Below are 72,089 nucleotides of genomic sequence, written 5' to 3' on the forward strand. Positions count from 1 at the left end.
CCCTCAAAGTCACGGGAAACCTACTAATTTTCATCCGTAAGTACATTAAAAATACGTATGTGTATAAAATATATAAATATGCTAATACTGGGTTGGATTGTGTCTTTTGCCCACTTAGACCCTGAATAGTGGGCACATTTTTATTTGTAGGCTGAAGGTGCTTGATTTTGGTGTCCGGATTCTAGTACCCCACATGTAACCAGGCGGGGAAGGCAGACATTTCTTGCTATTAAGTCATCTATATCGTCCTCGTGTCATTAGCCCCTCATCGCCACACCACTGAACTCTATGAATCTACTCTGCCTATAAATGTTGAATATTAGAAATAGGCCCCACCACCCAAATACGTTTTACATTGGCCCTGCTTCTTCGCATCACTCTCACCAGACTGGGACAATGTTCATAATACCTCTAAACACTCCATTGTCTTCATTTCTTTACAAATTCATCTTCCCACCAAGACTGATTTCCTTGAGGACAAAGACAACGGTGGAGGCACCCCCTTGTGCTTCCTGGTGCTTTGCTCCGTTCACAGCATGTTACGTATGTCCAGTAGTGGACATAAGCAGAGGGTTTCCTCTCCTTCGAGAAAGCACTCCTGAGGTTGTATGAACCCGAAACCCACCGACCATCTCTGTAGTTAACACTCATCAAGATGCAATGCTTTTGGTTGGGTCCCAAGAGCGTGGTAAAGGGACGGTGTCAAATTGCCTTCTGGGAGCAGATGGCCATGGAACAGTGAAGGAAGAAGAAGACAGGAAGAAAAGACAGTTTTTTGGTAACTGGCATGGCTTTGCCCAAATTCTAAACTAAGATAAAGGTCATTTGAGATACCCTTCCCCATTCAATTTTTCATTACTTGCAACCGTGTCCCAAACTACGTGGTGCTGTTCTTACCCCAAACTGCCACCCCACAGTGAAATTTTGCTGGTCTACCCCATCATTGCGAACTTTCTGCAGGAGTGGGTAATAAGAAAAACGAAAAGAGGAAGGATTTTAATGAGAAGGACGTCATCTCAGATTAAACTAATACCCACTCAGGTTTGAATGACTAATAGCATTTTTAATTCTTCAGTTATTTGCATTTGGATGACTTGCCCCATAGCAAAGTCTGTCAGTTTCTGCTTTTCATAGGTTCCTTCGTCCGCATTTAGACTACACAACTTTCTCAAGGTTCTTCGTGTTTGTTTATTGGTGTGAGGTGTGTGTGCATGTGTTGGGGGGTGGCCTGTGGGTTTTTTTTTTTTTTTTTTTACCATAGGTTAGCATGAGAGAAAAGACAGCCCTGAAGAAGGGCCATAATGGCTTGAGGTATGGGTCATGAGTCAATCAACACTGAAACACTGCTTACACACTTAAAAATCCCTCACAGCATCTATGCCATGAATCAACATTTTTGCAGGAGGGTGAATGGGGGTTTTGTGGAGACGGTAAGCCTGGGATTCCATGAGCCTGAAATTCTGATCCATGACTTCGTGTTTAGAAGCCAGGAATGTGTAGTATGTGGGAAAGTGCCATTGGGGCTCAGATCCCATTTTGGTTTCCATTTCATAGTCTTTGCAGCTTAAAAAAAATAATCCACTGACGATCTTTGGTGGGGAATGTAGCCTTCAAACAAGTTTTCTTTATTCCTCTGTGATTCTAGAAATTCGATTATTTCAATTAGGGAGAGTTCACGTTTCCTACACGTCCCTAAGGAGTTTCGTGTTATGTTCTCTAGTAATTTACGTGAAGTTTTGGGTGCAAAGAAGCGTCAGACATCAGAGGACATTGCCTGCTTCCTTGAAGGGTTCATATAAAAGACTGTTTTTTGGGTCAACAATATGTGATATAAAAGGAATGTATGAACTGTAATGATATTGGTCTCCGTTATAAGTAAGGTAAATCTTTACATAGAGAGAAATCTCTACACCATAACGAATATAATTTGTTATATACACACAGATGCATACATAGGACGTGAAGGTATAGAGCTGAACAAATACAGGGGAACAAATGTGTACTTGTTATATTAGTTGCATATATTTATATGTGATATATATATGATTCTATGCAGACTAACCGAAATATGGATATTTCTGAGGCACAGTGATCCTGTTAACCCTGAAAGTTTGAACCTAAATTAGCTTATTGCCCCGTAACCCAGTCCAGCCCGGCTCCTCTTCCCAACAAAGAGACGTGCTGGGAAGGGCACAGCCTGAGCAGCTGTGTGACCAGACACATTCCCAGCTCCTCTTGCCCCCAACCACGTACGTTTAATCCATTTTGAAGTTGGATTAAAGTGGGGGTGGGTGTGTTATTGTATCCTGTTGACATACCCCTCCTTGCTCAGCCGGCTTCCTCATCGAAAGCCAGACTCGGCTGTAACTCTGTCTCTTACTGTTATTTTCCATCATGTTTTCTTTGTTCGCCAAATACTTACCAAAGACCTACTACGTGTAGATACCACAATGAGGAAGACGTTCTTCTTGCCTTCAGGGAAACTCATCATCTGGAAAGAGTTGTTGCCTTGTATCGCATTATGTGTGTCTGACGTCGTTGTGATTATTCCTGTGTGTGCAGGTTAAAAGAGTCAGGGGTCTTCCGTAAAGGGGCTTTATGGGCACATGTATTCAAATACAAGACAGTTGCATTATATAGTCATTTGCAATGAATTCTAACTGCAGATCCAGGAACCCAGTTTTTTTTCTTTTTGAAAGTCACTGTAACGAGAAGATAAAGTGAATCTTATAAACAAAAAATAGAGTTTTTAGCCCGGGAAGAGAGAGAGAGAAAAAAAAAAAAAAGAAAAAAAAAAAAAAACAATAGTGTGCATTTTTCTGACAGTGATTGGTGAGTTTCCAAATATCTGTAGCCTAACTTATTAAAGTTAAATAGTAAAACAATATATCTTCATAAGGCCTTGTGTAACTTTGACTCTATAACTAACTGTGTTATTGATCGAATGTGGTTTCCCTTTACTAAGAAAAAAAAGGCCTTTAAAAATCTCATATAACTTATTGGTGATCAAGTACTTTGTAGGGAATAACATTTTGATAAAAAAAAAAAAATGAGAGTAACTCAGGAACATATGGATTGCATTTATCTCCAAATGCACACACTTTTAAAGAAGTTATAAGGGAAATTCCTGGCAAAAATGTCCCTTGATTTGGAGTATGAAACATGTCTAAAAAAGACAAAAAGGTAGGTAACGGGAAAATTTAATATACAGAGTCTGCAAGGGGTTGGATTGCTTCCTTATTCAAAACTGTCTAGGACTGCCCTAAAAGCACGCGGCCGCGGGCCTGGGATGACTGCGCTGTGCACCGAGCACAACGGTGAGCCAGGTGGGCTCAGGGGCCCAAGGGGCAGCTGGTGGCACGACCCTGTAAGTATCTCCCGAATGATACAGGACTTCCATGCGCCACTTGGAAAACTGCTTTCGAGTGGCTGGGGGGCGCCCTGTACTAGTGCCCACCCACAGAGAGCATCCTCTAGGCGGGCGCCACGGACTAGTGGCCGAGCACCTGCTGGGGTGGGGCCCTGGGGTCGAGCACCTGCCTGAGCGGGGACCTGGGGCCGAGCACCTGCCGGGGTGGGGACCCGGGGTCGAGCACCTGCCTGAGTGGGGACCTGGGGCCGAGCACCTGCCGGGGCGGGGACCCAGGGTCGAGCACCTGCCGAGGTGGGGACCCGGGGTCGATGCCCATGGCCGGCTCCCTGCAGGGTGGGACCTGCTTCTCCCTCCCTGGCTGCTGCTCCCCGGTGGGTGCTCATTCCCTCCCTCGCTCGCTCACTCTCCGACAAGTGGATGAATAACATCTTTGAAAAGAGCGCACCACACCAGACCGCCCGCGGCGACACGCTTCGGGGACAGCAGCCTGGTGGCCTGGGCCGCACCCTCTTGTCACTTACTGCCCCCGGCGGCGCGTGTCCTCAGGCTTCGCGTCCGTGTGCAAGGCCCCCCATTCTCTAACCCCATTCCCCAGTACGACGACCCTTCTGGGTGCAGGGGGCAGGCCCGTCACCTCGGCCTCCTCACTCAGCAGACGCGGGGACGAGGGACCCCAGCTCCTGAGCGAGCACCTGGGCTCTCCAGGGGCCTGGCCTCAGCGGGCGCAGTCCAGGTGTCCGAGGACCTTCAGGAAACCCGGGCACCCCCCTCTGTGTCCCACCCCCTCCTGGGCAGGACAAGGCCACCGGGAGTTCCAGGGCGGCTGAGAGCCAGCACCCCTCGGGACACAAAGCCACCTGCAGTGGGAACCCGTGGGGCGCCAGGGACCAGGCTCTGGGGCCCAGACACTGTGCCCAGGCCCGGCCCCACCCCCCAGCTGCTCCCGGGCCCGCAGGTGCACTGGGCAGGTGGTCCTTGGGCGACCCCGGCCCTGGCACTGTTGCTGATGGGCCGGCAGGCAGAAGTCATCACATCGCCCCCCACGGCCCTCGGTTTCCTTGTCCCGGCTGCCACTCCGGGTCGTGACATGTGCGGGGCCTGGCTCCGAGCCCAGCAGCAGGGCCTGCAGCAACTGCAGGGCCCCGGTGGCCTGGGCCCGGTGGCCCCGGCTGGGCTGCACCTAGACGGCCGCCCCCAGGGCTTCTGTCCCCAGCTCCCCGGCTTGTGGCTGTGATGCCCTGGACACCCCAAGCCTTCTCCATGGCTCTCAGCCTGTCGTGGCTGAGATCTGCAGAGGACTGAGCCTGCCTGACACACACGCACAGTGACACGCACACGCCCTGCACGGTGGCAGCTGTCCGCCCACGGCGCCACTTGGCTGCGAGCCCGCGATCGTCTGCTGTGCGCTCCTAGGTCTTGCTCCTCCTCCCCGGTCCGGACTCACCAAACTGACCCGGGGAGCCCCACTGGACCACGACCCACAGCCCCGACAGCGCTCTGCACCTGGGGCTTACCTGCACGGCGGGAGAGCCTCCAGCGACGTAGCAACGAGGCCTGCGGTCGTTGGCATCCGCCAGGAGTCAGGCCGGGGTGCTCCACCCATAGGACCCTAACTCTCACGGAGATTTTGTGATTCAGACGTCGTGCACATGCGGCAAGAGAGATGTTCAATTTTAAATCCCATATTTTACTTTAAAATGTTTAGACTTCATAGCGTGGCTCCGCTTTTCTAAACGTTGCTGTGCACCAAGCGTGAGCGAGGGGTGTGTTTACACTTGTGTGCGTCCGGCTGTACGAACGCAGGTGTCCTCGAAGGCGGAGGGGCCCGGCGGGGGGGGGGGTGTTGCATGGGCGGGAGGGGGCTCTGGAGAAAAATGAGCCACTGAGCTGTGTGTAATAATTCATGAAGCGATTTTAAGGCCCGAGACAGGGCAGCTATAACAGGAGAGCCCGTCAAGTATCAACCAGCACAAGTTTTGGAGAGATTCCCGAAGAGACCATTTCATATATTCGGTTTTGTCCCTCTTTTAAAATTTCATAAACTATTTCTTGCACTTTATGCATAGAAGTGAGTGGGCTGCCTGACCTCGTTTCAACGTGCTGCCAAAAAAAAAAAAAAAAAAAGTAATTAAAAGTAGAAAAATGCAGCAGAGGCTTGATGCTGGTGCATCCCCCGGCCTCTAAGCACACGGTTACCGACCCTCTTCAACAGGAAATGACTCAAAGTCAGCGATATTCACAGCTTTTGCTTTGGCTCTGCGAGTTTGCAGTCCCCTCACCACCACTGATGCTGCAGAGTGGGTCACGGTGATGCCGACAGATATTTTGTCTTTGTGGCCAGGCTGCGGGATCAGAGGAAGGCCCGCTGCTTCCACGGGCGCCCCTGCTTGCGTGGCTGGCTCCCGGGCTCGCGTTCTGTGCCGCGGTGGACGTTAGCGACCGTGTGGCTTTCCCCGGCCCTAATGCTCGACATCTATCCATACTTGGGATTATTGTACTTTGCAGGTGACATTAAAAAGCAAGCAATCCATCTAGATTGTTCTTTATGCCCCGGTATGTGCCTTCCTGACCGACAGCCAGCTAAGTGCAACCTGCTGCGGATCTGCAGCCGGATGGTAACTACCTTACCTCCTCCTCCCGGTTCACGAAGCTTCCCTTCCTCCCACTTAAAAATTCTCAGGGATCCCCGAACTCTGTGTGGCCATGACGATCGCAAGATACCAAGCAAATCGGAGGCTGCCCACCCGTGACATAATCTGCAGACCCAAAACCACAGTGAGGAGGCAAGCAGGGATCTTGTGATCACTCTTCTTTCCCTTTTTCTGTCGGGGACGGAGAAAAGTAAGGAGCCAGCTGTGATGAAATTGGGAAGAAGCAACACAGACAAGCTTTTAGGGGATTTCAACCCTTCGTGTGACTTCTCAGGAAGAGCAAAGCATAAAGGCCGATTGAGACCCGAACACCTGTGGGATAGGATCTGTAACGGGCCAGCGGATTGAATGCGACAGAAAGGAGACAGGAAAGAAGGAAAGCCTGCCGTGATGCGATGAAGCAGTCCCCAGAAGAGAGCGGTAAAGGTGCCACCGTAGAAAAATGAGACCCGCTTGGATGCAAGTAAATCCTCAGACACGGTGAACTCAATTAAAACAGCGGCCCACACAAGCGTTTGCGAGGAGCTCGCCCAAGAACAATGACAAGGAGTAAACAGTCTTCTAGAGCATCATCGACAACATCTTTCTATTTTTTTTTTTTAAAGATTTAATTTATTTATTCATGATAGTCACACAGAGAGAGACAGAGAGGCAGAGACACAGGCAGAGGGAGAAGCAGGCTCCATGCACCGGGAGCCCGACGTGGGATTCGATCCCGGGTCTCCAGGATCGCGCCCTGGGCCAAAGGCAGGCGCTAAACCGCTGCGCCACCCAGGGATCCCGGCAACATCTTTCTAAAAGTCTAATCGCCCCTTACCCAGAGTTCCCGCCTCCGTGATACCGCGGTGGCGTGTCGGGCTACACACGCGCTTATTCATCTCTTGAATGTCGTAGTTGTCGCGCCAGAACTACTTAGAACGGGGACAGTCCAAGGGAAAGGATCCTGGGCAGACCTTTATTTTGACCTGCTTGGGGTTTCCCTTGTCCTATTTGTCATAGGAGAGTAAACCCTAAAATGTTTTTTTTTTTTTTTCATTTGTTCATTACACAGCTTCCTTGGATCACAAAAGAGAATTTTTCATCTTCTCGCCTCGAAAATCATCATCCACCCATAGGTCACGAAGACAGGTGTCGATCACCTTGTCCTCTCTTCCTCTGCCCGTGGGAATCTCCTTTTTTATCAGGACCTTCTAAGGACAAAACTCCTTCCACTCATTCAGGGACAACCACAAGACAGCAAGAAAATCACACGTCGTCAAGGACGGGAATGGCCAGAAGCAAGTCTGACAACGTTTTGAGAGGCTTTGAGCGCCCTAAGGCCAATGCAATGGGCGGTTCCCGACGATGTAGGATGAACCCCACTACCGCGAGGAGGCTCCTCGCCTGTAGACAAGGACCGTTAAGGCTCACTACAAAGCGCTCTCCAGCCTTGACGGTCAGATCTTACCTACGTCTAATCACTCCAAAGGCCATTGACTCAAAGTAAAACTTGGATCTTTTCTTGCCAGTGACGCTGGAATAGTCAGACCCGACCGAGGGTCAGGCCCGACTCCACTTCATGGAGAAGTTTCGTCTTTATGACCTTCGCTTCTTTTTAAGCCTCAATAGTGAACTCCAGTCGTGTGTACGTTTTGTGACTTCTCACCAGGAAATTTCTCATGAATAGCTACATTTTAAGGCTGTTTCACGTAACATGACATCATGCGAAATAAACCAAAGCAGATTTTTCTGAGCAAACTACACATGACAACAAACGCCAAGATATGGCTTGTGTCCAACGTGGGTTCCGCTGCAAACATTTGGCTGGAGGAGAAAAGAAATTATAATAATAAAAAAAAAAAGCTGGGATTATTTTTACATAAAGCAGAGAGCAGTTACCAAAATCGCATTTTTTTTTTTTTTTTTGCCTTTAGCATTGCTGGGATTTCAGAACATTTTTTTGGTCGCACTTAGACACGGGATGTAAGAGCCAAAGGCAACATTCCTTACATCACTCACGCGAGATCTCGTGATGAGCACCAGCAGAGGTCGGGGCATAAACAACAAGTCCATGACCTTCAACACCGCGGAAGTTAATTATTTTACACAAGTAGAATATTGCAAAGCTACAGGCTGATCTCTCAGCGGGACAAGAGCTTTGGGGACTGAAAGTATTCTTTCCGCCTGAGAACTGGGTGGCGTGTAAATTTCCCGATTTCCTTTCTCCTGATGCTGGGTGAGACTCTTGGGGTGACAGGTGTCCCCAGACCTGAGATTTCCAGGTGCGAGACAGAAATATTGAATTTTTCCAAGTCCCCATTTGACTACCGGCTTCACCAGTTTAGACCTGATTCCCTACCTACATGTGAATGCTGCGGAAAGGACCCTAAGCAGGGTTGCTTTTGTTCTAAATCTGGGGCGTTCATGCTTCTTTCAGGACTTCCACGTGAATTCAGAGGGTGTGTGACACACTTCATGTCACTACAAGAAGTGCGACGTTAATCCGCTCACCGTATGGTTTCAAGCTCTGTGCCACGGTTCTTGACACTCGCATCCAGCACTTCGCCCGCTGCAGAGGCCCAGGTGGGGGCCGCCTCCCGGGGAGACAGGTCACTGACCGGCTGCCACTTGACGTGGCCTTCGAGGGGCCCTAAGATTTCTTAGGAATGGAACTGGCAAGAGGTGTTTCACAATCCGGTTGGAAAGGGTAAGAGGATTTCCACGAGGTAGACATTCTAATTCACGTCTCCGAGTGGGAGCGGTGACTAATACGAAGGCGAATCTTACCTCCATACCCAAGTCGACTCCCACGCCCCGAGGTGGCCGTGCAGCGTAGGGTTTTCTAGGAGTCGCTGTTCGGACAGCACGGCCCTACACAGCCGCTCGGCACTTTAGGGCACATTCTCCTAAGTGAAGCTCTTCAGCTTGAGCCTGCGTTCAGGGAAGTGAGCCTTGTTTGTCTAAGTCCCGCAGTCGCGTTAATCGACGGGTTTAGATGCGCAAGGGGGAGGGAGAGTGAGAGGAAGAGAGCTGTGGACTCCAAGGCGCCGGCAGTGAGGCTCCATGAGGACAAACAGATTCATCATGTACTCCGGATCATTTTCGTTCTTTATATTCACTCCACTCATGTGATTATTTCCTTTTTCTAGTCACCGTGTCTATGTTGGCACAAAGCAGCAGAGCCAGAAATGCACCCTCCCCGCGACACACGGGGGGGTGGCCTTCGGCTTGGCTTGGCGTCAGCCCTCTCCCGGAGCCCTGCTAACACCTTGCTTCTCCTGCCCGACGTCACAAATTGTATAAAGGCTCAGACGACGCTAGGCTGGAGCCAGTCGTCACCTAGAGGCAACACACAATCGTTAAATAGTCAAGGTCCTGCAAGCCGTTGTGGAACCATGGGTAGCTCGAAACAGTCCTAGTGGGAGCCTATGCCGCGGACGTCAGCAAAGGCTGCGAGCCAGAGCTTTTTCTTCTCTTGCCTTTCTTTCTTTTTTTTCCCAAAGAGCCATTTATCAGCACAACACCAAACAAACCCATAATGAAAAGGACCATCAGAGAGGAGAAGGCATCGGCTGGAAATTACCGGGATGAATTCAGAGGCTAGGAAGCGGGTATTTAAGTGATGAGTGACTCAGCAGCCTGAAGAAAACAAGAAAAGCCTTCAAGGGGGGAAGGCCTACCTTCTCTTGCCCCCTAAACCCCAACAAAGTCGTTAAATGCAGAAATCCCTGGAAAGGTTTGTGTACCGGGGACCTCAGCTGCCTGTGACAGCGGAAGTGCGCACAGTAGGGCTGAAAATGAGTGAGGGACCAACAGGGCTGGGCAGTGGGAGGTCGGGGGCCGCCGAGGCAGGCTCACAGAAATCCCACAAATGCTGAGGTGTAAGGACACCCGAGGTAAAGGAACAACCCAGACCACCCCGCCCTAAGGTGTGGGTCGGGAGGGCGTCTCGTTATAACAGCTACTTGTGACCAACAAAGAATAACCAGACCCCAAAGAAGAAGTGAGCCATTAGAGATGTTATCACTGGTCCTTCCTCAGTGGTGACGTCATTGGGGATGTTAAAAGGATTTGGGATCCCCGATTAGGCTTCCAATAAAAGACCGACCCTACAAGCCCTCGTGGCAGCCCTGTCGGGAGCCCTCTCACTCCTGAGAGCTTTCTCTGTATCTTAATAAACTTCTGTCCCTTTCCTCACTCTCCTGTGCCCGCGAGATTCATTCTTCGACTCCGTGAGACAAGAACCAAGCTCTCCAGTGTGAAAAATAGGAAGAAAGGTTAGTAAAAGAGAAACCGGGTCCTTAGATTCCCCTCAACTCCCACACGCAGGCTGGTGGTCACTCCTCCCATAACCTGGAGAAGATGGGAGAGCCCGAATAAGACGGCCATGGAGCGTGGTGCCCCAGACCTACTGGGAGCGAGTGATGTGAGGATCCGACACCAGGAAATTCAGAGAACGATTGACATACTGGAGAGCCCCAAGCCCTCTTCTCCTGTTCAGCTTCCAGGACCGTGGCCACCAGGTATGGTGTGAGGACTGAAGGCTGAGGAATCTGCCCGCGGGTGGGGTTAGTTAGTGACCCACCAGCTGGGGATCTCCCAGTAATGGCCTGGTGCCCAGGATTAGCCTGCGATGGAGCCCACAGCAACTTCCACCCGTGAGCACACCTACTCTCGCGCTCTAATCGGCATCTACTCTGAAGAGCTGTACTCTTAAGACGTCAACCAACAACCAAGAGTCAACAGACGCCGTGGGAAAAACCTTACGTACAATGAAACGACCAAAAGAAGGGGATGATGAAAGAACCCGCAGGAAGTAAAGACAACGTAGAGAGTAGGAAAATATTTATATTTTTATAAATATTTATAAATATATTTATATTAATTTTCTCAGAGCTACAGAGAAAGGTATCATGTCCATAAGCAAGAGCAGCAGGTTGTGCAAAAGACCTTTTTGGAAGAAAAAGAGAAGCTCTTTGCAGGACTACCGGGTGCTCCGTCGGTTAAGTGTCTGCCATCAGCTCAGGTTGTGATCCCGGGGTCCTGGGACGCAGCCCCACGTTGGGCTCCCTGCTGGGTGGGGAGCCGGCTTCTTCCTCTCCTCTGCCTGCTGCTCCCCCCTGGTTGGGCTCACACTCTCTCTCTGTCAAATAAATAAAATTAGAAAAAAAAAAAGACTTCTGTAATTAAAGATAAGTTAACATGACTTAAAAAGTCACCAGGAAATTATAAAAGAAACAGGAGGGATCCCTGGGTGGCGCAGCGGTTTGGCGCCTGCCTTTGGCCCAGGGCGCGATCCTGGAGACCCAGGATCGAATCCCACATCAGGCTCCCGGTGCATGGAGCCTGCTTCTCCCTCTGCCTATGTCTCTGCCTCTCTCTCTCTCTCTGTGACTATCATAAATAAATAAAAATTAAAAAAAAAAAAAAAAAAAAAGAAACAGGATAAAATCATAAAATCTGACTTCTGTTAGCCTGAACGTTAGTTCAGTAATAATGTAGGTTCTAAAAGGCAAGAATGGAACAAAACAGAATGGGAAAATTGTGAAAGAATGAAAAGGAATGGAAAGAAATCAGAGAGGGAGACACGCCATGGGAGACTCTTAGCTCTAGGAAACCAACTGAGGGTTGCTGGAGGAGCAGGGATGGGGGACGGGGTCACTGGGCAATGGGCACTGAGGAGGGCGCGTGACGTGACGAGCACTGGGTGTGATGGTGAATCGCTGACTCTACGTCTGAAATGAATGACGTACTGCACGTTGGCTAACTGAAGTTAAATTTAAAAAGAGAGAAAATGAGTGGATTTTCAGGGTGATAGAGTCATGGATTCCTACACACCCACAACGCCAGGTGCTCCAAGGCCATGGATGCAGAATAGCAGCGCGCCCGGCCTGGAAGATTCTCGGAGCGGCTGGTGTAGGGGAGCAGGGGGCGGGCCGGGGGTGCAGTGCCCCTGGAAGCTCAGGGACCTCTTTCAGCTCCCGGGGTGGCCGTGTGGATCCACTTCCTTGCAGCTGGAGGCCTCCGCTGGCCTCCTCAGGGCCACCAGGCGAGGACACCGCTCATCTCCAGACTCCCTCGAAGGGACTGGCCCGGTTAGGACACTCGCTCGCGGGGTGATCCCCCTTTCTTCGACTCAGTCTCAATCGAGTCAGGGCATTAGTCACCACTGCCTGCATCTGTCCTCCTCGCCCTACAGGTAACACGCTCAGCAGCGACGGCCCACCCTGGGTACGGCTCTCCTTGCACTCAAGAGGCGGAGATGACACAGTTCCCTCCACACTCAAGGGGGTGTGCAACCGAGGGTACAGGGGTCTTCAGGGCCGTCCTCTGCCCACTGAGGCTGGTTTCTATTATTTTTTAGATTTTTTTTAATTCAATTTGCCAACATCTAGTATAATACCTGGTGCTCATCCGTCAGGTGCCCCCCTCAGTGCCCCTCACCCAGTCACCGCATCCCCGTCCACCTCTCCCTCTGCAGCCCTTTGTTGGTTCCCCAGAGTCGGGAGCCTCTCACGGTTTGTCTCCTTCTCTAATTTTTTCCCAGTTTCCCCTGGTTTTAGATTCTTACCTAGGGCTCTATCTGCTCAAAGGCAACTCTAGGACTTTGGAAACCCCAGGAAAATAGACTAGGATGGATTGCTTTTCTTGTATTTGCACTGAGTTTTTCTCTGGCTCATATAATCTAACGATACCTTTGTTTTTCTCTATCTGAATATATATTCCAAAGTTCTAAGAAAAATTGAAATTTGGAGAGGAAAAATTCTGGGATCTCAAATCCTCAAGGCCAGCTGCTTAGGTCAGTTTCTCCAAGACCTGCTAAATAAAGTTTAATTCTTTTAAAATATTCCTGCATGTGCCCACTACGCTCCTCCTCAATAAAACAGCTGTTCCTGAAAAGGCAAGGAATTCAAGCCTAGATGTTATCTGAACAAGTTTTCCAAAAGAAAACATTGTAAAGCGCACACGCTGGTGACCTTTTCATTTCTGTAAGGGCAACAGTTCATTTGAATTAGATAGAAATAATTTATTTTTGTGAATAAGCAACGGCTGACAAGACCTACATCATTGTTGAAATCCGTTGTTTTTAATACTAATACCAGAACAAGGTCTTATGTTTTCCCTCTCTGGAGGTACAGTGTCTGCCAGTATTACTTTGTACTTGAGCACTAAAAAAGTCAATTTTCTTGGACTCCTGGAGCAATAATCTTGGAGGATTCTGATTTTTCTTTTTTATAAACGTGCCTGGAAAAACAGTAGATACAAAAATAACAAAAAACTTTGGAGGGCTTACAGGCCTTGGATGTATCTTGAATCTCGCATGCATTTTTAAATAAATGCAGACAAGTTTATCCAAAAAAAAAAAAAAAGGAAGGTAAAACAAAAAACGTTGTTCCTGAAATGTAATTTTAGAAACGCATAAACAATATTTTTATTATATTGAAATCAAGGCATATACACATTTTTTGCATTTAAGGGAACTTCCCCATTTTCAAGTGAACTCTTTTTGGGGTACAAATACTTACTCTATGTCCTGTTTGTTTTGAAATTTTGTTGGATAAACTCTTTAAAACGGCTGTATGCATATAAATAGTTTAACAATATGTGGAGTGCATTATTAAAAGGCAGAGATCAGCTTGGAAATTGTGATTTCCCAGCTCTCATGAGTGGAAATTCACCACACCTCTAGAGTGGCATTGCTTTCCAAAGGGGGAATATGATAAACGATTTCAATAACTCTCAGTCTGTTCTTGGAATGTTTCATGAGAAAAGGTAAATGAAGGTTGGAAAGAAATTGCCCTTATGAATTTCAAAGAGTATTGCCAAGCACTTGCTTTGAATTTCCTTTTGCTTCATTTTCTATTTTTATAAAATCTTCTGGAAGAGCACTGCTAAAATAAACTGAGTTCTAATCACCTATGTTACAGCTTAAGTATGTTCATGGTCACCTTAATTGTCTCTTAAATCAATTAGATTCTGTTTTTTAATTTTTGATTTAGATTTTTTTTTTCTAAATATGTCTGCGTTTCTCTAATTCAAGATTATTCAATTTTTCCCTTTTATACCAGTCAGCTCATGTCATAAATAAAATTTTGCATGCTGGCTTCCTTCCTTTTTTAAACTCTCTGTGTGATTTACAGCAGTAACAGGTACTAAAATTGCGAATTTGATCAAGAGAATAACTAAGTGGTGCGGTTGAAGGGAAAATATATTTAGTATAAGACCAAGTCTCCAAAATAAACCATTTGGATTCCTTTAACCACTGTTAGTAACACTACCATAATATGTCATTCTCCATAGAAATATATTTTCCATATTTAATTAAGATTCACTCCCTTTACTTAGTTTATCATAAAATAAAATTAATCATCCTAAGATAGACACGTTAGGATTTTTAGCCAGTGTGAAAGGCTGAATAACGAAAGAAAGAAATGCGTAGCAGTGATAAATACCAAATTCAAAATGGCAGGGATTTTTGTCCGGAAGTGAAACAGAAGCAACCGGGGAAGAGCATACAGGGTGCTCAATGAACCTGATAACGTTTCATTCTTTAAATGGGTGTTCCTGTAGTTTGGCAGCCTGTACAGAGTCTAGCATAGCACAGTAAACCTCTTTCGCACACCCACGTCCATCCCACGTGTCAGCAAAGGATGTGGAGTCTAGAGAAGCTCTACTTTGTCGCATTCCTGTGGGTTGCAGGGAGCGAGGCCAGGACTGGGACACACAGGCTGTGTGGCTTCTGTCTCCCGAGTGTGGGGTAGAGCACGGTTATCCCCTAAAGCCCAAGAGCCTACCCGCTGGGGGCACAGTCTCCAACCCGGGATCAGGCTGCTCTCCATCAGGAGAATGGACGCGTAGAAGAAGAGACTATGAGGTGGGCTGGGGAAGGGGGAGGACCCAGGTGCTCGCTCACTTTCTACTCCGTTGGGCTTGGAGTTGAAGCCGGATGAATAGGCTCAGGGCTAAGGTGGCGTCCTCTGTGCTAGACCAATCCGGGAGCCGTGAGGGAGGGCCCGTCCTAGAGCCATGGCTTCTTGGGAATTGGCTGATTCACCTGTGTCAGTGTCTAAGGCCCGTGACCTACCTGCTGTCCTTTGTGGCCTTAGACACTGTAGTCTGTTTCTCTTCTCACACCCCACGTCCCTCAGAGCCTGAAAGTGAGGTCAAGCCAAACCTTCTCAATGTCTGTAAATCACTTGAAGACCATTCTTGTTTGGGCAATGTGGTTAAATTTAATTTCTCTCATAAGAACTAACACAAAGAAATTTTAAGAGGTGTATTCCTTGAAACTTGTGGGTAGAGTGGCTTTTCTGCATGTAGCACATTCGTCACATACTACTACGTAGCGCTAAGAAAACAAGGAAGAATGACCTCTATTTTACAAGGCGAAAAATCATACACATGCATATTTGTATATAATTCTCTTTAAAACCCCTTTACAACTATATTGTTGGCGTTGACTCCAATCTTTCTGGGTAAGTCGCCAGAATGTGTCAACCGGAGCTCCTAATGCAGTGGGTAATTATCTAGTCAACTGGGTGACAATGAAAATTTACCCAGTCCGTTCCTACCAGGCAACCTGTAAATTGGCCAGTCAGGAAATCTATACTTTGTACGTAAACTGAACAATTGAAAATTTGCCATTTCATTCTATTATGTGGGTATAGACCCAAATAATGAGAACTGTAGGAGAGCGGAGCTTTCCTATTTAAAAACTGGACTCTCAGAAGTAATAAATAAAATGGTAAAGACACGGAGTCTAGCACAGACCATCTGATCATTTCATATTATTGCAATATAGATTGTCCTCTCACCAAATGGGTCATATAATAATATGCACAGGTATTGAACTATTGAAAGAATTACAATATTTTCATTCATTCGTTCATTCATTCATTCACTTCTTAATTCAATTTTGGGGAAACAAACTTCTCTAAATGCTCATATTCTATAATGTAGATGATTAGCCTGTGTTAATGAACACGAAGTTAGCAATCAGATTTCTTAAAATGCAGAACTTGGCTTATTCAAGTCTTTCTTACTAGTAGGCATTTGTGCGAGGAAAGTCATTTTGTTTCTTTCTTAAAAGGACTTCATGCATGAGATCGCCACTTCACAGTGTATTTATCAAACATGGTCCGGCTTGTTTTTAAGCAACGTGTTTGGAGAGGTAGGGTGAGAGAGCGTATAAACCGACACGTAAGAGGCAGGTGAACTTTCAAACTGTCCCTCTCTCCAGGGCCAAGTGTCTTCCACTGAAGCCTTCACCAAGGATGTCTGCTCCTCTGCATCTTGGTTAAGGAGATAGCGCCTCCCAGTTAAAATTATGGGGGAAGGAGTTTGTGTTGATTTTGCAAAAATCACAAATCCCAGACATCTAACATTTTAAGTAAATTTCTTTCTTCCTAGATGCCTTCTGACGAAAGTCCTCTTACTCATTTTAGCTCTCATCTACGTACTATTAGCATGAACATTCGTATGAGCAGAAATTCCCCTAAACTGCACCTTCTCATGACTATTTACAGAGTCATTTGAAAAATCTGGGCTAGAGAACGGCAGGTTTAGGTAAATGCGATGTTGCCTCTATCTCTGTGTAATAGGATGGGCTTTGCCCACTTAATGTAGCTCAGGTGGTTTTAGCTTATAAATGTTAAAAAGTCATTAATTTCCTCTCAAAGAGAGCCCAGGCAAAAAGTTCAGCTGTACGAACATCCTCACAAGCGTCGCTGTTTCGGCGGCCCCCCGACTCGGCCCCCTCTTCTGTCCTGTCCTGGGCCAAGAAGACAGACGGAGTCGGGCGGACAGACTGGCCCTCGCCCTCGCCCTCGCCCTAGGGCCTGCTGAGCTGCTCCCGGGCTCTTCACGCGCGGGGCCCACACCATGGCTCATACCACGGCCGGGCCGGCCTGAGAACGTCTTGCCTCGGTGGCCCCTGCCCGGAGGACAAAGCAAGGCCCTCGGCTCACCGTGCCCCAGCCGAGGTTTGGGGCGCCCGGGACTGAAGGCCGGCGCAGGCTGGCATAAGCCCAGTGCTGTGGGGCTGGCATGAGCCCGTTACTACCGGTCCCTCTCCCGGGGGACATTCCGCCATCCCAGGGCAGAGGGGATTTAGGGGCCCCCACGAGCTATTATTATCATTCTCAGAAATACTACACTTGAATGAGTGCAAACAAAACAAATGACATGAAATTAAAAATGACAAGAAAAGAGTAAAAATCTCCTACAGAATTTCAGGCATCAGTGAACCGAGTGGCCGAGGCTCCTTGGACGGTCATAGTCCTAAGGTCTTCTTGCCTCCCGGGGCTACCTTGGTCAGGAATGATTTCACTGCAAAGAACAAAAGAACCTCACAGTTATACTAAGCTAAAGAAACAAAAGAACCCCCCCCGCCCCCCAGAAATTCCAGGGGAGGGGTTGGTTTATTAAGAGGGATCAATGGCATCGCACACTCCCGCTTGTCCCCCCGCATGTCCTCGATCCTGCCTTATGCAGACTCGCTCTCACTTTTTCTTGGCCGACCGTGCCGCGCCGTCCTGGAGGCCAGAAGAGGCTCGGTGGGAGTTGTCTTGGGGAGCGCGGGCCTGTCCCCTTCCACCGGCACCTGCAACAAGCTTCTGCCGCGGGTCACGCGAGCCGCTGACCTGCTCCCAGGGCGCCAGCTCCAATCTAATCTGCATGGTCTACACGGAGTCCAAACGTCACATCCATTCTAATGTAGGCTGTGCGGTGCCGGGGACGCTATGGGGCTGGAATCTTTATTTGTATTTAGCTAGGAATTCTCCCCTTTTTTCACACTTGGTTTTAGGGACATGGGAAATGATATTAAATTTCCTTAATTTTATTCATACTATGTGAGGTTTCTTTTTTTCTTCTCTAAACATATCTTTATCTACCTACCTATCATCCATCATCTATCAATTATCTATCTACCTATCTATCACCTATCTCCCTATCTATCTACTATCTATCTGTCATCTATCTATCATCTATCATTTATCTATCTACCTATCACCTATTTATCTACTATCTATCTATCATCTATCTATCTATCTATCTATCTATCTATCTATCTATCTATCATCTATCTATCATCTATTATCTATCTATCTATGTATCTATCTATCACCTATCTCTCTCTCTATCATCTACCTATTCATCTATCCACTTACATATTTCAGTTCCAAACTTGGTGCTGGAAAATTCTTCTTTAACCAAATGAATGACTTGTTTTTCCACCATTTCTCAGCAGAGGTTGAGCAGTCTCTGGGTCTGAATGACAATTCACCAGAAAGGGTGGCTCAAGGACCCATTTTGGTTCTGGGAACATCTCTGTTCCAGTTAGCCATGGCCCATAGTTGGGCCTGTGGGCCTCCGACCCTTGAGGCACAGGGTGAAAGCAGGTTCTGTAAGAAGGGGAAGGAAGACTGGAAAAGAAACATACAGGAGTATCCTCCACACAACAGAAATCCTACCAGTGAAGCCAGCGGTTTTTGATTTAGGGTATATACGAGAATTACCTGGGACATTTGTTAAAAATGCAGATTCCCGTGCCCTACCTTTAGAACACAACCATTTATGTTGAAATGACTAATACAACACACTGGTGCTTGCTGGTAAGATCTACATTGCTAAGCTGTGGCAAAGAACAAACATATTTATTTATCTTTTCAGTATAAATAGACACTTTTAAGATAACATTTTCTGAGCTCTCTATGGGACCAAAGACATGGGAGTGGCAATTCTTTACATAAAAAAATGATACGTGAGGCGGCATTGTAGTAAATTGAGTAAACTGGGAATGAGAAGTAACCCAAAGATTAGTTTCAGGGCTGCAGTAATTTGATTTCTGCTGGTGAATATTGCTGTTTAAAATTTAAGTTATTGACAAGACATTGTCTTTAAAGTTCAAGTTTCCCTTATAACCCAAGAGCAATGAGGAATTATATCTAGCCGTGGACAGTAAGTACCTCTGGTGCATACTTTTTGATGTCGTGATGGTATGATAACTTGGAAACAGGGATCCCTGGGTGGCACAGCGGTTTGGCGCCTGCCTTTGGCCCAGGGCGCGATCCTGGAGACCCGGGATCGAATCCCACGTCGGGCTCCCGGTGCATGGAGCCTGCTTCTCCTTCTGCCTATGTCTCTGCCTCTCTCTCTCTCTCTGTGTGACTATCATAAATAAATAAAAATTAAAAAAAAAAAACTTGGAAACATTGCTTTAGAGCTAAAAAAAATAATAATAATACCTGTTTATTGCAACAATATGCAGAAAAAAATGCATTTCTGGACAACAAAGTGAGTTCTAAATTAATAATGGCCATCGCCTACATAAAGAATCAAAGGAACTCTGTCAGGTAAATATTAAAGTTGTACATTCAAAAAAAATGAAGTTGTACAATCATTTGGTCAGATTACAAGCGATCCCTTTTTAACATATCAATAAATTGGCAAAGATGATGCAGCTGGGAAGTGATGGAGCCAGAAGAGAAACCCAGGCCATCTGCTCCCCAAAGCTCATGAGCTCTGCATCCTGGCACTTTTTTTTTTTTTTTTGTTAACCTCAACTAACTTCTCTCAAGCCTCTTCCTTAGACAAAACAAAAGGAACCACTTACGGCATCGCAAATTATTAAACCAATTTGGATAAATCTAGAGTCACGTTATTCATCCTCTAAAACATGATGCACGACTCTGCTTAGTGGCCTTGGCCATATTGTTTTTCTAAAGCATCTTCTTAGCTGAAAAATGGAGACAGCAACAGGCTCTGTCTCCTTAGGTTTCTCATAAGGATCAAAATGATAGGATATATATAAAGTGCTCCGCATAGACCCTGGCCGGTGAGGAACACTCAGTAAACCTTGGTTTTACTTCATTACCTACAGAAACTGGACATAACATAACAATAAGGTGTCGACTTGTGCTCTCTCGCTGTATATGCTTTTACCTCTGGATGAATAACAGAGATTCATTCAAAACTATTCTCTGATATTATAGAGACTTCAGGCTACGGTTACCATTTCCCCTAATCTATCATTTCCCCTAATATTCTTCTTGCAGCTTTTCCTTTTCTGAGGATAACTAGGGAGAGATGATGGACAGATGGACAGACAGATACACACGAATCAACACATAAATACATCAAAAGAATGTATACAGTAGAGTTAGTTGTCACACAGCTTTTTGTGCAAGACCTAAGCCTTTCTAGGTGTTTGCGTACCTGTTTTTACGTGACAACTCGAGTACTTTTCCAGTTAAAGAGGTACACATTTCAGGTTACTGTTTCTCTTCTTAAAAAATATATTTAATGGTTTCATATATCCAGTCCAAAAACCTTCACCAGACCTACTTACAACTTTTTTTTTTTTTTTTTTTTTTTTGTGCTTGGATCCTTGGATCCTGCTTACAGCTGAATTAAGTTGGAGAAATTTCTACTTTCTGGAGGAAAGCACTGCCTGAGGTATAAGGGATATTTAAAGCCTATGAGACCTCCCTGAAACGTTTGAGTCACTGGCTGCTCAACCCTCGCTTCTATTTGTGTGTTCCTCCCTCCTCTGCAAACAGAATCTTCTTTCCAGGAGTCCCTCTCGCTGGCACCTCCCCAGCCCTCTTCTCCAACACACGGAGGTGGCTTCTCTACTGTTTGCACCTCCAGAGATCAGCTTTCCACTTGTGCAAAGGATCCAAGGGAAATTCAACCGTCGTCTAGCCAGCTCGCCTTCCCAAACCAGCTCTTAGTGTCTGATGAAAAGAAAACACAATATTCGATCCGCTACGATTATTATTTTGGACTCGTGCTGTAAACATCCCCCCTTCAACCTACACCACACAGAAATGCACGGGGTATCGACTCCAACCTGTGTCTTCTGGCACCAGGGGCTGCTCCTGGATTCGGGGGCTGAGTTCACAGCGGCTCCCCCCAGGGGGGCTTAAACACAGGGCGAAGACCTGCCAGGGGGACCAGCCTGTTTGGACAGAGCCTTGTCTACCCGGAGTCGTAAATTTGACACACAAGCTCTAAAGTCTCCTAAGAAGTGTTAATATTTAAGGGGATGTTAGACCCAGAAATCTGTAAATCAGTAGTTTTACTTTGAACACCTCTCTAGCCGGTTGTGACACTGTTCAGTAGGTTGGCAGCCTGTTTGCTGTTGTTTCCTCTCTTTGAAATGTAACCCCTTGGGAAAACAGCCGTCTGAGCTGTTCTATGTCTCAACATAGGCCACCAGCGGAGACCACTTAAAATTGGTTTTTGGTCTTTGTTTTTTTGATGTGGAGTATGAATTCCCCTCTAGCAACTTTCTTTCCTCCTTTTAAATCATTTTGACAGGACATGGTTGCTGGATGCAATTTCTGGGCCCTTTGAAAAGCTGGGGGCCGAGGATTTAGCATGGAGCATCCTCTGTTGGGATTTCCTTCTGCTCACATTGCAAAGGCAGAAAGTTCCTCAAATGTTCACGCCACGATGGCGGTTTCTTAGCCAGTTAACCGATGTCGCATTCCATGTGGTGGCGTTTCGGATGCCAGGCTTTTTGAAGTCATCTTTTAGCACACGCAGACTGAGAATCGGCTGTGCTGGAATCATCCACAGCAGGAGCGATAACCACAGAGCTTGGTCACTGCTGTAAATAATGTCGGTGTAATATGTCACAGCCTCAGTACTTTTCTATTGAAACCAAAAGTCCATCATTCCCAAGTGGATTCAGAGAAAAAACGTGTCAGGAAGGACTAGGTTTTGAACAGAAATCGGTTCTGGAATATTCTCCACGCAACGTAGGAGATCTGGATGCAATAATACGAAGACTCATGCTATTTCCCTTGGATTAAAATTGGCTCTTGTCTTTCTCTGCCACAAGTAACGAACCAGACAGCTCGCCAAAGTCTACTTTTTTGGCTTTCGGTCTCAGATTTCAGTCGGTACAATTTCGCAAAAAGGAGACTTTGTTTGGAACAATCAACCACGTTGGTGAAGCCGTGTTTTGTTTGGAAATACACAGATTGCTACTTCAAAGTGCTTAATGAAAGGGTATGTGCGTGTTTCTACAACATTTTTTTAAGGAACGTAGAAGGCAGGAAATACAAACCTACGTATCAAAGAGTTCTGCCAAATGAAGAGCTCTGTACCTTTTTTTTCTAAAGAAATTCTCTGCCAAGAGTTTGCCAAAACCTGGTTGCAAATGAACATCACAGCTTCTCACAAACAAATCAGGAAATCCCGCGAACGGATGCCCCGTGTTTTCGTGCCCATTGCCAGGCGATCACTGCCCACGGGGCAGCGACAGGAGGGGAGATGCACTGCAGTGCCTCTGTGCGGGCCTGGCAACACTTTGCAGCTCAGACCGTAGCTGCAGAGCCATGATCATCCCTCATTGACAAAGCTTTTGATTATGTCCATAAATGGTGGGCCAATAGCGGTCCAGACAGAGGGGGATTTTATGATCTCTAGTTTCTCGGAAAAAAAACAAATGTGGGTCCAAAGACCTGGAAATATGGATTATAATTTATTTTTATTTTTATTTTTTATCCAGAGTTAGCTCAGTTTCACTTTTGGGATAGGAGGCTAGAAAATCCCAACTATTAGAACGATAACTTTATGGATTTTTATTTATAAAGCAGTACGTAATGAGACAAAAATTAGTAAAATATATTTGAAGCCAGATTTTCATTGGCCATGCTCTAAACGTAATACATATAATTTCCCGGGTACTTATTTTGCAACAGGCAGTATGCTAATGCTTTAAATACTTCCCGCAATTTTAATATTTTGGATATCTCAAACTATCTTGCTTACAAATGACAGGTCCAGATTTTGAACAGAATTCTGTCTTTCTCTAAATTATGTGTTTTGTGACTATATTCTAATGATTTCCCTACATCAGTGACAAGGCCGAGTACCTTGCTTAACTCAAAAAAATTTTTTTTTAATTCCACTCATAATTTTATCTTCAGACCCAAATCAGTATTTTCAAAATATCTCTCATACCTTCCTTATTATCTCCCACACTATTGCAGGGGCTTAATTCCATCCACTATCCTCACCTTTAATCTGACCCAGAGCCAACAAATAAAAGGTATAGAACCTACAGCCCCATTTTCCTTGCCTGGGGCAGGTGTCGCCAACAGAAGCTGGCACTCTTCTCCCTGGAGCCAGCCTCATCCTGTATTCCTAATCGCGGCATTCTGGGAAACGATACCAGTTACCTGAGTTCCCACCCAAGAAAAAAATTATTTGCCATCGAGGATGCATCTCATCCTGTGCACTGTTACCAGAAAAATCTCCTTACAATACTTCTTTTATAATTTCACTGCCCTGATCAAAATTGATCAGTGGCTCAATATTGCCTGCTCCCTACAATCAGATCCCTTAGCTCCTCTGAGATTTCTCCAAATATTCTTTTCAGCCTATTCTTCCCCTGTCTTTACTATTCTACATAGATCTTAACCTCTCATGGCCTGAATTTTGCATTCTCCTGCCATTTGCGTGTTTGCTCTCTATCTAAGATTATTGTTTTGCTCCTCTGCAGTGGTAAAATCATATCAAGTTTTAAGTCAATCCTCAGCTATTTCAAAACTAACTGATTTCATTTTCCTCCACATTTTCAATACAGTAAAAATTCTCTAATCTGATAAGATCAAGACCAGTAGTTGACTGGCTAATCAATTACAAAAAAAAAAAAGAATGTTTAAGGGGAAAAAAAAAAGATAGTCATGATACATATATTTTATAAACATTCCAATATAAAACTTAAAAAGCTATACATTAATTCATCAAACTTTTGATATAGGGCCATTTTTTAAAATTGGGAGCCTTCTAAAAGAATTTTACAGCTCCTTTTATTCAGACAACACATCCATAATGCATCTTCCAGGATTCCCAATTTGGGTTTATTTAAAGTGAAGCAAGGGGCACCTAGGTATCTCAGGCCTAAGGTGTCCTACTCTTGATTCCGGCTCAGGTCATGATCTCAGGGTCCTGGAACTGAGCCTGTGTTCATGCTCAGACAGAAGTCTGCTTGAGGTTCTCTTTCTCCCTCTCCCTCCGTCCCCCACCTCCTTGTACTCTAAATAAATATATACATACATACATACATAAAATCTTTAAAAAAATTAATACAGTGAAGCAAGAACCTTCCAAATGTTGTGAGTGCAAAACCCTCCTAAATTTCTGTGATCATCCCCACTAATCTTCTAAGGTTTATTTGCAATATTTAATTTGTTAATCATTGTTTCTAGCCATTTATATTTAAAAGTCTTTATAAAGCAATCAATTTCATTTTCGTACAAAAACCCTCACACTCTCTTTATGCCTCCATATTTTATTGATTTAATTATGTGATTTTAATAACAAGTATCACTGACATATGTGAGCAGACATGCTTAGACAGCACAGTACTCAACTGCAGGTGTCCTAGAGGGTGGCAAGCTCGCTGTGAGCGGGAAGCAGGCTAAGGCAATGCATTTTGATGAGTGGATGGAGAGCTGAGGTTTTCCAGAGTTGGTTAAGTGAATGGCGACGATTCTTCTCATTTATATTTATAGTCTATCTCATTACTTGACTCTGAGGATATGCACTTTTGAAGGGATGAGGGTGGCAATTGTTTTTCTGCGTAGACTGTTGTAGTTGGCTGTACAGGGCAGGAAAATTGTTTAATAGTCTCTTGGATTCTTCCCCACAACAAATCATATATCTATCTATATCTATCTATCTATCTATCTATCTATCTATCTATCTATATCTATATATCAAGCCATTATAATGAAAATAAATAGAGTATTCAATTAATTATTCTTGCTGATGAAACTCATCTGGCAAAGTGAACTGAAAAGAACTTTCTAGAAGTCCACAGAAGGGAAACACTCCAAATGTTCACACTTCAAACGATACTCCGTAACGTGGACAGGGACAGATAAGCAGAGCATAAAATCATTTAGGAAACTAAGGATGTGGTTCCTTCACTAAAAGTTTGGATACCTTATGGGTATAATGGGTCCAAAGCACAAAATAAATTAGTGATAAATGGGGGTAATTGTTTAATAAATAAATACATAGGCATTTACACTGAAGAATTTAAATAATTCTCTAGGAGCTCAAAAATTTTAAAAACCTTTCAGTTTCCATGATCTAGATGTAGACACGTCACTCTAAGATTCTCAGCTTAACAAAAGAAAGTGGAAAGGGTGGGAGATTTGCCCAAGGTCACAGAGCAAGTGATCTAAACATAGCTAACCAACCACAGGGTACCCAAAGTGTTCTTAGTCAAAAGACTTAGAAGCTTTTTCCCAAAAATAACTGCTTCAGTCAAAGAGAGAAGGATAATTGCTACTTCTACAGACAACACAAGAAACCAGCATCATTTCATCCCAGAGAGCAGCACTAAATGGCCACCCACACACTCCCTCACATATTTATCTCCTCCAGCTGCAAGACCCTCTTCTCTCTGGCTTCCCATTGACCTAGAAAGGAGAACTAATGAATAAACAAAGTCTAAAACAGATGCGAAGGCGGAATGCATAAAAAGTGCCAGTGCACTTCTGCTGAATCTCTGGGTCAGCTCTTCCCTGCTCACTGGTGCTTCAGTCAGGGAGCCAGACCAGCTCTTTGCAGAGACTGTGGTAGCTCCATGTCGGCCAGTACAAACGCCTGGCCATGTAGGCCGGGAAACCTCAGCCAGGCCTTGAAGAGTCCTCAGTTTAGGTAACCGCCAACCACTGGCTGGGGCTAATTTGATTCCTTTCTTTTTTGTCTGGACAACAAGCTATTGGTGGTTCCTGAGGGCAAACGTGATTGGCCAGAGGTATGGTTGGGTCCGATGCCTACTCTCAAGAGAGTCCTCTGGCCCTCAGGATAGTTTATGATTCATCTGATAGAGACGCATTTCTTTAAAGAAGAGGTCAAAAACTGGTGGCCCGTTTAGCCTTCAGATGGATTTTGTGTAGGCTACACAGCGGTCTATTTATTCATTTAAAAAAGACTGTCGATGCATTCAGATGTGGCGTTTGCCAAGTTCTGTAGCAAAAATACTCTCACAGTGTCTGATTTCAAGCCACCAGGGTGGCATTCACACATGCAGAATTGGGAAGAGGAGCGCAGCGGCACGCCCTATAACGTACGTATACAATAGATGTAAAGAAGCTCAGGTGCACAGGTAATGGTAAAACATAGTAAGATAATTAGTTGTAAGTGATGAGTTTTGAGTATTTATTACCTTTGTTTATTTCGACTATAAGTTTTTATCTATCATTTAACTTTTCAAAATGGCTGTGTTTCATAACCAGCTTTCAGAATTCTTGAAAACCTACCACTTGGCTCTTGTGAGTCCATATGAGCCAGCTGCAGTGCAGCCCTGAATAGCATATCATGACCACAGCAGCCACGGCCACAGTGTTTCAGGCTCCGGAAGCTAGATCTGAATCCCAGCTGGTACATTTACTAGCTGTGTGAGCTTGCACAAGCTACTTAACCACACAGAACCTCAATTTTCTCAGATGGAAAAAATAAGTTAATAATGTTTATTTGGTGACTCGATAGCGAGGAGTAAATAAAAAGTATATGTGAACGGCTTAGCACTGTGTTCGGCACGTAAAAATCACTCCTCAAATAATGACTTTGGCTCTAGGTAGGAATTACTTGATTAGATTTTGCTGCTACCATGAAAATTTGCCCATTGTACCTTGAAGAAATGAGAAGTGTGTGAATAGAGGAAGGAAAGAAACCAGGGAAACTGGAAAAGACTGGAGTGGAGAACGACCAAAGGGCACTGAGAAAGAATGAGAACAAGAGGATCAAAAGACACACAATTAGGATGAAAGTAACTAAAAAATGCAGTTGCTTTTCTTATGTTGAACCATGTCTCCACCATCCATTAAAGATCCATTCTCAATTTCTCACAAAGGCTGTATAATTTCTGCCTAAATTATTGAAATCATTTCCCTTAATGGACAGCATCAAGTATCAAACCATCCCATCCTATCCATTTGGCCCAGAAAATTCAATCAGTCATGGACATGTGACCCACACCGGGCCAGTTAGATATACCCTCACCTTGAAATTTGGAATTTATTCCCATAGACTGAAATGAGGTGGTGCTGGGAGCTGCGGTGCTGGGCAGCTCCGATTGGCCGAGAGGAAATGGGGCCCGGAAGCCAATCTGCAGAGGTGGAGAAAAGCAAAGTAGCAAAACAGAGGAACAGAGTTGGCTGAGCCCATTGCAGAGAAAAGGAGACGGGAGACAAATGACAGCTTTTCAGTTCTTATGGAGTTTGGTTCTATCTCTCAACTTTGTTTCTGCGAGATGAAACACTTTCTTTATGATAAAATTCCTTGGCCTAAACAAGCCCGAATGGGCATCTATTCCTTACAACCCAGTGATTCCTGACCAGATGATCTCTGCCCATTGTAAAGTTGTGTGAAAATATACGAAATCACAGTAGATTGTAGCTTGAAGAGAGGAGATTCCAGCCCCTTTAATGTCTCATCAATGAGCTCAATGTGGCCCAAAGCAAGTAAATGGCTTGCACCGAGTCGCACACTTAACAAGCAACCGAGCTCTCCTAAAGCTGGGTTCAGCCCGGCCCTGGGCAGCGCCGGGTTCCTCGGCAGTGCGGTAACGGAGTCCTCCCAGGGGGGCAGCGCGATACAACCCCCCTACCCAGTGTGATACATTCCCAAAGACCAAATCCCAGTGTCTCTTTTTATGGATAAGGTCAGATAGAACAGAGCAGAACGGGGAGCTGGTCTACCGAGAGGCAGGGCTAAACCATGGGCTTTTCAGTTTGGCCCACGTTCAAATCCCGACAAGGTACCTGGCCTACCAGAAAGATACGTGGCCTCTCTAGGCTCCTATTTCTCCCCTAACAATGGAGAGACAGAGGAAATGATCTAATTTACAGAGTCATTGGGGGATTGAATAAATGCATGAATGGACTTAACATATCCCCCCACCCCCCACCCACCATGTAGTAAACATTCACTAAATGTTAAAATTGTTCTCCATCTTAGTACTGTCAATAATTGGTCAGTAGGAGTCAGGAGCCACGCCCAGCAGGTTCTGTGTAATTTTACTTTTGGATGCAATGATTTCTTTCCTTGACGTAACGATGTAAGTTCATATAATTTCCTTGACTTACCGGAGTGAGTTTATGCAATGGGTAACAACGCCCAGACATGTTTATTTCTACGTGATGCAAATCATTCCTTCTAAAGAAGTTATTTATTAAATCTTTTCTTAAGGATGGGAATGACTTCAGTCCAGAATGTAGTTGAGATTTAATGTGCTTTGAAAATGGAAACTTTTATACGGGGCGATTAAAAGTGTGACACTAAATGTAATAAACCATGGATGCTGAGAGTCAGCATTAAAAGCAAGCCCTATGTTTCCTGGAGCTCCTATGAGGCAGAGCTAAAAAGAATTACTAAGCCAGCAGCTCGAACCAGGAGATAGGATGTAAGCACAGCCACACTCCATTAATGCAGAAGAGCCAAACTGTTTTCAGCTAGAAGGAATGTCGAATGCAACATAATTAACAAGTGGAGATGGATCAACCTAGAAACTTTATGAAACATTATTACAGCTTTAAAATTCCAGGATGTGGTGTTTATTAGCAAGATCATGGTAATCTAGGGCAGCAATTCTCATGCTTCTGTGGTCTAAGAGGAACTTGTAAAAAAAATGCATTTTTAGGGATCCAACGCCTGGATGTTCAAATTCGGTGGTTCCGTAATGCTGAGCGGTTGCCCATAGTTTTCAATCGAGCTTTCTGGGTAATTATAATCCAGGTGATCTTAGCACATAATTCACTCTGAGAAACACTGACATAGAATTTTAGATCGAGTAACTTTTTTTGACAGGAAGGAAACAAAATTCTGCATACGGAGCTCTTCTCAGCAGTCTCAGAATGGAGGCAGATCGGGCCCCTAGAGAAAGAAAAGAAAGAAAAGAAGAGAGAGAAGAGAAGAGAAGAGAAGAGAAGAGAAGAGAAGAGAAGAGAAGAGAAAGAAGAGAAGAGAAGAGAAGAGAAGAGAAGAGAAGAGAAGAGAAGGAAAGAGAGAAGAGAGAGAAGAGAAGAGAAGAGAAGAGAAGAGAAGAGAAGAGAAAGAAGAGAAGAGAAGAGAAGAGAAGAGAAGAGAAGAGAAGAGAAGAGAAGACAAAAAGAAAAAAGAAAAGAGAGAAAAGAAAGAAAAAAGAAAAGGAAAGAGAAAAGAAAAAAGGAAAGGAAAGGAAAGGAAAGGGAAGGGAAGGGAAGGGAAGGGAAGGGAAGGGAAGGGAAGAAGAAAAGAAAAGAAAAGAAAAGAAAAGAAAAGAAAAGAAAAGAAAAGAAAAGAAAAGAAAAGAAAAGAAAAGAAAAGAAAAGAAAAGAAAAGAAAGAAAAGAAAAGAAAGAAAAGAAAAGAAGAAAAGGCGAGACCATAAGGACTCAAACTATGCAAGTCTTTCCCATTAGCTGTACCCTGACTCTCACTGAACCTTAGAAGGCAGGTTCCGTGGAAACGCCAGGTGTTGGTGTTAGCTCAGTCTGTCCCAAGGGAATTGAATGACTCATGTGGAACAGCAGAAGCATAAAGGAATCTCAAGTTCAATGAATCATCCAGTAGACAAGAGAGGTATTTTTCAATAACCTGAAGATATAAATAACTGAACATGCGTTTCTGCAATAGTGATTACCAAGTACTTATTCTAAAAACATCTCGAAAATGAAGGGACTTTACATTTTAGTGATAATACGCTTCACCTAATAGACTGTTGTGGCAGCACCCACTCGGCCAGAAACAGCAGCAGCGAAGCAGTCTACTAGAGTCACCGGACTGCTATGGAGGACATTCGAATTCCGAAATTTGGGGCGAGCCAACGCACTTCTCTGGATCTCAGAGTGGACTCGATATCTTGAAGCTTCCTTTCTTTTCCAACAATCTGTAATGAAGTGCTTGCTGTGTGCCAGGAACCGTTCTTCACACCTCACTTAGAGGTCCGCCTATTCAAGGCCCCCGGTCATCCTGTGAGGCATGTGTCCAAACTTGAACGATTCCTGTTTAATGGACGCGCACACCGAGGCACAAAGAGGTCAAGTAACTGGCCTAAGGTCACTACCCTGGTTTATTTTATGTGTCGACTGGGCCACAGTATCCACATATTCAGTCCGACATGGCTCTGTTGTTGATGTGAAGGTGTTTTGGGATGAGATTCACACTTAAATTGGTGGACTTGGCAATGGAATATTACTCAGCTATTAGAAATGACAAATACCCACCATTTGCTTCGACGTGGATGGAACTGGAGGGTATTATGCTGAGTGAAGTAAGTCAGTCGGAGAAGGACAAACATTATATGTTCTCATTCATTTGGGGAATATAAATAATAGTGAAAGGGAACATAAGGGAAGGGGGAAGAAATGTGTGGGAAATATCAGAAAGGGAGACAGAACGTAAAGACTGCTAACTCTGGGAAACGAACTAGGGGTGGTAGAAGGGGAGGAGGGCGGGGGGTGGGAGTGAATGGGTGATGGGCACTGGGGGTTATTCTGTATGTTAGTAAATTGAACACCAATAAAAAATTAAAAAAATAAAATAAAATAAATTGGTGGACTTGGAGTAGAGCAGACCGTCCCTAATGTGGTGGGGCATCCTGCAATCAGTCGAAGTCCCAGGCTGCCAGCAGACCCCCTCCAGATGTCATCCGCAGCACTGGGTCTTCCTGGCAAGCCAGCACACTGCCTTTGGACTTGAATTGTACCTCCTTCCGGAGTCTCCAGCCTGCCAGCCTCTATCATCAGATTTTGGACTCACCAAGCCTCCAAAATTGTGTGAGCTAATACTCTAAAATAAATCTCTTTGTATTATACGCGTATCAGTCCTATTGGCTCTGTCTCTGGAGAACCCTGATAAATACACTATGCTGCTGCTACTTCTACTAGTGGTAGAGCCAGGCCTGGGTCCCAGGAAGCCTGGCGCCCCAGAGGGAGGACAACAAAGATTCTAGAATGCCAGTGGTTGGCAAAGCATCCCTTCTATGAAGCCCGAGTTATCAGTGAACATAGACTCATAAATAGAATTTATTCTTATTTTTTTTCTATGTATGTCTACACTGATATCATTGAACTGGGCATTATAAACTCATGAAACATGAAGCTCCAAGTAGTGACACCAAAGAGCCTAACACCATACATATCTGAGTACAGAAAATTATGTGTTTGGGGGCACATCCCTAATCTCTCAGAATTGATTTTAGGAAGTAACCGCCATCTTGCAGAAAGTCCCTTATTGACAGAAAAAAAAGTTGGGAGAGTCTGACCCACAGTGGCAGTTCTGTTTTTTGTTTTTTTCATATTTGTTAACCTTGCTCTCTGTCCAGTAGATGCTGTTGGGAAGATTCTTGGAAAATTTATTGGTGGTAGATGAATTTAAAACTGTTGCTATATAGGGATCCCTGGATGGCTCAGTGGTTGAGCACCTGCCTTCGGCCCAGGGAGTGGTCCTGGAGTCCCGGGATCGAGTCCCACATCAGGCTCCCTGTGTGGAGCCTGATCCTCTCTCTGTCTGTGTTTCTGCCTCTCTCTCTCTGTGTCTCTCGTGAATAAATAAATAAAATCTTAAAAAAATATATAAATAAAACTGTTGCTATAAAATTTCATCCTATTTTATTTCAAATCAATTAAGTAATAGTAGGGCCTTACGTTTTCTCCGTAATGGGTGGATATATGCTGATTGTTGTTTCTCTTTTGAAGACCCAAATTTTATTCTTGACCCTTAGGTTAAAGTGACCTCTAGAGACATGGCTTCAAACTAGCCCAGGAATGGACATCGTCAACCAATCACTCATCGCCACTCCCCAAATATCTGGCAAGGAGAAAAAAAGCCAAAGCTGTTCTCTATCTTCTTTTCACTAGAAGTTAGTTTTACATTTCTGTGGAGAAGTCAATGAAGGTTTTGGATACTCAAGAGAAGCCGCTATCTTGGCTCAGGATTAAGGCTTGTAGGGTTTCCCTGGTGGGGGTCAAGTGTCTCCACCCGAGATGTCTTGTTCCAACACCTGAAGGCTGCAAGCTCAGGAAAGACAGGGTGCCCCTACATGAAGGAAACATTTAGCTGAGGTTCAGGATCACTGGGCTCTTTTCTGGTTTTCTTTTTTCTTTTTTAATTTTTATTTATTTATGATAGTCACACAGAGAGAGAGAGGCAGAGACAGAGGCAGAGGGAGAAGCAGGCTCCATGCACTGGGAGCCCGACATGGGATTCGATCCCGGGTCTCCAGGATCGCGCCCTGGGCCAAAGGCAGGCGCTAAACCGCTGCACCACCCGGGGATCCCTCTTTTCTGGTTTTCATACATGAGTCCAACGTCGTCTCTCACCACCCTGACCCAAACTATTAACTCCAAAACTCTGTAGCAGTGGAGGAAGAAGAGGAAGCGTGAGCTGTGCTGTGGCCAGCTTCAGTCAGAGCAAGGGAGACGGGCTTGGGACGCCTGTTGGGTGTCCTTCCTTCCAAATGTCTAGACACCCGAAAGGGTGTGCAGACTTGCCTCTGACTATTCCCATTAAAGGTCTCCCTTCACAGAAAATGTCACTGGCTATGTGGGCTTGTTTGTATTATCTTGGAACTTGATGTGCATTATTGTACCTTTGTCAACATCCATTCCCACTTTCTATAAGCTTTAAACTATCCCAGATGCTGAGCAAATGTGAATTCTTTGGAAGGCAGCCGGCCCCTGTAATCTAGTGGCACAATCACTACTCCCTCTCCGAATGCTGTGACTGTCAATTTCAAGCAGGCGTTGTCTGGGGCATCTGTATGCTGGGGTTGAAGACAGACGCCAAACACGTAAAAATGTAACCTTGACCGACCACTGCCGGCGTCTCTGTTGCTTAAGAGGAAAATGGACTCTCCAGTCTGGATGCTTATCTGCTGTTCACAATCGCTTAGTGCTCCAGAGTGTGTGCTCCCGATGTCGGCTCCTTAGTCTCCTGTCAAGGAACCTCCCATTGGGCATTTAGTTTCTAGTATGTTCTGTACAGAACATAGCCAGAGCTTTAAGGATGTCAACGTGGATATTAAATATAGGAATCAGGATCAAAGCCATGCGATGCTTACTTTCCCTTGGCACCACAGTGCGACCAGCTCCCCTGCGTCCAACCTCTGCAGACACAGTGTCTTGCTTGGGAAACCTGCGGGTAGTGAAATGACACCCCACACTGACCGTCCGCGCAGACTTGACACGGGCGCGATAGAAAGCACACAGCCCGCGTGCCTTCTGCTGAGATTGTGATCTTCCTCCTTCTTCTCCATCCTCTGCTGCAGTGCTACCACTACTATTATTATCTCTTCTTTTTTTTTTTTTATCTTAAGCTCTAAACATGAAAGGAGGAGGAGCCGTCACAAACAAATGAGAAGAAAGAGAACAAAGCTAACACAGGGGAGTAGTTGCCTGGTCTCAATAGACATTTCGCCACAGAGTTTCGTGTATTATTTACGAGGCTATGTTAACAGACCAAAGAAAGAAAAAATGTTTTTAAAAAAAATAAATCAGATAATTTTAGAATACGAAGGGTGGGCCTAGGGAAAATACATCAACTTTTGTCCAAAAAAAGATCAATATCCTCCTTTTAAAAGGAAGCTTTTGAAAAAAAGCCTCAGTGTGATATATGAACTTCCTGGAGCTTCCTAACATCAATGGCTCTGTCTTTATGCTGGAGTTTGAATTGATTTTCTTCCGTTCTTTGTTTTTCTTTTTTGGGGGTCTTTTTAATGAGCAATTTTGTGCAGTCAGTTTGGCCATGTAATGGATCTAATTCCGTTGATAAAGAAGCCTGAAAATAAATACGGTTCTAAAAACCCAGCAGAAACTATTAAATCATTGATTAACCAAGTAAAAAACCACATCATATTTTGGGTTTAACCACTTGTTTGAGTTATGTGTCAGACTTTCTTCTATAGGAATTGAAAAACTTGATTAATGAAAGCTGGCCTCTGTGGAAAAAAGAACTTAGTTGTTCCATATGTCATAAAAAAAGGCTTGATTGGAGACTGAGCAGACTATAATTTTTTCCTTCCTGGAGGAAAATGTGAAATTCTTTCCACAGCTTTTAGAGTCTGATCTCAAAGCTAAATGAATTATGTTTGTCTTCAGGATTTTTCTTAATGTGAGCCCAGCCATATCAGGGTGGACTCATGACAAGTGAGGCGGGCAACTGTAAACACTATAATCTTCAGGATCCTGAGCTGACCCCACTCCTCTGAATGATAGCCTATTGGCCTAACTCACCGTTATTAACAATATAGTGGGTCTTTAAATCTTTCGAGCCCTCAAAAGCCGAAATCATCAGTTAAAAACTAGCTTGATCAAAGCTTCGTGTAATAGGAAAAAGGCGCCGAGAAAGGGAAAACTTTTTGGAAAAATCATAATTTTGCCTTGGGCAAAATCTGGAGCACTAACCTGCTCAGCTATCCCCGTGGAGTTGAGGAAATTGCTAACTACGTTTTCATCTCGGATACGGATAAGTGGTGGGCTGCCTTTGAGCCCTCTGTGCCCCGATTGGAAGCAAAGCAATTTCAAGAGTGTGATCCGATTATATTCCAGCCAGTGCCCAGCAAGAAGATGCCCAATGAACCCCTGCACATTCTGGATTTCTTCACTGCCCATTACTGGTTTGTTGGACAAGGAGGTGTAAAGTTGGGAGGGGTGGTGAACAGGACTGCATTTGGCACAGCAGAGAGTTGTTCATCGCTGGAAAGAGAGATGATTAATTTGCCTCTGGGCCTCTTCTTGTCCTAAAACACCGTGATGAGCAAGCCCTGGTGATGGTGGATGGAGAATGTGGCTAGGGATATGGAAGGTAGGGCCTCTCCAGACTTGAGGAATGCATCTAAGGACTGGATCAGCTATACATACCAGCTCTTCCACTTTTTGCCAAGCATTACACTATACACTGGGGCTAAGAAGACAGGCGAGCCTCCCTGCCTTAAATAATTTCAGTTTGGCTAGAGAGACTTCTATGCAAATAGATGACTTCGCAAACCTATACAACGTGTGTGATAATATTTAAAGCACAGAAGTAGTGCAGAGATAGGAACGATCGCTTCATTGTCTTGAAGACAAGTTTGGGTTTCCCATACATTAAGAGAGAATCTTTCTTGAGAAGGTACAGTTGACAAAAGATCATCACAGTAGAGTACTTTGTAGCTTTTATCAGGACCCCAATGTCCTCATATTCAAGAAGTAAGTTATAATATTGAGGGGGGTGTGTGTGTGCACGTGTTAGTGAAACTGTTGATGGAGCAAATGTTTTTCTTCCCCGGCTTCCCATTCTTCCTAAGTGGGCCAAATTGTCCTTAGATCTCTTTGCTATTACTTCCCATTTGTCGGCCAAATTTGACTTTTACTGAAGTAAAAGGCTTATGCTAAAAACTAAGGCTTGTGCTGAAAACTAAGCCGGGATAAGTGAAGTGGGAGCCATATGGATTCATAACTAAGATATGTAATGGATTTGCACAAAATAATACAATTTTTTTAATTCCTTAAAGAAAATATTATATGCAAGGGAGTCATTTTTTTCATGATCCCAGCAGAGAAGAAATTGGGTTGAAAGAAATTCTGAGAACATGGAAGAAATCAAGCCAGTTAATAAAAGGTCTTCGAAAAATCCTCTTGCTCCTTTTTCTTTCTGGCACACCACAAACACCAGAACAGACATTCGTAGAAGCAAATGAAAATAAATAACAAAAACACCAAAAAAAGAACCAGAAAATTTCCTTAATGAGGAATGCATTATCAAGTCTATCCTACCAAGGGAATAAAACAGTGCTGTTGAGAAGAACTCTCTGTGACGATATAAATGTTTTGTATCTGCTATCCAATACAGCAGCCACCAGCCACACGTGGCCGTTGAGCGCTTGAAATATTTCTAGTATGACTGAAGAAAGGACTGTTAATTTTTCTTTAATCTTTGTTAATTCTTATTTTCATTTTTTATTTGAGTGTAGTTGATCCACAGACTATTAGTTTCAGGTGTACAACACAGTGACTCAACTTCTCCACCTGTTGCTCTGTGCTCACACTATCTGTCACCATGTAATGCTATTACAATGCCATTGACTATTTTCCCTAAGCTATGCCTTTTATTCTGATGATTTATTCATTCCACAGCTGGAAGCCTGTACCTCCCACTCCCTTTCACCAATTTTTCCCACCCGACCTAATCCCCCTTCTCTCTGGCAACCGTTTGTTCTCTGTATTTATAGGTCTGATTGTTTGTTTGTTCTCTGTATTTATAGGTCTGATTCTGTTTTTATTTGTTGGCTTATTCACTTGTTCTGTTTTTGTGAATTCCATATATGAGTTAAATCATATGGTATTTGTTTGTCTCGGTCTGATTTATTTCACTTTGCAAAATACCCCCTAGCTGCATCCATGTAGTCACAAATGACAAGATTTCATCCCTTTTTCACAGCTGCATAATATTCCATTGTATATATTAAATTTGAATAGTTATATTTGGCTAGTGGCTTCAGTCTTAGGCATCTTAAGTCTCGAAAGTAGCACTAACAATGAAGAATACTGAACTCCAAAATCTTTCACAGTTTGATTAGTTGATTTTCATCAAATATTTCCTTTGTATCCCTATTCTCTTACCTTTAAAATGGTGCTAACAATTTATAGTCCCAAAGTAAAGATGTCATGTCAATATGACTTGACATGAGCTCCTTAAGTATAAAAGTCTTATTGACAGATTTTTTTTTTAGAATTTTTTTTTAAGATTTTACTTATTTATTCATGAGAGACACAGAGAGAGAGAGGCAGAGACACAGGCAGAGGGAGAAGCAGGCTCCATGCAGGGAGCCCGATGTGGGACTTGATCCCGGGTCTCCAGGATCACACCCTGGGCTGAAGGCAAGGCTAAACTGCTGAGCCCTTATCGATAGATTTCTAGTCCAAGATATAAGAGATTTGGAGACTAATCTGGAATTTTCATAGAATTTAAGTAACTTAATTGTAGAAATGATTATGAAAGTTTCTCTGTCCAAAAAGTCTGAAAAATGATAGAAAAATAGATTTTTACATGATTTCAACTAAATGTAATAGAAAAATAAATGAGGGAGCAATGGACTCTGATCAGGGGAGGACTGGGGCATGGTGGATTTGGGCTGACTGTGACGGCCATCCTGAGCACAGCAGCATATACCATGAGCAAGGCATAGAGGCTGGGAAAGGGTGGGGCCTTCAGGGTTTCTGAGTAAATCTGGCATGGTTCCAGCATGGTCCATTATGATTAGGACTGGTGAGAAAGGAAGATCGAGCTGATTCTCTGAAGGTCCTAAAATGCTTACTCAGGACTGTACTGCTATTCTACAGATAATAGGGTGAACTGGTGTTTTTTGGTAAAGGAAAAATACGATCAGATCTGTGATTTACAAAAATAACTATGGTGTCAGAGCCAATGAACTTGCAGAAAGATGTGAAGGAACAGAGACTAGTTAGAAGATAGGAAGGGGTCAAGCAAAAGGTAGGAAGGGTTCAAGCATTAACTAGGATTCTAACAAAGGATCAACATAAAGGGGCTGAATAGAATGCACAAAATTTGGTGACCTATAGATGCGGCTGCTTAGGGAAAGACAACGATGACTGTGAGGCTTTACATTTGAGGGGCTGAGTGATAATATTCATCAGGCTGTGAAAGAAAGACCAGACTGGGCTTGTTGATCTTGAGTTATTAGCTTGGCATCCACTTAAAGATGAACCAACTAATGCAGAGATGAATCTGAAGTCTTCAAATGGGTATTAAGCCAGCATCCCCAAATCAACATGTCTAAACCTAAGCGGGCACCTACCGGATGTCCCACTGGGTATTGGAAATGCAAGTCTTGAGCAAAACTGAGGGATCAGCAACAGAGACATGATTCATCTGAATAGAAATGATAGTGAAAGTCATAAAGGCATGAGCTTGGTTAAGAAAACATTTTGTAGCTCACAAAGGAGGTTAAGGGAGGATAAAGACTCATACCTGGGGTAAGAGTCAGCAAGGGAGACTGAAAAGTAAAAACGGAGTTTGGAGAAGGACTCAGGAAGAAAATGGCCCAGTTGAGAAAGAACAGATCTCATGTACTGGAGTCTATAGGCTCAACAACATGCAAATACAAAAATAAGCCGTTAATTATTTTCCACATGAGTAGGACAAAGAGTAGAGTCTCCATGTAAACGGGGCCTGTTTGACAGAGAGACCAGCGTCTGGGGATGGGCAGGTGGGCACAGTTGCAGGTGCGGTGGTGGACACAGCAAAGAAAGCCTTCCCTACGCACGCATGACCACACACTGCGGGGGTGAATAAAGAGTGGAGCCCAAGTGATACAACCGAGGCTTGGGAGGAGCCAGTGACAGTTGTCCACGGTGAGGGATGATCAAAGAACAGCTGCTTCTTTCTATGTCGACCCTGAACAAGTAGCTTCAACTCTCTGAATCTCAGTTTCATCTCATCTAAAAGAGGTATGATTATAGGATTCACAGGATAGTTGTATTAAATGAGATGATGCACTTGGTGTGACGGGGATTTGATAAACGTTAGTGTCCTTGTAGACTTGCCCCTCTTCACAGTCTGCTCTCAGGCATGCCCAGCCCATGGCTGTTATCGTCAACGTGTCAGCTGAATGCAGCATCTCAAGGTACTTGGAGCAGAGCCCCGGGAAAAAGACAATTGCATCTCATCCGAGGCTGCCTCATCACAGTGCGTACACCCGTAAAGCATCCCAATTCCTTGGAAGTCAAAACCGTGTGGGTCAATGTCTCCGTGTGCAGTGTGAAGCTTGGCAATTCTGGCTTTTAGGAGACTAATTTAAAAAAGAATGGGGGATGCCCCAAATAAGTAATTTTCCATATCAGAGAAGTTTGAAATGAATCCATCAATGCATACAGAGAGCAGCAAAACTATTGGTGACTATTTTCCAGGAGAATAGGAAGAGGATGGGGGTGTGGGCAGAACCGAGAATCTTCTAAAATTTTTGCCTAAATGGTCATGCAGCCTGAATCATTCAATGAGGAAAACTATGGGGTGTCTGGGTAATCTAAGGTGATGCCCGCTTGGCGGCTGGGGAAGAGAGGAGACTTAGGGGTCGGGTAGATCTGTCAGTCTGATTCATATCCCTCCACCAAAGCTTAAAGACAAGTATAGTTTTAAAAGGTATGTTTAGGGCTCCTGGGTGGCCCAGCACTTGGGCGTCTGCCTTCAGCTCAGGGCGTGACCCCAGGGTCCCGGGATTGAGTCCCACATCAGCTCCCTGCAGGGAGCCCGCTTTTCCCTCTGCCTGTGTCTCTGCCTCTCTCTTTGTGTCTCTCATGAATAAATAAATAAAACCTTTCTTTAAAAAAGGAAACTGAGTCACAGAAAGTTTCAGTAATTTGCCAAAAGTCACATGGCCAGTGTATGGTAAAGGCAGGATTTTAATCCAGGATGTAATGCCTAAGTGCCTATGAGTTTAATAACTGGAGATTAGAACAACACATATATCTAGGCAGCCTACAAAAATGCTCTGTTTCTTCTTGTTTTAGGCCAGGAAAAGGCATGGAAATTCACCTTTTGGTGACTTTTCTAAATGCTTGATTTATGAGGCTGTAATTAACCTCCTCTGACAATCACAAATACGGTATTTTTTGACCTGTGTTTCTTAGACCAGACATGGGTTTGGTGTCTGTCTCCAAGTCAGGCAGCTCACCGGGCACTAGCATGTTCCATCACAAGTCTCGTGGCCTGTGCTTGTTCTCCTGGGAACAAGACTAGCAACAACAGCCGCTGTAGCTCAGAACACAAAGGGAAGATAAGCCGGAGAGATAGACGGCCTCTTCCAGCCCTTCCCGCACTTACAGGTGTCATAGAGGGGATGCAACCTGAGGCTCCAGCACCACTGCTGCTGCGCGAATTAGCACCCACCCTTGCGGAGACGCTGTAGTTCTCAGGGCTTAACTCCCATCCTCGGACCCACTTCCGACTCCAGAGCAGTTGTGCGGGCAGCTCAGGGCAGGCTCTTTGCTTTTCTGCCTCAGGGCTTCCGTCAAAGTCAAGGAAGCCTACTCAACTTAAAAAGGGACTGGGAAAAAGAAAAAAAAAAAAAAAGGGACTGGGGCTGGGGAAAGCTCCCAGGGCAACACTCGACCCAGGAGGAGTGGAAGTGCCAGTTGATTTCAGCCCGCAGGTAAGCAACAGAGAATGAGGCATATTTAAAGACATAAGATCATGCATTGGATGGTGCCAAGAAGAGGGGGGATAGGCAATAGAACAATACCTGTTCTGTCATTGCTCATACAAGGGAATTAAGAGAGATTTTTCAAAAGGAATAGAGGATTAAGGACATTGTGTAGAGCTATATAATGGCAGTTGCACAGAACAAACATGAAAACCTTTCAAATTTCAAGAACAAAGGTACACACACAGCAAGGGAAATACAGAACTTAAAGAAAACCTTGTAAAGTAAGAAAGAAAAGAGAAATGATCACTTAAAATGTGACACACACCTAAGATCAAATATTATTTTCATATTAATAACTGTACTAAAGGATAGATTTACCTATTCAAAGAAAAAAGACTTATTGGAATTACAAAGCTAACTTACATGCTTTATATAATACGTACTTCAAATGACTCAGAAAGGTTGACAAGGCATGGGAACATGCACGTAAGGAAAATGCAAACAGGTAGAAAAGCAGGAGTCACAATCTTAGTATTCAAGAGAATTGGGAGCTAATGCATTAGATGACAGAATTATGGGCAACTTAAATTAAAAGTAAAATTTACCGTGATATTTGGTGACTATGAACACCCGTAAAGCAAATAATCCAGCATTAATAATCACAAAGCAAACAGCACAGGGACTGCAAATAAAAATAAGAATCACATTAGGAGAAACAGAATCTGATTTAGTATCGTTCCACGCTTGATCGAGTTTGAAAAACAACTAGAGCCCAGATGTCCATCGACAGATGCACGGATAAGGAAGATGTGGAGTATGTACACGATGGAATACTACTCGGCCGTCGAAAAATGGGATCTTGCCATTTGCAACGACGTGGATGGAGCTAGAGGGCATTATGATAAGTAAAATAAGTCAGAGAAAGATTGTTATCATATAAACTCAATCATATGTGGAATTTAAGAAACAAAACAGAAGACCATAGGGGAAGGGAGGGAAAAATAAAACAAGATGAAATCAGAGAGGGAGACAAACCATAAGAGACTCTTTTTTTTTTTTTTTTTCATAAGAGACTCTTAATCATAGGAAACCAACTGAGGGCTGCTGGGGGGGAGGGGGGAGGGAGGACGGGGTAGCTGGGTGACAGGCATGAAGGAGGGCACGTGATGTGACGAGCACTGGGTGATAGAGAAGGCCGATGAAACTGAACTCTCCCTCTGAAATTAATAATACACTGTAAGTTAATTAATTGACTTGAAATAAAGAAATAAAGGAGGAAATCAATTAAGGATACGGGAGACCTATATAACATAATTAATAAGAGAATTCTATCCAATTTTCAATTCTGAACACAGAACATGTTCTTTAGGTGCTCACGGAACAGTCACCAAATCTGGCCGCAAGGACAATTCAAAAAATTGAGCATTAACAGAGGCAACATCCTCTGATAATATATAATAGTAGTTAAATCAATGTACAAATTAGGAAGCACACAGAAATACCATGCGACTCTAAATCGGAGATCTCTCGTTAAACCAACACTTGGAGCAAAGATTTGAGCACATATTATAACTGTGAATTTGATTAAGATGGAAGAAGACATCCAGCAATGAAATCTTAGGTCAACCGACAAGAAAGAATACAATGCATAAATTAAATATCCAAATAAAAAAAGCTGGAAAAAAAAACCAAAAACAAACCAAATGAAAGCAGAAATAATTATTTTTTTTAAGATTTTATTTATTTATAAATATTTATAAATTTATAAATAAATAAATATTTTATTTATTTATTTATGAGAGACACAGAGAGAAAGAGAGGGGCAGAGACACAGGCAGAGGGAGAAGCAGGCTCCATGCAGGGAGCCCGACGTGGGAACTGGATTCCAGGACCCCAGGGTCATGGCCTGAGCCAAAGGCAAATGCCCAACCGCTGAGCCTCCCAGGTGTCTCAAAAATAGAAATAATTAATAAGACAAATGCAAGGGAAAGACAAATGTGAAGGGGATTAAGAAGCAGGAACTTCCAGGTATTGGATAAATAAGTCACAGGTATAAAAAGCATAGCATAGGGAATATAGTCAATAAAACAAATAAATAAAACAAGGGATGCCTGGGTGACTCACTTGGTTAGCGACCAACTCTTGTTTTTAGCTTAGGTCATGATGTCAGGTTCATGAGATTGAGCCCCAAGTCGGGCTCCACGTTGGGGATGGCACCTGCTTAAGATACTGTCTCTCCATCCGCTCCTCACCCTTCACCCCACTCGTGTACCCGTGCACTCTCTCTAAAAAAAGTAATACACGTGCAAACATTTCTATCAAAAATAACGACAATTACAAAGCAACCAAATTCATGAGTTGTTTCTTAAAATAGTCTATAAAATGTCAATATTCTAGCCTAACTTACTTATGAAAAAATGGAGAATGTAGGGATACGTGAACAAAAAAATTACAATGTGGGAATAACCAAAGAGTTTATTTTTAAAATACCCTTAAAAACACAACTTAAACATTTTGCAGTTCAGTCTGAAGAGCTTAAAGGGATAACGACCATCCAAAGCCATCAAGCTCAAATCCCTGGAATGTATAAATGTCCCCTTATTTGGGACAAGGGTCTTTGCAGATATGACTGAGTTAAAGGTTTTGAGAAAGGAGATTACCCGGGATTATTCAGGCAGGTTTGAAATCCGATGACAAGCGTGCTAGTGAACGAGGGACGGAAGAGGGCGAGACACAGGAGAGGAGGCCATGTGGCCACGAGGCAGAGACTGCAGTGATGTGGCCACAAGCTAAGGAATGCCTCCAACCAACAGAAGCTGCAAGAGGCGAAGCGCGCCTTCCCCGGGAGCTTCAGAGGGTGCGCCGCCCTGCTGGCACCTTGCCTTCGGACGTCTGGCCTCCAGAACTGCGCCAGCGTAAATCTTACGCCCTTCTAAGCCTCCAAGTTGATGGTAATTTGTTACAGCAGCTCCAGAAAACCCACACACGTAGAAGGCAGGGTAGGACTTTGAAGCGCACAATTCTCAATTTGTGTTTAATGTATTGTACCCACCTCTTCCATCCCCTGTCCTGTGCCACCTGCTGCCCTCACAATGTCACCTTCTAGCCCGACAGACAGCACATGTCAAAGCCCAGAGGTGGGAAAGAAAATGGCCTGTTCAAGGGACTAGAGGAAAGCCAGCATGTCAGGAGCCTAGTGACCCAGTGGCACCTGATGAGGCTCTTTCCCGACAAAGGAGCTTCCCATCTAACAGGACTTCTGGTACCAGCTGCTAAGATAATACAGATTTTAACTCATCATCCCCTTCTTCATCTGAGGTGGTTCCCCAACGTCTGGCTGAGTGGGATCATGAAAGAATCAGTAGGTTACACAAAGGAGAAAGAAATAAGGACAAATTAGCAAAGCAGAAAGACCTTTCAGGAACAGGACCAGAGTGGCTATACTGGCTTCCCATTCTTCAGCCCCAAAATCCAATTAAAACACACACACACACACCAGTGCCACAACTGGGCTGACGATCTCCAAAATACTAACAGTTATTTTAACATCTCAACACACTCAGCGTATTCCTGTAAAATGGAAGGAGTTAGAGCAAATGATTGCTTCTGCCTGTTTTCATTTCATTGTTTGGCTGTTTGCATTACTGTACACTCAATATTTTTGTCATGGATTATTAAAAAAATCAGGAACAGCTGCCGTTGGCTGCAGGATTATTTGTTTGAAGTACCATAGCACTCTTAAAACACTCTCCTCTCTCTCTCCCTGTCTCCTTCTTCCCCCTTTTCTCTCTCTCTTTCTCACACACACACACACACACACACACACACACACACACACACAAATTAGCACTAAACCACAAGTGAGTAAGGCAGTGAAGAGAAATATCTCATCAGAAATGATCTGCATCCCAATCTCCCCCCAACTCCAAGATAAATACATCAGGTTTTTAAAGGGCAAAGAATTAATTGTTTCCATCTCCTTCCTTCCGATCCCCTCAGAATAAAGGCCACCTTTATTATAGTCTAAGACTTTGTTGAATCTGGAAGACCATCAAGCCTGTTTTCAAATTAACGACCTAGTATTATTTTTCCGTGTCTCCATCTGCCTTTTGTCAGCTAGAACTGTCTTGTTCTAAGGAGTTATTTAATGAGGCATATGATGACTTATTTGGGACAGGCTGTTTCTCCTACATCATTCCACAGGTGTACCTGATCCCCCTTCTAAGAAGGGCTTTGGCTTTTCAGATGCAGAAATTTCAGATCAATATTGTCTTTTGTGTTCTGGAAAGCTGAGATATAGTCCCGAGGACTTCTGTTACTTCTTCATTACAGTTCTCTTACCATTTTGAAGGTGTATTTGGAAAACTAGATCCTCTTCCCTTCAATATAGCTTCATTTAGATTAGAAGTATAGGGGCGCCCGGGTGGCTCGGCAGTTGAGCGTCCGCCTTCGGCTCGGGGTGTGATCCCAGGATCCCCACAGGGAGCCTGCTGCTCCCTCTGCCTGTGTCTCTGCCTCTCTCTCTCTGTCTCTTATGAATAAATAAATAAATTTTATTTTAAAAAGATTAGATGTATGGAAACATGACTTTAATTAAATAAGAAATTTACTACATAATTAAGTTATATAGGACGTTCCAGGCAACCTTCATCTTCATCACCTTACTTCCGATATGATTTTATGAAGCAGCGGAAGAGATACTATCACATTTTCCAAATGAGAAGTGTAACTTTGTGCAAAGCCACCGACCTGGCTGGGGAGCCTGGAAGAGAGCTGGGTGCTCTTGCTCCTTATCCGGGGCTTTCTCTACAGCATTGTGAGGTTCTGCTTGCAGGTCCCACCCCAACTGAGTAAGAAATATGAGCTCCTGCGCATTGCACGTCTAGTCAGGTAACACAGGGCAAGGGACTCACTTGACAAGCACGCAAATCGTCAATAAGAGAAGATGCATATGATACAGGTGACATCTGTCTCTTTTATTTAAGTATTTATTGAATGGTTTATATGCTCCTGGAGCTCTGCTTGGTCCTGGGAATTGAGAAAGGAACAAGCAGACACAATTCCACACTTAAGTGAGCTTAGAAGCTTATTGGAAAATTATGAATTCACAAGCACACCAGTAACTAATTGAAAATACCAAGGACTCACGGCAAAGGAAAGGATAGGTTTTACGAAAAAGTAGGAGAAATCAAGTGTGCAACCAAGGGAAATTTCCCAGATCTGACATTTAAATTGAAACTAGCCAGCAAGCTGGAATAAGGGCATCTTAGCATCTGCAAAGACCTGCAGACAAGAAAGAAAGTAGCATGGGCAAGGAACTGGAAGGAGGCTGATATGTTGAAAGCACGGGGAGCAGGGGAGTGGGTGGCACCTGACGGGGCTTCAGAGGTAGACCCAGGCTAGGTTATAGGGAGTCCTGTGGGCATGTTACACATTTTGTGTATTTCTGAAGTGAGATGGGAAGCCACTGAAGAGTTCCAACTAGGTGAGTAATTATGCCTCCATTTATAAACCAATTATTATAGCTGTTAGGTACAAAGAAAGATGGGAGTAGGAAGAGGGTGAGTCAGGGGCTATTTCAAAGGATTCAATAGAATTATTGTAATGATAAAATAGGAACACACACACACACACACACACACACACACGAGTTCAGTGACTGGCTCAGACTAGGGATGCCGTAGGCCGTTTCCTTCTTCTCTTCCCACATGACTTAATCTCATTTTGCTAATTTTCCTAATCTGAGCTCTAAGATACTTTGAAACATAAATACCTGTTTTGCTCCTTAGCTACGGCTGATTTCTTATTAATGTCATTCCTCCAGTTGGGTTTTGTAATCATTCCAGGCTCAGTTTTTTAAGAAAACACTGTCTTTTGTTAAAAGCCCACTTTTATCTGAAGCTGCACATTTTTGGGGGACATTCTTTATATATGATTTATGCAGAGATATTTTGGTTGTTGGAAATAATAGCCATTTGCCAGGATCTTTGGTTGACCTCAAGCAATGCAGGACTCACATTTTTTTTTTTTTTTGCAGGATCCACACTTCTTCCTACCACACATTTTCTCAAGAGGCTCTCTGGTATCTTTGACTCCAGATCAGTAACAAGGATGACAGAAATCGTTGCTATGGTAGTTCATGTATACACAAGATGAAACCAGCAGGGAAGATGTTCCTAGGAAAAAAAAAACACAATTTAAGAAAATAATTCTCTTTCAACTTTGAAAATGTCATGGAGGAAATTTGGGCTCTGATTTCAAGAAGTGGGATTTGTAAAGTCATTATTTTAAAGCATCCCATCCCCATTCCCTTCTTCAGGGTTGCATTGATGGCTGCTGCATGATCTACAGCATCTGTGCTTCTGCATTGATCCTTTTCTCCACTGGGTGTCTCTTATGGGAATATGACAGCTTTGGGCCAAAAAAAAAAAGCAGTAGCTGTCAATCGGACCCTTGGAGCACACAGATGGAAAAAAAACGTAGCTTAAGATCTTTGTTTTCTTAAGACATGTCAGGTAAGATATTGGGTTGATATACAATAAATATAAACCATGGATTTCTCTGGAAATATTTATTATTTATAAAGTTCACTCAAATGGGCATTAAAAGGCTTCAACATGACGCTCTCCCCTCAAGAGATGAGATTTGCTCATAGAGATTTAGTAGAGAAATGTATACCACAGAGGTGCAGTGGACGAGTGACTCTCCATCTAGAAAAGAAATCTTGCCTTTTCTCTTCTGTTGCCATAAGTCGAGCAGTGGGGTGTGCTTGCTTTGTTTGATCATCTGCTTTCCAAATGGCTGTCACTCAAAGAAAGTCTTCCCTTTCTTGAAGACAATCTACTTCCACATGACCAGCCTTCTCACTGGCATTCAATTCCACAGTCTCTTAACCAGAATTCCAAAATTGCAAACTCAGAAACTATACGTGCTTTTGTACGTTTGGCTCTAAAGCTTATTGAGTGGCAAGATCTGACCTGAGGTTATTAATAGACTTTATCCTACTGAAAATATTCATTTCACTGCGGAAACATTAATACATTTGTTATGTGGTGCTACCTAATATATATATAATATGTAACATATATTATATATATAAACATTCAAAATATACATTACACTTTTTTCCAAAATCTAAAATATTTAGAATTGTTCAAGAGTTTTAGACCAGTGATTATGGATGTATCCCACAGGGAAGAGAAAATTCAGCTCCGACCACCTCCTAGCCCCTATCATTTCAGACCAGTCCTTATCCAAAGGACCTGAATCATTTCCTTGCTCTTGGCCAGTCCGATTTGTTCATGGGTTACTAGAGACTAGAGTCAAAGAACCCCTGTGTTCTAGGACAAGAGTGCTGATCTGAATTTTAGATTCTGAAATATGCTGTAGTCATGAGGCTGTAGTGTCCAGTAACAAAGACCATAATAAGAAGATTTACTCATTCATTCAAGGACTATGTATTGAAACACCTATCATGGAATATCAACATGGAATATGAGAGAAAGAACAGAGCTACAGGTCAAGAGACTTAGGCTCTAACTGGTTTAGCCACCTAACTATCGTATACAGTTTGGCAAGTCATTTAACGTCTTTGAGTCATTTAATGCTCATTTTACAAAAGAAAAAAAAAAAAAACAGAGGTTTCCTCTGATCTTCTCTTCAGATCCTTGTAATAAAAAATAATTTTTTAATTTAAAAAGATACTTGTAATAATTAAATTTAGAAATATACCAAAAGACACATTTGCACATTTTATTGGTCTTCTATGTTAAGTGCTTTACATGTACGATACAAAGAATTACAACGCGCGGGACATAAGACACGGGCGTGCCAGGAAGGACAGGACATGTAACCTCCAAGAGCAAACCGAGAAGAGGAGTGACATGTGAAGTTATAGGACTATTGCAGGTATTTATTTATTTATTTTTTACTCACTTATATGCAGAACCAAGAAAATTTGGAAGAGAAGCGTCTCTGAGGCCTTGCAAGAAAAAATATGGAGGGGGAAGGGAGAGAGAAGCATTTGGAAGGAATTTCATCGAAAACAGCTGCCTTGCTAAATCCCTGTTTCAAATTGCCTGTTAGCTGATCTGACTTAGGACTTTTTTTTTTTAATCAAGAAACAAAATCTGTGGGGTTTGCCAGTTTAATTCATTTGCACATTCCACACAGCTACATATGGCAGGACTGGAAAGATCAAGTTTCTTTCAGCTTTATCATAAATCACAGAGATTCCAATGTGTCCTTCACAGCTTTAAGTTTTCAAAACCATCATGACTAGTGAAATATTTATTCTAAGACTTACAGCCACTCACAAGGAGTCACGTTCCTTAGAAGAGAGACTCTGACAAACAGCCCATCAGGAAAGCAGCTGGAGGCCCCTGGCCCCTGGCCCCACCGCCATCCTCCGCTGTTGGCCTTCACATCTGCCACCTTCAGGTTACCAAATGGCATCCCTCGTAAACTGTGAACACAGGCTTTTTGCTCAACTTGACAGCTTTCAGTTGGAAACTAATCAAACTTTAAGGGTTCTACTTAAGAGCAGAAAAAGGCTTTCTCAAGGTTTTATTACTTCGTAAAATGTATTAGGTTTCAAATCAATGTAATTTTAAAAGAGAACCTCGTTATTTTTACTAGATGGTTTTAAAGTTTTCGCTAATATATGAAACCAAACAACCACAATTAGGAAGCTCTTTCTCTACAAATTGGACGCTGGCCAAGTGTTTACAGACAGACGAGATTGAGCCCATTCACTGTGAAAGCGGCAGTGACACAAATGGCACAGGGGCTAGACTTGGCCAGAACGTCGGCCTCACCTATTGAACTGACAACCGGAAGGGCACGTTCAGAAATGTCTACGGCCATGCCTTCTGCGCCTTTGCGGTGGGACTTGGCTGCTCCGCCCATTAAGGAGGGAAGGCATTTCTCCGTCTTTCCCCTGGCTTGTCCCTATGGCTCATTTTGAGCAATGGAAAGGAACGAGAGAGACACCGCCAGTTCTGAGCCCAGGTCTTAAGAGGTCTTACCACTTTTGCTTTTGCTGTCTTGGACACCGATTGAGATTGTCATGTGAGGCAACTTGTCTAGCTCCCTTGAGGACGACAAGCTACCTAGATCCCAAGTTGCCCCGCTGACAGCTAGAAGCAACTACTAGGCAGGCGAGGAAACCTATCTTGTTCCTTTGGGCCCACCTGACATTGCAGCTAGATGCAACCACGCGTATAGGCCCGGGTGAAACTAGCAGAAAACCTTCCCGGTCAACTTAGAAAAATCATGAGAAATAAACCATTGTGTTTTAAGTCCCTAAGTTTGGGTGTGCATTCTAAATTTGCAATAAATAGTAATGGAAATATCTCCATTCTGGCTTGGGCCTCACCACTAATTAGATGTGTTATGTGGACAAGATACTCGATTCTGTGTACTTTCGCCACCTCACATTTAAAATGTGGAAATGTGAGTTACCTAAAGCTGAAGTCCCTTCTTGCTCCAGTGTCGTGGGAACTTCCCTGAAAATCCCTGAGCCAGTGGGAGGTTTGATGTTATTTCATCAAGAGAGACCAACAGGACAAATCTTAAAGATGGAGACACAAAGTGGCTATCTTGTGGCGCAACAACATGCCTCCAGCGCATGCAGGCAAACAAATAAAATAGTTGTTTTGTGCCTCGTTGACATGTAAGTTAGAAATTCATATTTTGAGGAAAACTGTGGGGTTTGGGCAGCCAAACGATAAAAGAAATACAATCAGTTTGATCAATCATTGCTCTGCTTTGTTAACCATTTTGCAAAGGCTTGTGGGTAACAACGGATGTAACAATACAAGTTGGCTGTTACGATGGGTCATAATCTGTTTTAACCCGTGTAAATAGTTTGGATAAGTCAACTGTAAGGCGCCCAAATGGGCCCATCTGGTTCCTTTAAAATCTTATCGAGTTATTCACTTCAGCACTTTTATGAGCTAACATCATCTCTTGCAGATAACTCTGCATAATTGGTGATTTCTGATTGCCTGCCTGAAATTCTTTCTTGATGTTGGTTGTAATCATTGCCTGATGGGAACATTTCATTCTCCAGCATGTGTAGTCATAATTATTTCAGATTCCATGTAAAGTTAATCAACCCTGGGGAGACTCCCCGGATGTCACCATGGAGGTAACAGCTAACATTTTTGCTCTTTTACTTTGTTTGATCACAGTTGAATAAGTGATCATCTTCTGTTTACACAACTAGCCTAGCAAAATTGGACATATGATGTGAAATGCAAGCTGCATCTTTGGCAGATATCTACACCTGGTTATTGATACGTGCTGAATGTCATTATCAGAGAAATGGGGTTATTCTGAATGAAAGAAATGTGAACAAGGTAATGTATTTTGTTCTTTTTAAAATTGTCTAGGAAGGTTAAGTATTAGCAATAGCTGCATTCCTTACCGCTTTCTCAGATTTTTCTTACCTGCCGTGACTGTTACCAAGTAATGTTGAACTGAAAATCTGTGACATTTTCTATAATAAGACAATTTCAACACTGACATAACATATAATCTCAAAGAAATTTCTAGCCTCAAATATCTGCTGCTATGGCAACTTCCAAAGAACTCACTTTTCAAAATATTTGGATATACTGAGAGCTCTTTAAAAATTTACTAACTTTTCCAAAACTCTCTGATATGAACTAGGCATATTTGTATCTACTTGTTAAAAATACTCCTGTTCATTGTAAGTTTTGTCAACTTGTTTTATAGAGGTTAGACTCAACGAGATGAAAAGCAAATAAGGCAGTGTTTGCAAGAAGTAAAATGTGAAATGTTGGAAAACATGACATCAACGTTGAGATTATGATGCAATTAAGGCCAACATTATTCTGGATTCTAGACTGCAAAACATGCCCAACACATGTAAACTGGTAGGATTTATATTAAGTTTTTAAAGACCATTTCATCTATAAGGGAGATTAGCCCTGACCCATGACTTTTCCTCAGAAGGCATAGAGCAATTTTGGGAAGAGACAACAGGTTATAAAAATTATAAGGAAATTATTAATCCACACCGTGGCATTTGAATGGCACTGGGCAGCACGCATTGGTGGGACAGTCCACTGTCTCTGCAGTGAGTGGGAGTCTTCTCTCTCCCTTTGAAGGGAGCTGTGTAGTTTAGGAGGGGAGGCGGTCAGTACGATGCCATTGCCCCAATATGGCTGTGTTTGTCTCCCACATTCACAAGGTCTCAAGCCCAAGAAAAGGTATTCCAGAAAACCAAGGAGTCTTCATAACTTTCTAGAGAACAGCATGTTTGTAAAGCTTTCTGCACAGTAGACGAAGCTCGCTGTACATAAGCGTACCAATCAGATGAAAAACGTTCACAGTGGGGAAACTTTCTGTGTCTGAGGAAAACTTAAGGGCAGTCTGCTAAACACTATCTTGATGTCCTTTCTTTTAATTTTCTAAACCCAATAATAAGACCAGATCAGATATAACAGTTTGCCTTGATTTAAAAAAAAATAGAAAGAGCTTATTTGAATTACATATAAAGTCATTATAAAAGGGCATGGGCTTTCTTAAAAACTTATTTTTATTTATTTATTTATTTATTTATTTATTTATTTATTTATTTTTATTTATTTATTATTATTTTTAAAAATTTATTCCTGAGAGACACAAAGAGAAACAGAGAGGCAGAGACACAGACAGAGGGAGACGCAGGCTCCACGCAGGGAGCCCAATGTGGGACTCGATCCCGGGACCCCGGGTCACACCTTGGGCCGAAGGCAGGTGCTAAACCACTGAGCCACCCAGGGATCCCCCTCATTGATTTTTCTTCCAAAGTTCAGACAACTTTATTCATTATCTCTGAGTTATTACTGTCCTGGAATTGAAACTGAATTGAGTTGAAATAGAACTGAGAAAGTCGTTGGAATGTTCCAGTGTTAACATTGTTTAACAACTTTGTCTTCGTGGAAAGGCTGGCCCATCAGGATATTCATATCGCCATTATGCTAGCTGATAGCCAGTATAAGCCTGAAAACAAAAGCAAAAATGCAAACCCCGCAAGAGAGCTCAGTAGAGAAAGCAGGTTCTAGTCTCAGCTCTTTCACTGATGCGCCGTAAGACGAGGTGAAACTCCGTGATCACCTCCTAGAATCAGAGCTTCCTGGCACCACATAATTTACGGTTACAAGGGACCCAAGACAACGTCTGCTCCAATGCTTTCCCATTAGAGACTGGAAAATTGATGCTGAGAGTTGATAAGGAACTTGCCTGAGATCACACGTTTACTTTAAAGAAGGGCTGGGACTAGAAGCTCAGTCTCCAGGGCCTGCTTTTCTCATCCGTAAAATAAAGAGGTGGCTTGGACGTACTTGAAGGTTCGCTTGATTCTATTATATTGTTTCTGTGCACGTTCAGCACTGGGAGAGACCACAGGAGGTGGATATCATGGCACCCCTGCTCTAGCTCCTGTTTCTACCTAAGGGGAAGGGGAAGGAAAATGCAAATGCAAAGTGCACATTATGTACTGGCAACTCCTTTTGTGACCCACTACTGCTGTAGTCAATGCCCAGCAGGCTTCTCCTGAATATTCATGAGAGATTAACTCATGAAAATATAACCCCAGCTTCCCAGGAACAGTAGCCAGAAAAGCCCTCATTAAAATTGCATTTCTCTTTATGCAAATGGCTGGTTTTGCTTCAAAAATTGGCCTGTCAATGCAGGGCGTGAGTTTGCACCATGGCAAAATGATGGTTCATGAATAAGGAAGCAAACTTCAGCTTTCAAACCTCTTTGACCAGAGTTGGAAGTTATAGGACAATATGGTACAGAGAAGCAGTTGCCCTCCTCCTCGCCCCCCGCCATGTCCATTCTACCCTTTTTAGGAATAAAATCCTTGATTTTTAAATTGGCAGATAACCTCTCGAACACAGACTACAATTTTCTTTCTTCCTTGAAGCTAGGTACAGCCACATGATCAACCGACAGCTAAACTTTCTCAACATTTCTGCCCTCGACACTTTAGGTCAGATAATTCACTGTTGTGGGAGCTATCTTGGGCAGTGTGCAACATTCAGCAGCATCTCTGACCCCTACCTACCACATTCCAATACCCCAACCTTCACTCTCTTCTAGTCGTAATAACCAAAAATGTCTCAAGACATTGTCAAACACCCCACCCCCACCCCCAGGGCCGAAGTTATCCCTGGCTGAAAACCAATGAGCTACAGGAATGGAAGTGGAAGCATCAGCGTTCAACTTCTAGCAGGTATCTTTAAATGGTTCATTCTTGGCTCCTTCCTGTTCCTGCTGTGATGGTTAGAGCTTGAGCAGCAATTCCGGGAAAATAAGAGGAACCACATTGTTAAAAACAGAAGGGCAACAAGATAGGAGGAGACAGCAACCCTATGACTTGTGGAGCCACCTGATAGCCACCTTCTGCACATCTCTGGACATGTTACGTAAGAACAGCACACATTTCCATCTCCTTTACATCATTGCCATGTGGGTTCACTAAAGAAGACACAATTCTCATACCTAACCTTCAATTATTTTCTGTGACCCAGTAATCTAAAGAGGGAATCATTTATGTTCACAATTCAGAAACAACTGATTTGTCATTAAGGAATCTACATTGAAAGCCGCCTCTCCCCTCACAGAAATTTTTTGATAAGTGAACTCTGAGGTACACAGATATAGATCAGTGATCCTCAAAGTTGGCTACCTGTTAGAGTCATCGGGAGAGGTTTTAAAAATCTGATGCTCAGGCTACATCTCAGACAACTGCCAGCAGTACCTTAGGGAGCAGGACCTGGACATCAGTATTTTACAAGCTCTTCAGGTAATTCCAAGGTGCAGCCAAGTTTGAGAACCATTCATACACAGCATTTTTGAGTTCTGTTTGTGATTAATTAAACGTGGTCGCTCTTATTTGCCTTGGAAAGGTAAGGCATGCGTTATGTTCTCCACAGGAGACAGTCTTTTTACAAAATGTTTATGTTTCCACTCCTGGATATACTCATGTTCAGGGTGCGAATGGCGAGAGAGAATCAGATATAATTTTGTACCAGTCAGCAGAATCTGGCTGGAGAAATATTTTGGTATCTCATGTTGCAGAAAATAATTGAGTTCATTAAAGGTAAGCTCCATTCTCTCTATTCCCTCAGCACACACACACACACACACACACGCACACACACACAGACACACACGGACACTTACTGTAATCAGTAAAGACAAATAAATGACTTGGGAGAAGCTAATTTTCCCCTGATCATTAAAAAGTAAGTGCAGAGGATATGAAAATAGAGTGAAGCCCCCTATAGGTGGGTGTGGGGCTGCTATGGAATTGAAATATATTTTGAAACCAAACTAGCCCCTTTAATTTCTACCAGAAAAATAAGCAAAACAACTCAAACTGGGGGTCTGGGACCAGCCATAGTGCAGTCCTGGAATAATAAGAGTCTTTAACTCCATCAACCACCCTATATCCCAGGGAAGAGCACCCTGACCAGGGGAGCAAAGGGCAATTGATATTGTTATTTCCTTTTTTGTCCATTATCTTTAATGAACAAGCTCTATTTCTTTTCTAATGTTTATTGTTAAAGGGCTCTTAATTAAGTCACAATATGTGAGTGATCTAAGAATTACAATAAACCGTCACCACAGAAACCATCTTCTGATAACGAAATTCCTCTTAATGCTAAGAGAGGTACAAAGGGGGAAGAAAGATGAAAGGGGAACAAAAATGCATTGCATTCCTACTATAAACCAGGCCCGGTGGCAGACAATTTATTTGTATTATAACCAAAAGATGATTTCAAAGAAGTATTCACCTGTCAATATGTTTATGAGAGCCACAGCACAATGGAGGCTAAATAAACCTGAAAGATCTTCTACAGGTGAGAAACTTGATGATCCTGGAAAAGTTGGGACATAACTGGGTCTAGAATAATGACCTCCTATCTCAAGTCGGGCGTTCTCATTTCCTGCCCCCTTCCCCCCCCCACTCCCTGCCTCCATCCTCACCCATTTACAATTTACAAAATCAGGTGGCCAGGAGCCCTTCCTCCTGACCAAGAACAGAATAAGGAAATAGGTCCAAATGGCAACACAGATGATTTAGGTAAGATGCAAAGCAATTCCCCGGTGCTAGCATCTGCTTGTTATAAGAGGAATATCCTTTCCCAGATCTCTTTCGGGATATAGTTCTTTGTCATCCGTGACTTGAGATTGAAGTACAGTAAACTCACCTAAAGACAAAGGTTGTATGATCTAGTGGGACAATTCCTTGAAATGTCCGGAGCATCTAAAGTAAGTACAGGAAATGTCAAAAGTTCTGGCCTGGCACTTGTTAAGGACGGCCTCAACAGAGTTTATCCAAAACTAATAATAATAATAATAGCTAATGGTCATTTTACACTTACAAAGGCGAACACTGTCCATGGCACTTTTCATGTCTTTTTATTATTCTCATTGGTAAATGGAGAAACAAAGAGGTTTAAGTAACTTGCTTAAGGTCATACAATGCAGGGGCCCCTGGGTGGCTCAGTCAGTTAAGCAGCCAACTTCTGATTTTGGGATTGAGGCCTGAGCCGGGCTCTGTGCTCAGTGTAGATTCTGCTTCAGGATTCTCTCTCCCTCTTCCTCTCCTCCCCCACTCACTTTCTCTCAAATACATAAATAAATCTTAAAAAAACAAAAAAGGTCATGCAATGCAGTCAGCAAGTGATGGTTGCAGGATTCAAATCACACACTCCGTATACAATCCTGACTTTACACTGCTCTGCGATTCTATCTGCATACTCTGTGCCATAAATAAAATGACTAGTGATTAAATGGCATTGATGTGGTTCTAAAAGAGACCTGTGTCTGAAAAGCATCAGATCATTTCCAAAAACACAGTAAAGTACTTTTCAGATACAGCCTGTTAGACTGAAAAAGACAGTGGTGACCAATATTTGCACTGTCACGCTGGGGCTGGGGGTAGTAGAGCCTGCCCTGTGCCCATCAACTGGCCAGCGTCTGCAGCAGGGTGGTCCTACAAGGATCCAACCCTGACTTGTTTTGTTTGGTTTTGGCAACTGGCATGGTCGGGACCATAGAAGTCAACCTTGATGGTGGTCAAAAACTGGAGGCGATAGAAGCCTACAGGGATTGGAAGAGGGTTCTCTGCCTGTCAAAGCCATACGTTTCTAGGTAGCCTCAATGTGGTCCCCCTTTCACCTGGTTCACGGAGAACTGGGACTTACTGATAATTGACAAGTCCAAGGTAAGGAAATAACAGAGAAATTTATAGCTCATTTAATGCGTTTCCTTCAACATCTGCTACTTGCTGGGGAGAGTGGGAAATGCAAAGGGGGTGCACAGACTTGGCACCAGATGGTAGATTGGACAAAACAGCCTCAAAGCTCAGAGTCCCGTTAAGCCTAAAGGAAGTGGAGCACTAAGGTAATATTGTGATACATTCTGGGCATAACACAGCAAAAACAACAAAAACAACCCCAGGACACTTTTACATGCAGTACCTAGGAAACAGAGTGGGTTATATGTCCACGCTGCTTCAATGCTCTGTTGGTATTTGTGAGCCATCGGAGCTAATGACCCAATGACAGCAACCTCATGCACGTCAGTACTATTTTCCTGAGCATACTGCCTACTGATTTAAACATATGTTCCAAAAGTGCTAAATGAAATCCTATTCCCAAATTATGAAACTAAATATTTTCCTTAGACATATCTCACATTGCTCTGTATGCCATGGAAATTTCCCATGACCCTTGGAGTCACCTCCATTTATTTGTTCCCATACACGCTTCTTCTGGGATGTAAGACAATCCAGTTGAAGGCTAACGTATAAGTATCCGGTAGCATGTCCAACAAAGCTGTTATTTTATCAGGAAGATGTGAAAGCTCATTTCAGAAACTGAAGCTTCCCAGGAATGGAGTAAATGGTTTGGTAGACACGACTTGAAGACTATCAGAAAATTAAGAGTATTGTTTAGTTAGGAGATAGGAGTTAACTAATGTTTCTAAAATGCCTGAGTTTTAGATCAAGAATTTCAGCAACTTGATGCATTCAAGATGGAGAACTCAATTAAAAAAAAAAATTTGCCACCTACACAGAGTTTTCACTGTAAGAACAAGGAATGGGTTTAAGCTATTATATTAACAGGGATTTGAAGATATACCAAGGAAGGCGATTGCATTTCAAGCAGTTAAATTTGGTTTAATTGTTGATTGCTTGTCAGAGGCAGAGGCAGAAAATTAATTAAAGTCAATACTCAGTAGACTTAGTTGCTATTAAGTAGCGTTTGGAATCTGATTTAATTCACCAAGTGACTGATGGAAAGAACAACAGTCCAATTTTTCAAATCAAGCAAAATTTATTATTTAACTCGCTGATAAATGTTTGGATCCAAATGAGCAGAGAACATGAACAGGCACAATTGGCAAAACTAATTTAAAATCCACAAAGACCCACAGTAATTATCAAAGCAAGTGACAATGGTAAATATTTCAGTGACATAACAGCAAGGGGTTATTTTCCTGACTACACCCCGTTCAAGCTATTTCATCATTTAAATTCATCCTGTCTCCCCGAAGTCTCCAGCATTCTTTTCTTTTCCTTTTCCTTTACGTTTTTTTTTCCTTCCTTTCTTTCTTTTACTTTGAGAAATCAAGGAATTATTTCATCTCCAGGCTAGAGCAAAGAAACCAGATTGAGGAAAATGCTAATAATTATACTAACTTATTTAGGCTTGGGGCGGGGTTGTTGAACAGGGGATGGTGAACAGGGGATGTAAAAAAACATTTTAAAATATCAGTTCGTATATTTTCATCCTTATTAAATTCTTATTTGCACATAACAGGTTGGCTGGCAAAAATATCTATCTTCAAGACTCTAAATGTCCACATCCAAATGTCTGAAATTATTCCAATGTATTATGTGCTGAATTTTACTATTCCAAGTGTACTTCATCTTTGTCTTGTTATTTCTGCAATTATTGCTCTGAGCATCTACCATGAAAAAACAACAAAGAGTATATAGATGTTCTGAATTTCAACACCAAATTTTCTATTTAATTTGAGTGTAGTCAGTGATGAGCAAAACATGTATGTAATTCTTATTTTTACAACTTCTGGTCTGTAGAATATGCTATAATTTTTATTTTATTTTACATGGTGAAATTCTATGCATTCAGTGTTGAGTCTCCTTTAGTATGCTTGCTTCTATATGATTAGATGACATGGATTTCTTGAATATTGCTCTTTGAAATACTGATTTATAGGAATGTAGGTGCCATATATTGTTTCCCTCCAGTCTATAAATTCATCTTTTACTATTCATCTCCATTACTAATCATTGCTAGATATGTTGGAAATCTTTCATTCTGTGCAGAACCACTCACCACCCTTCTCTACCTTATTTTCTGCCCCTTGGCAGAGGCTGCTCTATTTGGACGACATCACTGGTCTCCCTCGCCCTGCATTCATCTTCTTTTTGGGTTTGAATGCTGGTAGGAGATTAGCGAGCCAAAAAAAAAAAAAAAACTTGAGGTGTTTGTTCCCCTTTGGGTTTGCCATTTATTCTTCTTCAGGACCTGGACTGATAGACAATCAGCTTGATGTATTTTCATTCATTTTAATACTTTTAAAATATATGATAATTAACCTCTATTCCATGAATCTTTCTACACAGGATTTGGTATATTTTAAAATAATGCATCAAATAGAAAAGATAGAATAAAATAAATTATTGTTCAGATAAAATGAGTGAGGCAAAGGGAAGATAGGGGCAAGGAGTCCATTGGATCAAGAGTGCATACAACACTCACAACACTATTAGTGCATACAACAGAAACCATGAAGTCTTATGAATGTGCTAAACTTGGCTTTCAACTTACTAGTAGCCAAAGCAAAAGAGAAAAAAAAAAGTTGAAAATGAAGGTTACAGAAGCACAACATTCTTCATACCTAGAAGAGAGAAAATTCCATTAAGACAAAGAGAAAACTAATTCAATAAGTGGTAGATTTAACCACATTCTCAATGACCTCATGAATCAGATGAAAATGTTTTTATGATGTCTTATTCCCCAAAGCATCAAAATATTACTGTCTGACCACTATGATTTTTTGCTGAGAAAAACCTGTATATAATGTACTAACAAGGTTATGTTTTCAATTTTAGGGGGAGGGTGGGGCAGGAGTGGACGGTTAGGGAAGCTAACTTTTGATGAGCTCTAACTTGTAATGATGAGTAAGTCTGGAGTAATATGAGAGGTGTCCATTTTTTGTTTAAAAATATGCTCAAGATGCTAAAAAATTTGTTACCACTGTCACAATGATCAGATACTAAGACAAAGAAAAATCCGCTAAAGAGGGCACCTGGGTGGCTCAGTGTTTGAGCATCTGCCTTCAGCTCAGGTCATGATCCTGGGATCTCAGGATTGAGTCCCACATCGAGCCTGCTTCTCCCTCTGCCTGTGTCTCTGCCTCTCTGTGTGTGTCTCCCATTTTACTACAGTCTATGGCTCCATACTTAAGGAAATTGAGGGAAGAAAATCTGGGTGTGGAGCAACAATGTTATGCCCACATGTGGAAAGAAAAGAACTGAGTGTATAAATTTCAGTGACCAAAGTTTAAGAAGAACTTTAGAAACCATGCAATCAAAAAAAGAAAGAAAGAAAAAAAAAGGAAGGGGGGGGCAACTAGATAGTCCAGTATCATGTTTTGCTATAGAAGCCCCCAATGGCTGAGACTCAAAATGGCCTCTTGTCATTCCATTTCCACTGATTTGTGACCCTCCTCTTTCAGGAAAATGCAACCAAGTGAAAGAATCCCTCAATTAAATACATATAAAGCTTTGGATAACCAAGCTGGCAACACGGAGTGTAATTTTACAACACTAGTATATTTAAATCAAAAGTAATTGTGATTCACTCCCCTACTGGGTCCTGAACTGAAGTGGCAATGTTCCCCTTAAGCCCCAGTTCCCAAACTGCACTAAGGTGCCCCAGAGCGGCACAGGGAACTCACAGGGGCCACATGGGGGCTTTTAAATTTTGGAGGGAAACACGGTAATAACTGACATCTGTTGACACAATGAGAACTACTAGTTTGATGTAGCCCATAATTTAAGCATTAGGTCATGCTATATTTCTTTCAATGATAGCTTATTATTACAAAGTGAATTTTTGGCAGTTGCTATAATAAAAAGTGAGTGTGGTGCCATAATCAGTGGGAATGCGAAGCGAAGGTTGCAGTGTCCCATCTGATTCCAAGATATGAGAAGCTATGCAGGGCCCAGCAGGTGCACGCATCACATTCACAAGAATCGTGGCTACATAAGAGTGAGCTAAAACACGTTTTCTTTCAGTGTGTTTGCATTCTTTTTCGAAATGGCTTGTAAGTTGTTAGGACGTAAAATTAATTAGTTTTGATTCAACTACTTAAATAAAGGAAACCACTAGATTTTTCTTGTGGCCGTGGGGTAGTAAAAAATATTCTGAGATACTCAGGACACTGTGAGCCACAGATGTTTGAGAATCTTTGTCCTAATGGTTAAGGATGTGGACTCCAGACTTAAAATCCCAGCCTCACCACACATCAGCTGGGCTGCCATGAACTTAACCTCCACTCTTCATCTGCAAAATGGAGATTACAATGAAGCATATCTCAGTAGCGTTATTCTGGGCGTTAATAGGTCAGTTTACCCAGGCCAGGGAGAAGAGGGCCAGGTGCAGAGCACATGTCCTCCCCGTAAGTATTAGCTATGATGCATCTACGCTAAGCCACAACCAAAGGCAGTGGTAGTGGTGTGCTGCTGCTGCATCAGGCAAATACAGATGCTGTGAGGTTGGAGACCTGTGCCCTGTGGAGCCCGTGAGCTAGGGAACTTTCCTTCCTCATGCTTTTTCTGCTTGATATGAGAAGAAACATGCCAGACATTTCAGAAGAAATTTCAACTAGTGTTTAGTGGTCTCTCAGTCACAATTCCAGAAAACGCAAGGAACTTGGTGTCCCACATGTACCATGGGGAGCCTTGTGCCCCTTGGCTTCATAAACAGCTGAAATCACTTCAGGGCCTGAAGCTAAAGCAGCAGAGGGAGAGTCTTCACTAATCACTCCTTAGAGGAAACCAACTTTAGAGCAATCACTGTTCCTACACCCAACACTTAACCTTAGCTTTCTTGTCTTGGATCTTTAAAGCTATCCATGGCTATATTTTGGAAAGGTCACAGCTCTTAAGTTGTGTTTTGTCTGATTTCTCCCTGTGATTATTAGTTTCCAAAGGAAAGGTTGATCTTAAGTTCCCTTAAAAGTTTCTTTGCTCCTAATAATTATGGTGTATCTGTTCTTTCCCCTGAACGTGGGATCGTGGCTTTTAGGCAACCAGAATTTCTGTCTCAAACACTATACAAAATAAGAAAAGATACACTCTGTTTAAGAATATGTAAATTAGGGTGAAATAGAGAATGGGGATGAAGAATACACTTATCACAATGAGTGTTGGGTAATGTCTAGAGTTGTTGAATCACTGTATTAGCTCCTGGAACTAATATAACACTGCACATTAACCATACTGGAATTATAACAAAAAGCATTAAAAAATGGATATGTAAATTAATTATAGTAATTCATATGGTAAATCGTGGTTTTAGAGATTTTTCAATGACACTCTAAGACAATACAATGATAAAAAAAGCAAAATACGGGATCCCTGGGTGGCGCAGCGCTTTGGCGCCTGCCTTTGGCCCAGGGCGCGATCCTGGAAGACTCGGGATCGAATCCCACGTCGGGCTCCCTGCATGGAGCCTGCTTCTCCCTCTGCCTGTGTCTCTGCCTCTCTCTCTCTCTGTGAGACTATCATAAATAAATAAAAATTTATAAAAAAAAAAGCAAAATACAAAACTGCACATCAATATGATCTTAGTTTTATAAAAATAGAAATTAAATGTATTTGTATACATGCATAGGAAAGTGAACGGAAATGTGGCAAATATTTTTATTATATCTGGTGGGATACTTTCACAAACTTCTCCATTTCTCACATTTTGGTTTGGATATAGTTATTTTGACAGAAGGAAACAATCTACAACTAGTATGGCTTAAATAATAGTATTTTATCATCACAGATATCTGGAGATACGTGATTCAAGGAGTTGGCTGAGTAGCTCAGTGATGTAAGCACTCGAATTGATAGTTCTGAGTTTTCTTGGCCTGTCATAAAGCTAGGTGGCTGCAGCAGCTCCAAGCATCATATTATCACATGGCAATGTTCAAAGCAGGAAAGAAAGAACATGCAGTCCTTGTGATGCAGCCCTCCCTCCATCGGGGAAGAGAATCTTTCCCGAAAGCCTCTCACCCTATTTCACATTAGCCCAACTGGGTCATATGCCCTTCTATGGACCTAAGATTACCACATGTGGCACAGATCAATTATGGTCCATCCCCTGAAGCTTAGGTACAGGGCCAGTGGGAAAAAAACCAAGGCTGCATCACCAAGGGGAAGAAGAGCACTGCTATAGGATGAGCAATTAAGAGTATATCCTATATCTTCTAATATACTTCCCAAATACTCTATCATGGTCAAGTGTTTTATCAAAAATTTTTTAAATATACAAAAATATGTATACATGTTTTATTAAATATTAAATATGTAATAGTTTAATATTTAATAATATAATAAATAATGCATATATAATAAAATAAGTAATTAATGGGGATCCCTGGATGGCTCAGCGGTTTCGCGCCTGCCTTTGGCCCAGGGTGAGATCTTGGAGTCCTGGGATCGAGTCTCGCACTGGGGTCCCGGCATGGAGCCTGCTTCTCCCTCTGCCTGTGTCTCTGCCTCTCTCTCTCTATGTCTATCATAAATAAATAAATAAATCTTTAAAAAAATAAGTAATTAATAATATAAAAATTAAATACATAAAGAAAAAGGCAAGAAATATCAACTCCAGTTCTAAAGCTACCCATTATAGATTAAGAGAAATAGGACATAGGAAAATGTGAATATTGTTCATCTTCTACAGGTACGTCTGGGAGACTACAAGTGAAAAATTCTGCTGTTCTATGCAGGGCACTCACCTGATACCTGTGATCAAACTGCTTCTCATAAAAAAACTGCAACAGTTTGAATATCTCAAGGCTTGACAAAAGCTGGCTCCAGAATAAGAAATAAGAAACTCTCAAAAATTCTGAAGGAACGGGATACTTTCCAAATACTAACATGACAGGAGAAAGGTCTCTCAGGCACACTAGACTGTTGTCGGAAGATATCAGTGGGCTGCTGAAGCCAAAAAGATTAGCAAAGTGCTGAGTATTATCAGAAAACATTGTGCATGCCTTGTAGGATGACTTAGTGCCTTGGAATAGAATAGGGCAGAGAGCTCCGGTCAATGGACCTTGGAAATATGCAGTAGACACAGAGGTAACTGGTAAAAAAGACTTGAGATCATTAAATAAAGTGCAGAACAGGTGAGTGATTTGTTTCTATAAAAGAAGTGGACCAGAAGGAAGACTATATACCCAAATCCCAGGATTCGAGAACAATGGGCAGCCCTTGAATTGGCCATGAGTTAAAACTTATAAGTACTACCTGAGAGGCTGGCTCTCATGATGGCCACCGTGACCAGAGAAGGAGCCAGGCCCAGAGATGCCGCTAAACCCACCAGATGGCTCTGAAAAGCAAAGATGGAAGTCAGAGGAGAAACCACAGTCAATGACAAAATGCACTTAAGGAAGATAGGGTCGGGAGGAGAGAATATTAAGAAGAGACAAATTATGTAGCCAGAAGAAGAGTGGGACTGTTTGAAAATCCAACAGACATTACTGTTCTAGTTCACAGCTTTTGTTAATACATAGGTTCCTGGCTGTCCTCCTGCACCCTAGAGCATTTCATTTTTTTTTTTTTCCCTAGAGCATTTCAAAGGCAATTTCCAGCAGCATCTGTACCACAGGAGGGAGGAATCAGATCATTTGATGAATGGATGGTGCACAGTTGGGAGTGGTTTGAATCACACTCTTCATTTTGGTTTCTATATTTGAAAAACAACCTTTCATGGTGTCCTTATTATTTGTTCATTTAACAAGTAAAAGCTGCATTGTTTTAGGAACCATTCAATGTTGTGAGGCTAGTGCAACAATTAATCAAAGTTCCCATTCAGGGACAGAATCAGGGTGCCAGAACCCAATCAGGCCCAATGAGGCACTTGTTCTGTCCGTAAGTCTTCATGTGGCCGATGTCCAAAAACACTTAGGGTCTTATTAGGGTCCTGCCCTAGCCTCCTCATGACCAGAGATAAAAATAGGGAGGGCATTTAATGTTTACAGCAAGAAGTCTACTCTTCCTACAAGCTCTGTCATTCATATAATAGTTTACTGAGGATTCTCTATGAACAAAACAAAACCCCCATTGGTTCATGGAGGTAAAATGAAAAAGGAAGAACATGTTTTTGTCCTGTAGGAACTTAAAATCTAATGGGAAAGATATTCTTGTCAGGCAGTTAAAGAAGGCTTAGAAGTGTATCAAGGAATTCATATGTCCTTTTACCAAAATCATCTTAATGACACGCAGCATATGCACACGTGCACCTTGAATTCTTAAGAAGTTCATCATGAAAGTCCACGTGTTTGGACTTGTCTAAAAACTAGATTATAGCAAAGTCCTGCTCTATAAACCTATTGGGAAAGTGTATCATGTTATAGAATAAATGAATCAGTTTATAAACTAGGCATCTGTGTACTTACCCTCATATAAAACCTCAACCAGAGTTAATCCTTTTATTCTATTTGAACATTGAAGCATAAAAGCAATAAAATTAATGGCGTGTGCACGATAAGGTCTCATGACTTGAGGTTATTGCCAAACTGTCCCAACAGATGTTAGTAAATTTTAATAATCTTGGAGATTTTAATAATTATTTATTTGGTTGATTGGACATTGTGTATGGTAACATTTAACTGGTAATATTAATTATATGCTTTAATTATTTCTAGGTTCTCGTAGCTTTTGTTATTACCTGGAGTACCATGAAAATTCAAGATAATAATTAAATGTGAGCTTTGATATGCTCCCCAGGGCAGGGACCTTGTGCAGCATGTGCTTACAAATGATAATGACAATTAATAATACAAATAATGAATTATGCTAAAATCAGTTAAATCCACAATGACTTTCTTTTTAAAAATTTCTCAATATAGAAATTATAAAATAACTCCTAATCATTGGGTTAATTAACCACTACTCTGATTTTAAAGGGCAAGAAGGGGAATTAGAGATAAAAGGAATAAGAAAAAATGTATTCCCTGACGCCTAGGTGGTTCAGCTGGTTAAGCGTCTGACTCTTGGTTTCGGCTCAGGCGTGAGCTCAAGGTCCTGAGATCGAGCCCTGTGACCAGCTTCATGCTCAGCACAGAGTCTGCTTCTCTCCCTCTGCTCTTCTCTCTTCTCCCCCACCCAGCTCCCAGCCTCTTTCTCTTCTCTCTCTTTCAAATAAATAGATAAAAAAAAAAAATTTTAAAGGAATGAAAATGTATTCAATAACAAGAATAATTAGTGAGCTAATAAGCATTTTGCCAAATAATATCTAAGATGGGTAATACCTATGTAGCTATATGAGTAGGTTATAGGGAAATATTTGAGGCTTGGGCTAGTGCAGTCAGATAAAATTATTTCACTCCCACATCCTATTATGAAATTTTTCAAAAATACAGAAAACATTTAAACATTCAAAAAATCTGAAAGACTTGTACAGCAAATACCAAGAAACTCATCATCTAAATTCTATCAAATAATATGATTTTTATGCCTAAAAGGCACATGAAAAAACATTACAGAAAAGATGAAAAATCACTCAAGGTGGCAGTTAAAAAAACAAACACAATAAATAACTGTCCTTTATATAAAAAAGAAATAAAATTAAACATTAGATCCCTTTCAAATAAATGTTAAAATGTCAAGAAATTGACAAGAAATGCACAGGATATATGTGAAGAGAAATATTTGTATTTTATTGAGTCATATAATGGAAGGCTTGAGCGAATAGAAAGGCAAACACTTGTTCCTGGGGTGGAAGAACACCACCAGAGGAGGATCACTCTGCAGCGTAAAGATGCAAATTCACCCTAAAATAATGTTGAAATTATTTGTAATTTTGGTTAAAAAAATGACTTATTTTTGTAAAAATATTTTAAAATTTATTGGAAAGAATAAACTAATGGGAAGTAAGGGAAAATGTATAAAACTAACAAGGGGAAGAATAATATACAAAAATGTTAAAATACGTTAAAAAGAGATAATGTTTAAAGCAAAGGTATAGGAATAGACAAGGACATCAATGAAAGAGAATGGGAAGCCCAAAATTATATTCATGGAAAAATGAAAAGTTATGTTAAAATGGATTTTCAAAACAGTTAAATAAAGATAAATTATTTAGTAAATGTTATTGGTTCAAATGTATAGGCATTTGAACAAAATACAATACTCGCTCCTTACATCATAACAAATTCTTGCCAGAGTAAAAGTTGAAACAAGTTTTAAAAGTATAAAATACCTGAAGAAAAAAAAAGAACTCTTTTTTTTTTTTGGTGATCTTAAATTAGGAAATACATTTCTTAGCATGAAAATAAATTCATAAATAAGCCAAAACCTAGATAAACTGACTGCTGAAATTTAATATGTACTTAACATAAAATATAAATAAAATAAAACAATAACATAACAGCCTGGATAAATATAGTTGCCACACACGTGACTCTTAAAGGGTTGAATTTAACAGAAAGTTCTTATAAATCAATAGGAAGACAATTCATCCTGTACGAAGTTTGACAAAGGGTACAAGAATGCAGGTCACATAGAAGAAGTACAAGTCACCAAAAACGAACAAACAAACAAACATTGAAACTGCACAGGCTTGTTCATAAATAAACATAACGAAATACATTGCTTAAGTCTTTCCTAAATTTTAAATTTAATATTAAATTAAATTATTATATTTTATTAATATTTTAATTAAATAACATTAATAATAATATTAAATAATTAAATAATATTGATTTAAAAATTTAAATTTAATATTAAATTAAATTATTATATTTTATTAATATTAATTAAATAAAATTTAATATTTTATTTATGTATTTGAGATTGAGGGGTGAGGGTAGATGGAGAGGATAGGGAATCCCAAGCCGACTCTGCACTGAGCCCGGAGCCTGATGCAGGGCTCGATCTCATGACCCTGAGATCACGACCGGAGCCAAAACCAAGAGACATCTAAGTGCCTTTTGCTTAAGTCTTTTAAACAAGTGAATTCAATCCAAATTGTACAATGGTTAAAAATCAAGAAAATGTAAATGTCCTCATGTGAGAAGCTGCCCAAAATACATACTAAGGGAAACAGGAAGTCATAGAACAGCATGTGTAATATAACAGTTTATGCAAAGAAAAAAAGTACATACATCCACATACATGCATCTTTGTATGTGGGTAGCAAATGTATAGACGTGCATACGCCAAATTCTTGATCTTGTCTACACCTCTGGAGTGAGAGGATAAGGAGTAGGGAAAAAGGTTCATAGGGACTTCCATTCTTGATACAGTTTTATACTTTAGCATTTTTAGAACCTAGCTTTTTATTATTTGGAGATAATTTTAGATACACGAGTTGTCGTAACACTGAGCATTTATTTTACAATACAAGAACTTCTTAGAATTCTGAAACATTTCAAGAAAAAAAGGAAGAGAAGAATAAAAAAAATAATTGAAAAAAAAAAAAAGAATCAATCCCACAGCTTCTTAAGTGAGGAGAAGCTAGACGTTCATATCGTAGCCTCATGCTTATTGTGTTTTAATATGTTTGAGTTAACTGTGTAGTGACTTGTATATAATTTCCGTTCCATCGGGTGGGCCTAGTCATCTTCAGCTAATAATTTTGTTATCTCTGCAAAGTCCTCACTTACGGATCAGGCCACCCATCATTATAGATAGGTATCTGGAATAAGAGCGCCCCACCTGCCAATTGTGGCTGAGATTCTGTTGCTCAAGAGGGACAGAGCAGAGAAGTCCCCTACAGCGTGATTCTTTCATAAGCCCCATTGGTCACGGGGGGGGCATATCTTCAACTTCCAGTAGATATTTATTAGAGGCCATAATTGATATTCATAAGAACTACCCTTTGTTGTGTACCTACTCTGTGTTAAATCCTGCTCTAAACTCTATATCACTGATTTGAAACTCATTAACCACCCCATAAGGTTATTGTGCTCTTTATCATTTTCAGCGTGCAGATGCGGAAAGAAGTTAAAGAGAATCAGTAACTCCCTCAAGGGCACATGCCTGGAATGGAGTTCATTTTCTGACCCAGGCCTTCCTACTGCAAATGTTCACATTTTTCTTCTGTGTTATACTCAGGGTAGCGGACTATCTAACGACAGGAGTAAGCAAACGATTGATACATGAACTTCCATGATGACTAGAGAGTCCATATGTTTTCTTGAGTTAGCGTTTTTGTTCCCTTTGAATCAAGACCCAGAAGCAGAATTGACAAATGTGTGCAGATCCGTAGCTCTTCTTAAATTTCTGCTGAATTTTAAAGCTTCTGTAGCCTGTCACGGTGGCATTCACCAATGCCCAGTGGCTGGGAAGGGCAATGAAAGCTCCAGAGAGAAAAAATGTTCTTGATAGTAAGAAAAAAATAAGATCAGTGGCCTGACCCACGTGTGAGTACGTGAACACCGGAACCTGTGTTGGTCTTACACATGTTCGATGGAAAGTGCATCTGGAAATCTAGAGACTTCGGGAACAGACACTCTCTTGGAACGGAATGCCCTTGGATGAAATTTCAAGTCTTGAAATCTTTTGGGGCCTGGGCAAAGACTTGCACTAATGAAAGTGACTGAATAGGAGTTTTCAGACCCAAGCAATCCTGCTTCAGGTATGAATGACACACACCAACACGCTGCTTCAGACCTGGCAGCAGATCTCTTTTGTCTGGGTCTTTAGACGCCTGGCGGTTCTCTAGCTTGTCAGCAACAGTTGTGATAAGATGGGTGGGATACGCTCTGTGGCAGTGGTCTGTGGAGTCGGCTCATCTCCAAATCTAGGGGAGCGGGTGGGAATCACATTCCAGGGGCAACTGGGTGCAAACAGGACCATCTGTCTGGATACATGTAAGCACATCCCAGGTAATACTTGGAAATATTGAAGGGGGACACATCTAGAGGAAGGAGGCTGGATTGCCTACTAATCTGGACTAGTGGTTACTGAGTGATGCCCTCTGGGGCAAATTATTCATAAACCACATTGTGAAATAGCATGCCCCAGATACATTTCACGTGGTGGGATTTTGAAGGCATGAAAATTCTATGGAGGATCTCAAGTGACATTCTTCCAAAGAAGACATACAGATGACCAACAGGTACATGAAGAAAGTGTTCAACGTTACTAATCATCAGGGAAAAACAATCAAAACCACAATGAGATGTCGCCTGACACCTTAAAATGGCCATTATAAAAAAGACAGGAAATAAGCATCGGCAAGGATGTGGAGAAAAGGGAACCAGTGTGCACTGCTGGTGGGAATGTAAATTGGTGCCACCTCTATGGAAAACAGTATAGAGTTTCCTTAAAAAAAAAAAAAAAAAAAAAAAAAAAAAGGAACTACCATAAGATCCGGTGATTCCACTTCTGGGTATTGAGTCAAAGGAAATAAAAACACTAACTCAAAAAATAAAATAAAAAAATAAAAAATGCACTCCCACACACACATTGCAGTGTTATTTACAATAGCCAAGGTATGGAAAGGATCAAAGGGTCCATGGATAGGTGAATGGATAAAGAAAATGTGGCATATATACAATAGAATATTATTTGTCCATAAACAGGAAGGAAATCTTGCCCTCTGTGACAACATGGATGGATCTTGAGGGCATTACGGTAAGTGAAATAAGTTAGAGAAAGGAAAATACCATATGATCTCACTTACATGTAGACTCTTAAAAAAACAAACAAATTCATACATACAGAGAACAGATTGGTGGTTGCCAGAAGCAGGAGGTGGGAGGTGCGCAGAATGGGTGAAAGCGGGTCAAAAGGTGCAAACATCTAGTTATAAAATAAGTAAATCCTAGGGATGTAATATACAACCTGGTGCCTATCGTCAATAACGCCGGATCGTACATCCGAAATTTACTAAGAGACTGACCTTAAAAGTGCTCATGATAAGAAAAAGAATTGTAATTGGGGATCCCTGGGTGGCTCAGCAGTTTCACACCTGCCTTTGGCCCAGGGAGCGATCCTGGAGTCTCCGGGGATCGAGTCCCATGTCGGGCTCCTGGCATGGAGCCTGCTTCTCCCTCCTCCTGTGTCTCTGCCTCTCTCTCTTTCTCTCTCTCTGTCTCTCTTTCTCTCTATGTCTATCATAGATAAATAAATCTTAAAAAAAAAGATTAAAAAAAAAGAATTGTAATTACGTACAGTGATGGATGTTAACTAGACTCATTGTAGTGATCACATCACAATATATACAAATAACAAATCATTGTGTTGTAGACCTGAAGCCAATGTAATGTTCCATGTCGATTATACCTCAATTAAAAAAAAAAAATGCTGTAGATGGGGGCACTCTCCTCTAAGTTTTGAAGAGAAAAATAGTATCTGCTAGGAAGTGTCACTGTCGACCTAGTTCGCAAACAATGGGATGGGTGTCTGATTTGGCAAGAGTTCCAGATTATTGAACACAATGGAAACATCGCATATACGCGAACCGAGGCGGGGCTGGACCTGAATCCTGCAGACGCTGGCCGATGCTGAACGGTAAGTGGGCAAGACCCACCGCCCGGAATGCGGCCTGGCCTACCGGAGTTCTGGTAAAGTGGATCCAAACTCGGCTTCGATGCCATGAAGCGTGACTGCCCCACAGGAAGGGTATTCTCTGGACAGCTGGCCACATAAACCTGGAGACGGCTTCCACCGAAGGACAAGCCGACAGACTTCTTCCTTCCTAGCCGTTTTCACGGAATCCCAATCTGAAGATTCGATGTGTGATCCCTGCGCCAAAGGCTGCCCTGGCAAGCAAGTCACTGCAGTGAAGACTTCCAGGACACAGGACAAAGGAAACAGCAGCCGAGACGCTGCCTGTTTACGGCAGGATTGAGCTGGTCCCTTACGGCCACGGACACTCACTGTGACCTGCTGTGCTCCACACCTCCGCAAGCACGAAGAGTAAGGCTGGTTTATTTTTTTGGTTGACGAATGTGGATGGCAGCCGTCCCAAATATAGAAAGGATCTACTAACTTAACCCGCTTCCTGGCGTCACCAAGCGTTGGGACTTGCAGTTGACCTCGACACATGCTTCAGTATCTAGCCTTTGTCGTCCACCCTTCGCTTCCCTCTAGCCCAGTCCTTATCACCATCAATATGATGCGATTCCGCTGCGCACCGAACATCTCTTTTTATGGCAGGTGCGGTGACAAACATACCCATTACATGGAAGGTGAATTGCCCCGTTGCGAAAATTTGGTCACCCCTGAGGTATCTGCAGAAACACGGGCGACCCGGACATTTTTTTAGAGAATCCTGCTATTTTGCTTTTTTGCCTGTGTGAGTCTCTCATAGAGCCTTGAGTGCTTTCTGCCCTTGCCTCCCCCTCCGCTGAGTCACATTTAGGGAGACATCCCCCAAAATGGAATTGTCAAGCATTTCTCTCAAGATTATCATGGCTTCCGTTACACTGGCTCATGCCAACCCCACTAAGCTGTCTCATCTTCTCCTATTTTCTATAACCCTGTCCCCCAGAGTCTTTCCCTCTTCTGCCCCACAGCCTTCTCTTCCCCTTGCCACCCCGAGGCCCTGTGCCCTATTGCGTACTGTCATGTGAGCTCACGCTCTCAGGCTCCTGCTCAATGCAGCGACCCCAGGGAATTTACCTTCTTTTTATTCTGGTTT

The sequence above is a fragment of the Canis aureus genome, chromosome 20, assembly GCF_053574225.1.
Source record: "Canis aureus isolate CA01 chromosome 20, VMU_Caureus_v.1.0, whole genome shotgun sequence".
Lineage (NCBI taxonomy): Eukaryota > Metazoa > Chordata > Mammalia > Carnivora > Canidae > Canis > Canis aureus.